The sequence below is a fragment of the Schistocerca nitens genome, chromosome 2 (genome assembly GCF_023898315.1).
Source record: "Schistocerca nitens isolate TAMUIC-IGC-003100 chromosome 2, iqSchNite1.1, whole genome shotgun sequence".
Lineage (NCBI taxonomy): Eukaryota > Metazoa > Arthropoda > Insecta > Orthoptera > Acrididae > Schistocerca > Schistocerca nitens.
This window is the reverse complement of record NC_064615.1, coordinates 703,862,007-703,934,095: the sequence shown is the minus strand read 5'-3', so window position 1 is coordinate 703,934,095 and position 72,089 is coordinate 703,862,007. Positions and strand designations below refer to the sequence as shown.

The following is a 72,089-nucleotide window of genomic DNA, read 5'->3' as shown; positions in this document are numbered from 1 at the left end:
TTTCAGATGTTTTTATAACAGGTAATTCAGAATAATGAGATAGCAAATGGCTTTGAGCACTATGGGACTTAACTTCTGAGATCATCAGTCCCCTAGAACTTAGAACTACATAAACCTAACTAACCTAAGGACGTCACACACATCCATGCCCGATGCAGGATTCGAACCTGCGACCGTAGCGGTCGCGCGGTTCCGGACTGTAGTGCCTAGAACCGTTTTTTTTAATTTTTTTTTACTCGTTTTGTTCGATATGGTTCGTTGTGTTTGGTCTGGGCGGACGTCACAACACATCCGTTCAAATTGATCGTAGGTTCCTTGACTCAGTTTTATTATTACAGAGAGCACGCAGCCCTCTGACCGAACACGCTGAGCTACCGTGCCAGCAAGTTATCGTAAGTCTTAGAAAATTGTGATTATTATAACAATCTTTTGAAAATAATTCAGTTTCGTGACTGAAACAGAATCGTATCATTTAGTTTTTAGTCCTCAGAAAATTTCATTTTATTCCTCAGGGGGTAATTACTCACAAGTTGGTAACCACTGTTCTTGCATGAATGAAGAAAGAAACTTGTGGCGGCGGGTGTGGGGTAACTTCCACATTATTTCCCAGTAACTACTTAAACCTAACTAACCTAAGGACATCACACACATCCATGCCCGAGGCAGGATTCGAACCTACGACCGTAGCGGTCGCGCGGTTCCAGACTGTAGCGCCTAAACCCGCTCGGCCACTCCGGCCGGCAGTTCACTCATGCATCACAAATATTATTTAATTATGTAATTATTATTTAATAAATTAATTTCACATAAATCTTTACATAAATTACAAAAGTACATTAGCAAAGCTCTCTAACATCACATATATCACGGTTTCTACATAGTCTTTGGATACCACAGTTACACTGAAGAGCCAAAGGAACTGGTACACCTGCGTGTATGTGTGTGTGTGATAAGATCCTATAAGTTAAAACTGGTGAGGTATCAGTCCCTAGACTTACACACTACCTAATCTAACATAAACTAACTTATGCTAAAGACAATACATACAAAAAAAAATGGTTCAAATGGCTCTGAGCACTATGCGACTTAACTTCTGAGGTCATCAGTCGCCTAGAACTTAGAACTAATTAAACCTAACTAACCTAAGGACATCACACACATCCATGCCCGAGGCAGGACTCGAACCTGCGACCGGAGCGGTCGCTCGGCTCCAGACTGTAGCGCCTATAACCGCACGGCCACTCCGGCCGGCGACAACCCATACACCCATGCCCAAGGGAGTACTCGAATCTCCGCCGGAGGGAGCTGCGCGAACTGTGGCAAGGACGCCTCTGACCGCGCGGATACCCTGCGCGGCAAGGTATACCAGCCTAATATCGTGTAGGATTCCGGTGAGCATGCAAAAGCTCTACAACATGACGGGACATGGATTCGACTAATATCTGAAGTACTTCTGGAGGGAACTGACATCATGAATCCTGCAGGGCTGTCCATAAATCCGAAAGAGTTACGAGGGGGTGAAGATCTCTTCTGAACAGCACCTCGCAAGGGATCCCAGATATGCTCAATAATGTTCAATAATGTTCGTATCTGGAGAGTTTCATGGGCGGCGGAGGTGTTTAAACTGATAAGAGTGTTCCTGGAGCCACTCTGTACCAATTCTGGACTTGTTGGGTGTTGTATTATCCTCCTGGAACTGCCCAAGTCAGTTAAAACGCACAATGGACATAAATGGATGCGGCTGATCAGAAAGGAAACTTACATACGTGTCACCTGTCAGTGTCGTATCTAGACGTATCAGGTGTTCCACATCACTCCAACAGCACATGCTCACACCATTGCAGAGCCTCCACCAGCTTGAACAGTCCCCTCCTGACATTCAGGGTCCATGGATTCATGAAATTGTCTCCATACCCGCAAACGTCCATCCTCTCGATACAATTTGAACCGAGGCTCGTCCGAGCAGGCAACATTTTCCAGTCATCAACAGTCTAATGTCGGTGTTGACGGGCCCAGGCAAGGCGTTACGCTTTGTGTTGTACTCTCGTTAAGGGAACACGAGTGCGAAATCTTATGGGCCTTAACTGCTAAGCTCATCGGTCCCTAAGCTTACACACTACTTAATCTAAATTATCCTAAGGATAAACACACACACCCATGCCCGAGGGAGGACTCGAACCTTCGCCGGGACCAGCCGCTCAGCCCATGACTGCAGTGCCCTAGACCTCTCGGGTAATCCCGCGCAGCTTCCGTAAGCCCATATCGATAATGCTTCGTTGAATGGTTTGCACGCTGACTCTTGTTGATAGCCCAGCATCGAAATCTGCAAATGGTTCAAATGGCTCTGAGCACTATGGGACTCAACTGCTGTGGTCATAAGTCCCCTAGAACTTAGAACTACTTAAACCTAACTAACCTAAGGACAGCACACAACACCCAGCCATCACGAGGCAGAGAAAATCCCTGACCCCGCCGGGAATCGAACCCGGGAACCCGGGCGTGGGAAGCGAGAACGCTACCGCACGACCACGAGATGCGGGCTCGAAATCTGCAGCAATTTGCAGAAGAGTGGTTCTTCTGTTACGTTGAACGACTCTCTTTAGTCGTCGTTGATCCCGTTCTTGCAGGATTTTTTTTGCGGCCGCAGTGATGCCGGAGATTTAATGTTTTGTTGGATTCCTTATATTCACGGTACATTCGTGAAATGGTCCCACGGGAAGATCTCAAATGGCTCAAATGGCTCTGAGCACTATGGGACTCAACTGCTGTGGTCATAAGTCCCCTAGAACTTAGGACTACTTAAACCTAACTAACCTAAGGACATCACACACATCCATGCCCGAGGCAGGATTCGAACCTGCGACCGTAGCAGTCGCACGGTTCCGGACTGCGCGCCTAGAACCGCGAGACCACCGCGGCCGGCGGGAAGATCTCCATTTCATCGCTACGTCGGAGATGCTGTGTCCCATCGCTCGTGCACCGACAATAACACCACGTACAAACTCACTTAAATCTTGATAACCTGCCATTGTAGCAGCAGTAACCGATCTCACAACTGCACCGGACACTTTTTGTCTTATGTAGGCGTTGCTGACTGCTGCACAGTATTCTGTCTGTTTAAATTTCTCTGTATTTGAACACGCTTGCCTAATATCAGTTACTGTTGCGCTTCAGTGTATATTACAACACACTTCAAACGCAAATTTTTTTTATAAATTGGATGAATGATTGAATAACAGTGTTATAGTTGGATGGCCTTCATGTGCCCACAAGATCCCTTTATCCCCTTGATAAATCAGCTTACCTGTTTGAAGCTGTTCATTTACAACGTGTAGGTAACGATTATTATAAACTCTAGAATCTTGTGAACCGATAATCACAGGGTAGTTATTCAGTTTGCGTCGAGTTCCATATAGACTCTCACTCAAGGTTCCTTGATAAAACAATTCTCGCACACAGTTGTTATTGGGCTGCATGGTTCTGAAAAATGGATTAGTTTTTGAAACATACGAACAGCATTTATGACCACATCCAGTTCATAAAGAAGGTGTGATTTAAATATTTGTGTGCGGCACGTTTTATGTATCAGTTCACCATTTCCCTACACGAGCATGTGAAACCACCTAAGACCACGATCTGGATGACTAATGTACCAAACCGCCAGCCACTACTCAGGCACGGAATATCGAAGTTGATCTGGCCTGCCTGCCTGTCTATGAAGTTTGAACAAAATATGTTATGCTGCACGCGCAAACTTCGTCTGACTCCTCTATATTTAAAGTCTTTACACAAAGACAAAGTTTAAAGTGTTTGCTATCTTACGTTTACGATTTAATCACATCCATTCAACCAAAAGATAGCATAAATTTTGTCTCTAATGAAAAAGTCATTTTTTTCGAAAGTTTTTTACAGTCACCGTCAATTTTTCGTTGTCGCATTGACAATAATTCTATTATTTTGTTTGCAAGAGAAAACATCTTTCATTTTTTCTTGAACGATATTAATCCCATGTACATGATTGTATCACTATTCCATATCGCTTTTGTTATTGTTGTGTTAAACCGGAATTTTACGTGCCAGGGGGACTTTTCATTCCATTTCGCAATTCTAAGTTTTTCTTACGAACAATCAGTCAGGGCTGCGACTTATTCAATCTTTAATGTCGGCATCTCTTCACACTTCAAATTCACATCCATATTACTTCTTGTTTCTCCGATATTCAGGTTAAAGAACTGTTATCATTAACTGCATATAGACGTTCTAAATTATTTATATGAGATGGTGTTTTGTGGTTTTCCACTGTAATTTTTTTCCACTAGCATTTTTTCCACTAGAATTTGTAGATATTGTAAGTTAAATTTGTTTTTGTGTCTCACGTCCAGTCTATCACGGTTGAGAAGATCGTAATATATTCATCATCGTTGAAGGTTTTATAAAGACTCACTTACGTCGTTTTGGTATAGTGATTTTTCTATTTTCTTGCTTCCAAGTCGAAGTTTAAAAGCAAAATTGTATTTAAAGTACCTTTACCTATTCTGAATTCATATTATTCATTGTATTGTGGAGTACATACTCATGCGAAAGTTGATGTGCCGGAGACAGTCGTATTCGGGATGACGACGGTTCTCCGTGATTTCTTTAAATCACTTCAGGCACTTGCCAGGATCGTTCCTTTGAAAGGGCACGGTCGATTTCCCTTCCCATCCTTCCTTAATCCGAGCTTGTGCTTCGCCTCTAATGACCTCGTTGCAGACGGGACGTTGAACACTAATCTCGACCTCCTCCTCCTCCTCCGGAGTCAGCAGAAAGTACAAGGTCATGGCTGAGACCAGGATCAATGAGACACCAATCAGAGCACAGCGGGTCTCAGGCGAAAACTGTTGCGTCACCATAGCAACAGGAAATGAGCCTGAGGGTGCAAGACGCTTCTAAGCTTACGAAACGGCAGTGCCCGTGTTGTTAAGAAGTACGATGGATATTGCTTCATTACGTCTTGCTTCTTACTAACACAGTCTCTGCTATTTCGTATTTATTCGCCAATACCAAGCCCTCGACTCTCAATAAACGTGTCCTTCCTCGTCAGGAATATATGTACCGTACGAGATGAGAAACATAGAAGTAGATATCCTCGGAGTAACGAAGCACCTTAAATCACTTAATAAAAGCAAGGCCTCCGGTCCAGATTGTATACCAGTCAGATTCCTCTCGGAGTATGCTGATAAAATAGCTTCATATTTAGCAATTATGTACAACCAGTCGCCCACAGAAAGACTGTAAAATTGCTCAAGTCACACCAATACCCAAAAAGGGAAGTAGGGGTAGCCCGCTGAATTACAGGCCTACATCACTAACGTCGATTTGCAGTAGGGTTTTGGAACATATACTGTATTCGAACATTATGCAGTACCTCGAAGGAAACGATTTATTGACACATAGTCAGCACGGTTTCAGAAAATATCGTTGTTGTGAAACACAACTAGCTCTTTATACTCATGGAGTAATAAGTGCTATCGACAGGGGATGTCAAATTGATTCCTCATTTCTTAGATTTCCTGAAGGCTTTCGACACCGTTCCTCACAAGCATCTTCTAACCAAACTGCGTGCGTACGGAGTATCACCTCAGTTGTGCGACTGGATTCGTGATTTCCTGTCAGAAAGGTCACAGTTCGTAGTAATAGACGGAAAGTCATCGAGTAGAACAGAAATAATATCCGGCGTTCCTCAAAGAAGTGTTATACGCCCTCTATTGTTTCTGATCTATATTAACGACATAGGAGACAATCTGAGTAGCCGTCTTAGATTGTTTGCAGATGATGCTGTCATTTACCGTCTTGTAAAGTCACCAGATGATCACAACGACTTGCAAAATGATTTAGATACCTGTATGGTGCGAAAAGTGTCAGTTGACCCTGAATAAGGAAAAGTGTGAAGTTATTCACGTGAGTACTAAAAGAAATCAGCTAAATTTCGATTACGTGATAAGTCACACAAATCTGAAGGCTGCAAATTCAGCTAAATATTTAGGGATTACAATTACAAATACCCTAAATTGGAACGATCACATAGATAACGCTGTGGGTAGAGCAAATCAAGACTTCGATCCATTGTCAGAACACTTAGAAGGTGCAACAGGTCTACTAAAGAGACTGCTTACACCACTCTTGTCCACCCTATTCTGGAGTATTGCTCTGCGGCGTGGGATCCGCGTCAGGTGGGACTGACGGATGACATCGAAAAAGTACAAAGAAGGGCAGCTCTGTTTGTATTATAGCGAAATAGGGTAGATAGTGTCACAGACATGATACATGAATTAGAGTGGCAATCATGAAAACAAAGGCATTTTTCGTTGCGACGGGATCTTCTCATGAAATTTCAAACACCAGTTTTCTCCTCCGATTGCGAAAACATTCTATTGGGACCCACCTACATAAGGAGAAATAATCATCACGATAAAATAAGAGAAATCAGGGCTCGCACAGGAAAATTTAAGTGCTCGTTTTTCCCACGTGCCTTTCAAGAGCGTAACGGTAGAGAGACAGCTTGAAGGTGGTTCATTGAACCCTCTGTCAGGCACTTTATTGTGAATAGCAGAGTAATCACGTAGATGTAGATGTAGATGTAGAGTGCAAGTTGTGACACATGGACGACGACATATGGGAGTTTGGCTCTGGCCGCGATGCATGGCCTGATGACCTAAGCGGTTAAGGCGTCGGCTCGCGTCCAGCGGGAAATCCGGGTTCGAGTCCCGGTTCGGCACAGATTTCCACTGTCGTCATTCCAGTACATAGCCGAAGGATGTTCTTATTTGCAACTGTGAATACAGTTCCTGCTTTCTAAGGGTAGTGGAGGCCATCGTGCTAGAGAGAACACAGGGGACACATTGAATTATACAAAGAGTATATGCAACACGCATATGCACTGAAACACACATACACAGCAACCAGTCGCAAACCATCTATACTTCTCATAAGTCAAAAACTTCTGATACGTGATATTTTAAATGCGAGGGTTTGGCTTATTGGAACTCCAGCGATCAAATTTACGGAAATTTGTGAGACAAGTTTTCCGTCTCGGAAATTTTTTGCTTGACCTAAAAGCAAAGGTCGAGGCTTCGAGTCCGGCTCTGGTACACCCAGTTTTAATCTGCCAGGAAGTTTCGCAACAGAGCACACTCCGATGCCGAGAGAAAAATAACTTCTGGAGATATCTCCCCAGCTGTGGTTAAGACATGTCTTCGCAAAATCCTTTTTGTAATGCTAGTCCCGCAAGTTTCGCAAGAGAACTTTTGTGAAGTTTAGAAGGTAAAAGATGTAGTGACGGAAGTAAAGCTATGAGGAGAGCTCGTGAGTCGTACTTGCGTTGATAAGTTGGTAGAACACTTGTATGCAAAAGGCCAAGATCACGGTTTCGTGTCTCACGATGGCACATCATTTTCATATGGCAGGAAGTTTCAAGCCGATATTTGTGATACTGAACATTTATTCCGTACAGCGAGATATTGGTATAAATGTTGAAAGTAATAAAATATGTACAAAAATATAAATGACTTGCAGTGTTCATAAATATTGTCTTTAAGCTGGTATGTTATACGTTTATGTTCTTAGTAGATATTACGACGCGAGTAGGTAGCCTCTATGTCCCAGGGAGTCAAATGTTACGTGTTATTTGCTAATGATAATTGGATGGAAAGAAGCCAAAGGGATCTGTCGGTGTAGAAATCTGGACAAGCAAGCTAAAGATGAACTGACAGAAGTGCTCTTTAAATAAATATAATTTACTCAACTTGCGCTGAAGATATGCTGCATTGTTGACAACTTGTGGGGGACGTGGCTAGCTATAAGCAGAGGCCCGACACGGGCGTACTTCTATGTATACTGAATGTTTGCCGGTAGAGCTAGCTAGCTACAACTCAGTGTAACGTTCGGGACCAACTAGCACCTGAAAGTAAGCTTGAACTATAACAATGGTGCCCACATGGCCGTCTCTTACAACAGCGTCCTGGTGGTCTTCATTGGTCGGCAGCCTGGAGGTTCTTCATTGGTGGCGATGTACAATGTGCCACTAGCGGCGCCCACAGCAAACGTTGAGGCAACGGCTTCAAAAAAATGTTCAGATGTGTATGAAATCTTATGTGACTTAACTGCTAAGGTCATCAGTCCCTAAGCTTACACACTACTTAATCTAAATTATCCTAAGGACAAACACACACACCCATGCCCGAGGGAGGACTCGAACCTCCGCTGGGACCAGCCGCGCGTCGGCTTCGACAGTATCGATAAGTTGCGGTACAACAGTATGGGAGGTATCTTTTTACATCTCTGCAGTAGTCAGCCAATATATTCTTGCATCATAGTACTTTATTAAACTGTTCCACTCTCTCCATGTCCGTTTGTAACAGTCCCTAGACTCTCCACATTCATCTTCATGTACACGTTTTACCAAAACTTGCATGTCCACAACATTCCTCCAATCACATCTGCATGATTGTTTTTGGTATCTACAAAGTTTTTCATAATTTTCTTAAATGAAAATCTAGCTGCCTTTTCCTTGTTGCTCATATTCCTCATGAATTCTTCGTCACTTACAGCGATGAAAATTTGAGGTGCATTGAAGAGCCTTGTTTTGATCTCGAACGACGAAGCAGGGAAAGTGGAGACTATGGTTGCAGACAATTTCCGTTGAAAGTCAATATCGCTGTCTAACTGCCGCATCAAGTAATCCATGGCATATATCAGGGGAAATTTTACCCTGCTGCGGCTAACAACAAGATAATTAACAATAATTGCCGTCTCTGCCTCCAGAGTTTTACGGATGGGTCACTCCTCCTGTATTCAGTACTTCTGTTGATCTCCGATTGGACGAACAAATGGTGACGTGTCTCTCTTGTTAACGTAGGAAATTGATCTTTTCATAAACACATAAATGATAGAGTTTTGCTCCTGATATTTTAGCAAGGTAGGTTTAGGCATCACTTTTATGTTATTATGCGTTATATAAATTAAATATAGCTTTTTTTGCTCCCTAAATGCAGCACATGAGTGTGTCATGCTGTGTTTCGTATGACGAAATATCTAACTAACCAGCTTAAAAAATATTTTGCTTAAGTTATGCATGACTTGTTTACACTGTTCCTGTTTTTTAGGCCAGGAACATATTTCACCTGCTCGTATTGTGCAACAACGCATCGCTTTACCTGACGTCACGGACGTGTGACCGCCGACTGTAGATCTCGTACAGCAGCTTGCCTTCTGTAATTTTTTGGTGGTGTTCCATACAAATTTAGGCAAACGCCTATCTACGACTAAGAAAATGCAATAAACAAAAAATTAAAATGCGATGACACACAGAACGTGAGTATTTGTGAAACAGACATGGCAATCGATGTAGGTCATTAAAGAAACACAAAGTTGCTTTTTGTTAGATTTTTATTAAACTAAAAATCAATAAATTAAGTTTAAAACTTCGGTAAATGTAATAATAGGCAGTACTTTGGCACTACGGAAAAATGTTGGTTCAACAACTGGCAGTTTGCGGTATTTAGTTTCCGAAGAGAGGTGGGACGCTGGTGAGCGGCGATCACCGACACGCGACACAGCGGGCGTGCTCGGCTACCACCTGTGTGAGAGGCGGACGCCCGCCGAGTACTTTGGCTTGCCGGCTGCCGGCCCGCGGTAGACCCTCTGCCAGGAGCCGTCGGCGTCCACCCGGGTCCTGCCGTCGCCGCTCTTCCACACGTTGCCCTGGCCCTGCACCCCCACCACCGTACCCACGCCCTTCTCCCTGTGCACGTCCACGTCCACTCCGCCACGGTCCTCCTGGAATGAAATGACGTGCCGGTAAGCAGGTGCATCAGCTTCTCCGATTTCAAAAAATTAGCTGCAGCATGCGATCCGAAGGGTTGACATATTTCTTATATACCGTATTCGAATGTATCATTGACAACAGTAAGGCGTATCAATGAACACAAAATAAATCAAATTAATGAAATGACCATTTTTAATTTTTTTTATCTGTATCAACATCTCCATTTTTATTTTTGGTGTGCTTAAAGAACTTATAAATTAATAGTTGTTGTGTGTTTTTCTATGTGCCTTTAAGGCGACCAGCGGAAGACAGATCAGTCAATAGGATCGCAAACAAGTCAACTTCTGGAATATCGCGCCACTTGGACGACAACATCCGTAGCAAAAACACAACCTAAGCTGCCAGCTCGCCGAACGGATCACAATCTCCACTAAATTCTAGACAAGCATTTCATACATTATAGCCTATACAAAATCAAATCACATGATAAATTAAGATACGAAATAACCACAAAATTAAAAGACCGCTGTGGAGCACTCGCAAACCGACAGATTGGAGAAAAATACACGAACCACGTCTACAACTAAAGCAAATTAGCAATACCCTCGTTGACAGCTATGGGGAAGGTCCAGCGAATTAACTATATGTCAACGGACGCCAGTTTATTGTAGGTATATGAAACGTATTTACAGCTAGACCATAATTTCGCAAGCATCGAACGGATGAAACTCAGCTTCCTCTGTTTATTCACTTGGTTCAGACAGCCGACTACAAGTTGTTCCCTTATTTCCTTCGGTTCAAAAATCATTCGATTCAGTGTAGAACTGTCGCCCACACTACGAAATACGAGCTTCCGCAACACTGGAGACAGGTGGATATATTTCGTAAAGACATCGCGTGGTGTCACCGCCAGACACCACACTTGCTAGGTGGTAGCCTTTAAATCGGCCGCGGTCCGTTAGTATACGCCGGACCCGCGTGTCGCCACTATCAGTGATTGCAGACCGAGCGCCGCCACACGGCAGGTCTAGTCTAGAGAGACTCCCTAGCACTCGCCCCAGTTGTACAACCGATTTTGCTAGCGATGGTTCACTGACTACATACGCTCTCATTTGCCGAGACGACAGTTTAGCATAGCCTTCAGCTACGTCATTTGCTACGACCTAGCAAGGCGCCATATTCAGTTACTATGTCTTCTAAACAGATAATATTGTGAATCATGTACCGTCAAGAGCGACGTTCATCATTAATGGATTAAAGTTAAGTATCAAACTAATTACGTCCGCTTTCTGAATTCTAATTCCTTGTCATATTCCAGACCTCACGTCAGTATAGTTCTTCCCTCCTCACGCCAGCCTGCGTGAGCTGAGACGCGTGCATTTCGGCCTCTTCTAGTAATACGTTGTTGGCTCTTCTGCCAACACAACACATCGTACCCAATGGAACCCAGTACTGTGGTGCAGCATTGTCAGAAGCGAAAGTAGCATCTTGTGTGTTTGAAAGTTGTCGTCTGATTTGCACAGCAGAGACATACGAGACGGCGTCTGCAGCTCTCAGAGGCTGTACGGTGACAGAGCGGTGAAACTGGTACGTAATACAGGAATGACTAGCGCTTGGTGTACGGAAAATTTACTTGCAGCATAAATAAATTGTAATAATAATGCGCGTAAATAGACGAAAAGATATCTGTGTCAGTCAACTACAAGGTCGACGATCAGACATTCGAATGAGTTACAAACGTCAAGTACCCTCGAGTATTTCCCCCTCGCGATTTACCTTGAAATGACTAGAAAATAAAGCTGCGAGAAGGTACCTTTCATGATGATATTTATCGGACGAAACAGGTCACTTACAAGTCGCGTTCGTCGACTTGGGGCTACTATCAGAGTGAAGCTGCTCAGTTTTGTGTAGTCGACGAGAGACCGTAATATAAAAACTCGTTAAATTCCAGTAAGAGACGCCATGCATTGCGCATCACGGAGTGCCATACTTTTAGTAGCTTCAGATTCAAAATACACCACGTTATGCAACATACACCTTGCTTAATGACCACAAGGGTGAAATTTGATAAATTGTATGTAGGAACACCGACGCACGCACTGCCCGTATAGTACAAGCAAATATAGTAGGAAAGAGGGGAAGCGGAGAGTGCGATTGATGTGCACTAGAGACCCTCAACCAAAAACGTGCACAACGGCATACGGAAATTTAAATGCAAATGAGGATTTAAATTAAAAATGCGAAAAAACTCCGTCTTGCTTTTTTGTTTATTGATAATTTCATTGTCGTGCTACACACTACAGTCGGTTACTGGAGGGCTGTTACCAGGAAAAGGAGCGTACGAAGAGTAAGGCACTCACCTTGTCCTTGGGTGAAGGGAACGCGCAGCTGAGCGCTATGGCACTCAGTACGACGAGGAGCACTGCTGCCTTCATACTGAATCAGTCTGGAACAGAAACGCTTACGTTTAGCACGACATTAGCAGGTGAACGAACACTGACCAAAAAATGTCCAAGGATGATCACTTTCGCTTACAGCTTAACGTGTGCGTAAGTTTAGCAATCCATTCGCGCTTTGCGTCATATATAAATGCCACCTTTCAAAGAAAGGTGTATCACAAAGAACAATACACTATACGCTATATCCGGACACCCTACGTAACGTGGAATTTACTACTAGATGTCACGAGAGACGCACCCGCCAGTGTTAAATTAGGTGGGGAATAGCGTATTGTGTTGTGCCTAGAGAAGCAGGAACAGCAAAAGAGGTCAGTAAGGAGAGCTCACTGACTTCGAACGTTGCTTAATCATCGGACGTCGCCCCTGTAAAGCTGCCCAAGTTGGCTGTTGGTGATGTGATTGTGAAGAGGAAACGCAGAGGAACAGCCATTTACACCAAAAACAGGCAAATGTACTTGCGGGCAGGGAGCATCGAACATTGCAGAGAGCAGTTGTAGAAATCGCATGAAGTCAGCAGTTGCAATCACTCGTGAGTTCCAATGTGGCGCCAGCAGTCCAGTTACCGCAGTGATTGCGCGTAGAGAATTTTTAAAAAACTGGGCTACTAGGGTGATTCTTCAGTTTCTCCCGGCATATTTGTTGCTCGAACAGTCCACGGCTAAGTGCGCTGGTTACCGAACACTGGATGAATACATTCTGGATAATCTGCGCGCCGTTAGTTATGCTGCCTCACGGTATGTACACACTTTCTAATTGTACTACTGCCTTAAAGGTATGAAATAATTTCAAATTCGATTAATAATTGTATAAAATGTTGAAAATAAAATTTTTGTTCTCTCTGAAACCGTCACATATGTAGCCTGCAGCTGGGACCACGCCTCGGGTTAGTCGTTCGGTCATGTACAGGGTGTTTCAAAAATGACCGGTATATTTGAAACGGCAATAAAAACTAAACGAGCACCGATAGAAATACACCGTTTGTTGCAATATGCTTGGGACAACAGTACATTTTCAGGCAGACAAACTTTCGAAATTACAGTAGTTACAATTTTCAACAACAGATGGCGCTGCGGTCTGGGAAACTCTATAGTACGATATTTTCCACATATCCACCATGCGTAGCAATAATATGGCGTAGTCTCTGAATGAAATTACCCGAAACCTTTGACAACGTGTCTGGAGGAATGGCTTCGCATGCAGATGAGATGTACTGCTTCAGCTGTTCAGTTGTTTCTGGATTCTGGCGGTACACCTGGTTTTTCAAGTGTCCCCACAGAAAGAAGTCACAGGGGTTCATGTCTGGCGAATAGGGAGGCCAATCCACGCCGCCTCCTGTATGTTTCGGATAGCCCAAAGCAATCACACGATCATCGAAATATTGATTCAGGAAATTAAAGACGTCGGCCGTGCGATGTGGCCGGGCACCATCTTGCATAAACCACGAGGTGTTCGCAGTGTCGTCTAAGGCAGTTTGTACCGCCACAAATTCACGAAGAATGTCCAGATAGCGTGATGCAGTAATCGTTTCGGATCTGAAAAATGGGCCAATGATTCCTTTGGAAGACATGGCGGCCCAGACCAGTACTTTTTGAGGATGCAGGGACGATGGGACTGCAACATGGGGCTTTTCGGTTCCCCATATGCGCCAGTTCTGTTTATTGACGAAGCCGTCCAGGTAAAAATAAGCTTCGTCAGTAAACCAAATGCTGCCCACATGCATATCGCCGTCATCAATCCTGTGCACTATATCGTTAGCGAATATCTCTCGTGCAGCGATGGTAGCGGCGCTGAGGGGTTGCCGCGTTTGAATTTTGTATGGATAGAGGTGTAAACTCTGGCGCATGAGACGATACGTGGACGTTGGCGTCATTTGGACTGCAGCTGCAACACGGCGAACGGAAACCCGAGGCCGCTGTTGGATCACCTGCTGCACTAGCTGCGCGTTGCCCTCTGTGGTTGCCGTACGCGGTCGCCCTACCTTTCCAGCACGTTCATCCGTCACGTTCCCAGTCCGTTTAAATTTTTCAAACAGATCCTTTATTGTATCGCTTTTCGGTCCTTTGGTTACATTAAACCTCCGTTGAAAACTTCGTCTTGTTGCAACAACACTGTGTTCTAGGCGGTGGAATTCCAACACCAGAAAAATCCTCTGTTCTAAGGAATAAACCACGTTGTCTACAGCACACTTGCACGTTGTGAACAGCACACGCTTACAGCAGAAAGACGACGTACAGAATGGCGCACCCACAGACTGCGTTGTCTTCTATATCTTTCACATCACTTGCAGCGCCATCTGTTGTTGAAAATTGTAACTACTGTAATTTCGAAAGTTTGTCCGCCTGAAAATGTACTGTTGTCCCAAGCATATTGCAACAAACGGTGTATTTCTATCGCTGCTCGTTTAGTTTTTATTGCCGTTTCAAATATACCGGTCATTTTTGAAACACCCTGTAGATAGTGAGGAGCTGCGTGTTCGCAACGTCTAATGTTGTCTGCACTTACTGGAGGTCCTGGTGCTGCTGCTGCTGTTTGCGCCGGGGCCGCTGCCTTGGCTGTACTGATGGTCGGTCCTGCGCCTGCTGCCGTTTATACAGGACGGCGGTAGCGCGTACTTCCCGTCGGTTCATCCCCGGCCGGTAACTCGGCGGCACCGCTGCTCTCACCGAGCAGCTCTGGCACAGGGGCCGCGTCACCTCTGCTCGTGACGTCAGCGTCTTCCAGCGGATGCTGCCTTTCCCCCGGCTCACTGGCCGAGTCTGATTCAAAAGATCGGCCTTGGCCCCCCAGGCTCTCCGAAACGGTGGTGACCACTACGGGGGGAGGGGGATTACTGTCTTATTAACACTGCTAGTTTCCGGAACTGTACAACATCAAAATGCCCATAGCCCACATCGTTACCCCGAGAATGGCTTGTATGATGGTTTTCTAGATGAGTTTTATAGCTCTCGTTGCCGTCACTTTACTTCCAGTATTCTGACATTTGAGCAAAACGTTGCTTGCATTGGCGCATCACATCTGAACAAAAATTGGCAGAACATGTTCCCGATTAGTTGTAAATATTTATTAAGTATAATTTTAATTTTATGAGCAGTGGATTTTTTGGGAAACTTTACGGCTGCAGTAGCTGAATTATTAATGAATCGTCTATTTTTTATTACTGCTGTTTTCTAGCAGCGAAGCTGTTTTCTAGCAGTATTCATACTTCCTAAGCTATATACTGAATGTTACAGTTTTTCTGCGTGCAGCTCGTGGTCTCGCGGTAGCTTTCTCGCTTCCCGAGCACGGGGTCCCGGGTTCGATTCCCGGCGGGGCCAGTGATCTTTCCTGCCTTGAGATGACTGGGTGTTCTTGTGTCGTCTTCATCATAACCATTCATCCTTATTACGGTCGGAGGAAGGCAACGGCAAACCACCTCCACTAGGACCCTGCCTAGTACAGTGGTGCGGCTCTCCCACATCGTCCCCTACGCTCCTCGGAGTATGCGTTCATCATCATCACTGTTTTACTAGTTAATCTAAGCCGACAAAACCATTTTAGTGCACCTTTACTGATATTATAAGACAGAAGGGAGAAAGAAACACGGCTTTAAAGCCAAAGCGTAAGTTTTGGTGCAGTCTTAGGTTCAATATTGCCACCTTAAAATACATTACTTGTGATGAACGAATCTCTTGTATTCAGTTTTGGCGCTCGAAACGAGAAACGGCACAAATAAGTCATTTTTAAAGTGACGCGCTGAGGTTTCATATTTTGTGGACCTTATTGAATGCTTTTACTGTACAGCCATAAGCAGCACGCCAACAACGCCCTCTCGACAGCATGTATTTAGACATCCGCCACTGACCGGAAGGCTTCACTGAATTATCCAGTTTGGCGTCTGTCAGTTTACTCGCAGAGCGGGTTTAGTTCGTCACAGGTTACGACAGTACATAGCGACCAGGTTATTGACTACAGTGGGACTAGCTTACCTGAAACAGAATTGTAATGAATTGTAATTGACCAGCACTGAGAAACTAAAGTTGTAACAGCAACATTACCAATATTGACATTACATCAGTCTGCAGGAGGACAATTACTGATGACGAAATAAATCTCGGGTGAACAGCCTGGTATGAGTGTGCATAAGACATAATATTTCGCCAATCGACCAAGTTGCCATCACCAGGTGCGCTGATGTACTGCCAGTACATCAGCGCAACTGATGATGGCAACGTGGTCGATTGGCGAAATATTATGTCCTATGCACACTCATACCAGGCTGTTCATCCGATATTTATTTCGTCATAAAATACGCCTGGATAAATTGAAGAATCAAATTACTGATGAGCTTGTACCACAAAATATGGACTCTATTCAAGTTAAGTAAATGTTTCCAGTTCATGTAAATAAAGAACTGTGTTAATCCACGTGTGCATTTGTCTTGTAAAAAGATGATACCGGTCACCCTTAACAACGTACTCTCCCTTCTTCCTTGCGGTAGAAGACTCTACAAAAAAATGGTTCAAATGGCTCTGAGCACTATGGGACTTAACATCTGTGGTCATCAGTCCCCTAGAACTTAGAACTACTTAAACCTAACTAACATAAGGACGTCACACACATCCATGCCCGAGGCAGGATTCGGACCTGTGACCGTAGCAGTCGCGCGGTGCCGGACTGAAGCGCCTAGAACCGCTTGGCAGCCGCGGCCGGCAGACTCTACAGTTCCTTTGAAAGGGCGTGGTAGATTTCCTTCCCCATCCTTCCCCAATCCGACCTTATGCTCCGTGTCTAATGACCTCGTTATCGACAGTGCGCTAAACACTAATCTCCTTCTCCTTGGGCAGACCTGGACGGTCACCCATCCGAGTGCTAGCCACGCCCGACAGGGCTTAGCTTTGGTGGTCTTAAGGTAACCGGTATTACCAACATGGAAAGGCCTTTGGCTTAACTGTTACCACGAAGGCAGATATTTTTCTTGTTAGTAGTTACCCGAGTGGGAATGAGGTCTTAAATCAGCAAATATAAACAAGAACGTATCTTCCTTCCTTGGGTACCGTTGCGATTTATCACCGTTTCTCGAAGTCACTAAAGCGAGACATAGTATTAGGGTAGCGGCGTACGATTCCTGATAACCGTAATGTGCGTCAGTGCCTAGAGTTAAATCCCAAACATTTCAGTGTGCTATGGAGTTACTGTGATGATTACGATTCTTGAATATCCCACCATTCTCGTCCATTCACATCCATTATCTCACGTAATTATACGAACAGAGTACTCCATCGCGCAAGCGTAGCCATCCGCACATTATACGTGCACTTATCCGTATTTCTAAACGCGATCCCGGAACCCGGTTGCAGCCTAGCGACAACCAAAATTCGAATCTGAATATTTGACCGAATTTAAAAATTTAAAATGCTAACATAATATACTCATTAAGAGGTGTAACCTTACGTTTGAAGTTTAACACAGTAAGACGAGTACTACAACAAGAAACTGTGTGTTCGTCTTGACGCAGTGTGACTGGCGCCGCACAAAGACGCACACTTCATTCATCCAGTATTTGAGAATGAGAGCATTTAGCGACTTCAATAAACTTTACACATCATTTCGAACCATCACGCAACGTTTTCTTGCCGACGCGCCTCAAAAAAAGGTGAAGGAAACTAAATTCATCTCTCACTATGTTTTCTCTGTTCATGAAGTCAAACTTAAACATCAGCCATGACTTAACAGTTATTTTGTTACTTTTTACTACCCTTTCTATTCGCAACACAGTTCGCAGACAGTATGCACACATACCACTAAATGTAGCTGCCAAATTATGTCGTTATACGACCCGCAGTTCAGGAAATGTGAACTAATAAACGTTAAGATGCGTGAGACATTAGCTTTTGCTTAAAATGGCGCACAGTAAAATCTCAACATTACGAATCTGTGCGCAACACACTTTGCATACACTATCTACATACACTCAAGCGCCAAAGAAACTGGTATAGGGATGCGTCTTCAAATACAGAGCTATGTAAACAGGCAGAATACTGCGCTGCGGTCGGCAACCCCTATTTAAGACAACAAGTGTCGGGCGCAGTTGTTAGCTCGGTTACTGCTGCTACAATGACAGGTTACTAAGATTTAAGTGAATTTGAACGTGGGACACAGCATCTCCGAGGTAGAGATGAAGTGGAGATTTTCCCGTACGACCATTTCACAAATGTACTGTGAATCCGGTCACACATGAAATCTCCGTCATCGCTGCGGCGGAAAAAGATCCTGCAAGAACCGACGATGACTGAAGAGATTCAGTCAACGTGATAGAAGTGCAACCTTTCCGCAAAGTTCTGCAGATTTCAGTGCTGGGCCATTAGCACGTGTCAGCGTGCGAACCATTCAACGAAACATCATCGATATGGGCTTTCGTAGTCGAAGGCCCACTCGTGTATCCTTGATGACTGCACGACACAAAGCTTTACGTTTCGCCTGTGCCAGTCGACGCCGACATTAGACTGTTGATGACTTGTTGTGTACATAGTTCCGCGTAGTCACCGCGTACACAACTTTCCCACTAGAGCGCGCCCCGCTAAGCACAACAGGGCAGGCGCAGCGCTCGTCTGTCTCCACACTACGAGATGGCGCTGCCTAAGAGACGGACCAAATTCTGCTTCCGCCGATCCGCGTATTAACATGTAACGCAGCCAGTGAGATTGCTGCTAACGTAGAACCTTTTCTCCTTGCGGATCACACTCGCGCAGTGATACCTGAACGCTCGAGGTATTATAACGGGTGTATAGAACTCCGATTAGTCAGTCTGCATTAGTCTCCATTAGTCTGCATTTGTCTGTACCAGTCTATAGTCAAGTTTCAGTCTGCGCCTAATAAGATTATCATATTCCTGTACATAGCCATGAAGATAAATGTATAGACACTTTGTCAAGTATCAGAGATATGTGAGAATAAGATTAACGTACCAAGACCAAAGGAACTTCAGAGTCAATTGTAAACAGCATCCACAATCAAGTTACGTAATATCTATGATTTTTATTATTTTAATAAATGTGTGTGAAAATTAATCAAGTTCTGTTTAAAGTTGGTCACCGTCAATCTGCTACTCTAAGCGTGCAAGTGGCAGTTGTATCGTCTGACCTAATGGCAGAAGATAAACACGCCACGATAAGACCACGAGACATATTGCTGACACTCGCCTACTTCGTTAGAGCGACAAGTCAAATAATCTGATGGTGTATGTACCAAAGGTCTTACAGTGCGCACACCACGTGACTGGAAACATGTTGCCTGGTCGGAGTAATCTTGTTTCAAATTGTATCAAAAATGGTTCAAATGGCTCTGAGCACTATGGGACTCAACTGCTGAGGTCATTAGTCCCCTAGAACTTAGAACTAGTTAAACCTAACTAACCTAAGGACATCACAAACATCCATGCCCGAGGCAGGATTCGAACCTGCGGCCGTAGCGGTCTTACGGTTCCAGACTGCAGCGCCTTTAACCGCACGGCCACTTCGGCCGGCTTCAAATTGTATCGAGCGGATGGACTTATGTGGGTATGGAGACAAGCTCATGGATCCACGAACCCTGCATGTCAGCAGAGGACTGTTCAAGTTGGTGGAGGCTTTGTAATTGTATGGGGCGTGTGCAGTTGGAGGGATTTGGGATCCCTGATACGTCTTGATCATCTGCATCCATTCACGTCCATTGTGCATTCCGACAGACTCGGGCAATTCGAACTGGACAATGCGACACCGCACACGTCCATAATTGCTACAGAGTGGTTCCAGGAACACTCTTCTGAGTTTAAACACTTCCGCTGGCCACCAAACTCCCGACACACGAACATTATTGAACATATCTGGGATGCCTCGCAACATGCTGCTCAGAAGAGATCTCCATCCTCTCGTACTCTTACGGATTTATGGACAGCTCTGCAGGATTCATGGTTTCATTTCCCTCCAGCACTATGTCAGAATTAGTTGAGTCCATGCCACATCGTGTTGCGGCATTTCTGCGTGCTAGCGGGGGCCCTACATGGTATTAGACAGGTGTACTAGTTCCTTTGGCTTTTCAGTGTATATCACTAAATGCAACTGCAAAATTGTGTTATTGTATGACACATTGTTCAGGAGATGTGACGTCGCAGATATTGAGATAAGCGAAAAACTGCCTTTGCTTAAAATGAAGCACAATTTCCGAGACCATATTCACCCAGTGTTTCGTAGTGAGAACACGTAGCGAGTTCACACAAACTTTAAGCATGATTTACTTTTCTTCGCATACATTCTTAAAGGCAAGTATTTACCACAGTAATTCATTCGTAAAGTCATCGTATGTCTGAAGCTGTGTTTATCCAGAAATTCGATTCTTAAATAATCGGTGTTTTACTGGTTTTAATCTAACTGTTGAAAAAAGCGCTCCGTCGCCATTGTGTCGTCTTGGGTGAAGTCGGGAGTATCTCATTATATCGTTATAATCCGCAAGTGCATGGACGTATACACCGATGTACACTGATTCCCTGTGCTGTTTTATTATTGTTTATGAGCTACATCATTTGTGGATTGTATCAATAATTTACAATGTTGCTTCACGTTGTGGCAAAAGATTTTATCATCCATATGCTTTTCCGATGTTCTTCTAGTCCGCAGAATGCTTCAACCATCTGGACTTCTTTCTGTTATTAATGGCAGGCTCATCGTCCTTAAGATAAATCACCCAAAGACGTACTTAAGGATTCACATTCTGCAGATTGTAAACAGCTGGCAAACCACCCTGTTCAGTTAAATGAAATCGGGAGTTTCACATTTTCAGTTGTTTCGTACATTTTTCCGTTTATAATTTGGCATCCCCCCCATGAACCATGGACCTTGCCGTTGGTGGGGAGGCTTGCGTGCCTCAGCGATACAGATGGCCGTACCGTAGGTGCAACCACAACGGAGGGGTATCTGTTGAGAGGCCAGACAAACATGTGGTTCCTGAAGAGGGGCAGCAGCCTTTTCAGTAGTTGCAGGGGCAACAGTCTGGATGATTGACTGATCTGGCCTTGTAACATTAACCAAAACGGCCTTGCTGTGCTGGTACTGCGAACGGCTGAAAGCAAGGGGAAACTACAGCCGTAATTTTTCCCGAGGACATGCAGCTCTACTGTATGATTAAATGATGATGGCGTCCTCTTGGGTAAAATATTCCGGAGGTAAAATAGTCCCCCATTCGGATCTCCGGGCGGGGACTACTCAAGAGGACGTCGTTATCAGGAGAAAGAAAACTGGCGTTCTACGGATCGGAGAGTGGAATGTCAGATCACTTAATCGGGCAGGTAGGTTAGAAAATTTGAAAAGGGAAATGGATAGGTTAAAGTTAGATATAGTGGGAATTAGTGAAGTTCGGTGGCAGGAGGAACAAGACTTTTGGTCTGGTGATTACAGGGTTATAAATACAAAATCAAATAGGGGTAATGCAGGAGTAGGTTTAATAATGAATAAAAAAATAGGAGTGCGGGTTAGCTACTACAAACAGCATAGTGAACGCATTATTGTGGCCAAGATAGACACAAAGCCCATGCCTACTACAGTAGTACAAGTTTATATGCCAACTAGCTCTGCAGATGATGAAGAAATTGATTAAATGTATGACGAGATAAAAGAAATTATTCAGGTAGTGAAGGGAGACGAAAATTTAATAGTCATGGGTGACTGGAATTCATCAGTAGGAAAAGGGAGAGAAGGAAACATAGTAGGTGAATATGGATTGGGGGGAAGGAATGAAAGAGGAAGCCGCCTTGTAGAATTTTGCACAGAGCATAGCTTAATCATAGCTAACACTTGGTTCAAGAATCATGAAAGGAGGCTGTATACATGGAAGAAGCCTGGAGATACTGACAGGTTTCAGATAGATTATATAATGGTAAGACAGAGATTTAGGAACCAGGTTTTAAATTGTAAGACATTTCCTGGGGCAGATGTGGATTCTGACCACAATCTATTGGTTATGAACTGCAGATTGAAACTGAAGAAACTGCAAAAAGGTGGGAATTTAAGGAGATGCGACCTGGATAAACTGAAAGAACCAGAGGTTGTAGAGAGTTTCAGGGAGAGCATAAGGGAACAATTGACAGGAATGGGGGAAAGAAATACAGTAGAAGAAGAATGGGTAGCTCTGAGGGATGAAGTGGTGAAGGCAGCAGATGATCAAGTAGGTAAAAAGACGAGGGCTAATAGAAATCCTTGGGTAACAGAAGAAATATTGAATTTAATTAATGAAAGGAGAAAATATAAAAATGCAGTAAATGAAGCAGGCAAAAAGGAATACAAACGTCTCAAAAATGAAATCGACAGGAAGTGTAAAATGGCTAAGCAGGGATGGCTAGAGGACAAATGTAAGGATGTAGAGGCTTGTCTCACTAGGGGTAAGATAGATACTGCCTACAGGAAAATTAAAGAGACCTTTGGAGAGAAGAGAACCACTTGTATGAATATCAAGAGCTCAGATGCCAACCCAGTTCTAAGCAAAGAAGGGAAGGCAGAAAGGTGGAAGGAGTATATAGAGGGTTTATACAAGGGCGATGTACTTGAGGACAATATTATGGAAATGGAAGAAGATGTAGATGAAGACGAAATGGGAGATAAGATACTGCGTGAAGAGTTTGACAGAGCACTGAAAGACCTGAGTCGAAACAAGGCCCCGGGAGTAGACAACATTTCATTAGAACTACTGATAGCCTCGGGAGAGCCAGTCATGACAAAACTCTACCATCTGGTGAGCACGATGCATGAGACAGGCGAAATACCCTCAGACTTCAAGAAGAATATAATAATTCCAATCCCAAAGAAAGCAGGTGTTGACAGATGTGAAAATTACCGAACTATCAGTTTAATAAGTCACAGCTGCAAAATACTAACGCGAATTCTTTACAGACGAATGGAAAAACTGGTAGAAGCGGACCTCGGGGAAGATCAGTTTGGATTCCGTAGAAATGTTGGAACACGTGAGGCAATACTGACCTTACGACTTATCTTGGAAGAAAGATTAAGAAAAGGCAAACCTACGTTTCTAGCATTTGTAGACTTAGAGAAAGCTTTTGACAATGTTGACTGGAATACTCTCTTTCAAATTCTGAAGGTGGCAGGGGTAAAATACAGGGAGCGAAAGGCTATTTACAATTTGTACAGAAACCAGATGGCAGTTATAAGAGTCGAGGGGCATGAAAGGGAAGCAGTGGTTGGGAAAGGAGTGAGACAGGGTTGTAGCCTCTCCCCGATGTTATTCAATCTGTATATTGAGCAAGCAGTAAAGGAAACAAAAGAAAAATTCGGAGTAGGTATTAAAATTCATGGAGAAGAAGTAAAAACTTTGAGGTTCGTCGATGACATTGTAATTCTGTCAGAGACAGCAAAGGACTTGGAAGAGCAGTTGAACGGAATGGACAGTGTCTTGAAAGGAGGATATAAGATGAACATCAACAAAAGCAAAACAAGGATAATGGAATGTGGTCGAATTAAGTCGGGTGATGCTGAGGGAATTAGATTAGGAAATGAGACACTTAAAGTAGTAAAGGAGTTTTGCTATTTAGGGAGTAAAATAACCGATGATGGTCGAAGTAGAGAGGATATAAAATGTAGACTGGCAATGGCAAGGAAAGCGTTTCTCAAGAAGAGAAATTTGTTAACATCGAGTATAGATTTAGGTGTCAGGAAGTCGTTTCTGAAAGCATTTGTATGGAGTGTAGCCATGTATGGAAGTGAGACATGGACGATAACTAGTTTGGACAAGAAGAGAATAGAAGCTTTCGAAATGTGGTGCTACAGAAGAATGCTGAAGATAAGATGGGTAGATCACGTAACTAATGAGGAGGTATTGAATAGGATTGGGGAGAAGAGAAGTTTGTGGCACAACTTGACTAGAAGAAGGGATCGGTTGGTAGGACATGTTTTGAGGCATCAAGGGATCACAAATTTAGCATTGGAGGGCAGCGTGGAGGGTAAAAATCGTAGAGGGAGACCAAGAGATGAATACACTAAGCAGATTCAGAAGGATGTAGGTTGCAGTAGGTACTGGGAGATGAAGAAGCTTGCACAGGATAGAGTAGCATGGAGAGCTGCTTCAAACCAGTCTCAGGACTGAAGACCACAACAACAACAATTTGGCATTGCTGGTGGTGTGTACGCGTGTGTGTGAAGAAAGCCTTATTGCTCACAAAAATGAATAATTATAAAGTTAGTCATATGTCTTGTCGGATATTGGTCTTCTGTCTTAATGGGAAAATTCATTCTGGCCAAAGTAATAATATTACACATGACTGTTGTTCGCCCTGTTTATCTCTTACCTAGGTCTCGAAAGCTTTAGACGACTCTTTCACAAACGTGACACTGTCATTAGCCAGGTTGGCACTGTGAGACTATTTAAGGGTGAAGTAATTAAAATCAATGAACACTGTTGACTGTTCGTTCCTTTTTTGGTTGCTGTTTCTAAGAAATGCCTCAAGCTCGCCTTGGTGCTTTTTCGTGGTAATTAATCGCTAAATTGCTTTTTATTTTTGCTCCAAGTATTTGAGGTATCTTCACAGTATTTGTATCGTTTTTAACGACTATCTACAGCACGTTTACTAAATGACTTCTTTTGAAGTTTGAGCATTGGTGTTATGGACAGAGCTGTACTATTAGTACGATCAGCTTGAAAATGCGCTAGCTGGTTTAATGCTCTAAATGTCTTACAGTTAACTGTAAGAATATCTTATACGATGTGTACGCATTTCTTGCAATGGAACAACTGCAGTTTATATTACTTCAGTAATGTGCATTCGTACAAAGAATTTTCTACTTAAATCTTAGGGTGTAGTTAAAACATTTACAAAGAAGCTAAGAGTAAATATATTTACTGTATTCATTATACCTATAACGCTTTAAGAGCAGGAAGCCTAAATGAAGACTGGTTGTATGTGACGACAAAAAATGGATTTAAAATATTTGATATATGACGATCAGAACTAAATACTTAATTTGAGAACATACAGTCCTTCCAGACCCCTGTCTGTAGTAAGTACAAATTACACAGAAAAAAGCGCGTAATTTAAAGACATTGTATCCAACTCAATAAACTGTTGAATAGTGAACATTTCGGACGATTAGGAAGAGGAAGTACAAATTACGTTGGAAATTAGTAAGATATTTTGATTTCCTTATTTTAATTTCTGACACAGAGTTAACATGGTACATAAGTGTAGGCGGTCAGTTAACATGTTTTTGGCTCTCAAGATGAACGCTTTGTCAGTCTTGACGTACAAATTTTCTACTTGAAGGTCGACTAAGTTGATCATCAAGAGGACGATAGACAAAAGGGTTATCAACTTGAACTGGAAGCTACTTGACAAAGAGACCAAAATCAAAAATCCGTAATTCTGCTAAAGGTAATATGGCAACATTAAGAGAGGAAAAGATTCAGAACTCCCGTCGCAAGCTCAACACTTCCGAACGTATCATGTGCAGTCATGACCTACAATCTAAAAAAGCCTTGTCGCTTCGTGAAGAGTTGTGTATTACCTGTATGGAGTCGAAGCCTGGACCTACATATATCGTCTACGAACAGGCAGAAGATGTCTGAAAACGAGACACTTTCCGAATCGTGAAATAAACTTTTCCATTTCTCTTCGTAGAACTCTTTCGCCTGCCACTGAAACAAGTGTGTGACATATACGCAATTCAAGGTGGATGGGTAGGGGGGAGGGGACAGGGGGGAGAAAGGAAAGGAAAGGAAATAACGATATAAACTGCATCTGGACTTTCTGCGCAATCAGCGCTTGTCCGAAAGAACAGACACCAAGCATTCATATCAGTGTCTGACAGCCGTCTGTGGTATTTCGTTACTGAGAAAATATTGGCGAGATAGGACTTCCTTTGGAGATAAGAAGGGAAACGGTTTGAGCAACATTGCTACGATAGGGTGGATGGCGAAACACTTCCCAGGGTTGCGCTTGCAGAAAACTTTTCGTAAGGTTCGCCGTGTTTGGTACATTTTCGAATTTCATCATAACACTTGTGTTAAGCACCTTACGATTCTCGTTTCTCGTCCTGTATACTCCTTTGCTGTTTCCACTTTTGGGATGTTTGCACAGAGCGGCAGCTTAGTCTTAAATTGATTGATCTCCATATAACTCTGCAGCATGCGTTCCACAATGCCGTCATTGGTGAGAGGTGACTTCCCACCGAATTCCTCCTACGCTAAATTTTTGTTTCAGGCCATGTCCTGGTGTCGGGAAGAGGCACATACTTCACTTACATCTCTCACTACTCTGAACAGATTTCTCAGTGCATGCCCTGCGACATTTTGACATCCTTGAGATGCAAGTGAGCATAATTCAAAGTAACTTCAAGGCCTATGTGTCACACATGAATTAGTGTGGTTTAACGCCCAGATGTCGCAGATGAATTTACGAGTAATATGGCATGACAGTGAATTAATCAAACATGAAATAAGGCGGTTTCATGGTCAGAGCGCCGTTTGTGGCCAACACTGTGAAACTTCGATGGAAGAAGCAAGTTCTGCACTGATTTCGATTTCAGGATATCAAATGGCGAAGACTCAAAACGTATCCTGTCTTACTGCCGACTTTGATTGTTTTCTGGCAGCACTGGGTCGTGAAGCAAACGATTCTCGCCTTGGGCTTCAATATCCATTTTAAATGAGCCGTTAGGCGTCTGCCCTTTTTAACACTGAGTCTAGTGTCCAAAAATGTAAACAGTGCACCTTCCAAGCAGATAAGGGACATTTTGACACTTGGAATTTACATACCGTATAACTTTAGTATATTGTCGGATGACGGGGCTGGCTATTACAGCTGTAGCACCGGGAAAGATAGCCAATAACAACATTTTACTTGGATTGTGATTATGGTGTAGTAGGAAGAACACGTGAAGGTTGTCGAATGACACATATCAGATTACAGCGCGTGCTACGGGAATTATTGACTACGGGAACTAAGGATTATCGTGTAGCTTACCCAACAGCATCGTACACCACCACAACAGGTGCTGGCCGGTATGGCGATGCCGAATGCAATCCGGCGACGTTCCTTCTCCCCTAAAGTTTCCACACAGAAACGCGTTCAAAAAACGGTTCAAATGGCTCTGAGCACTATGGGACTTAACATCTGAGGTCATCAGTCCCCTAGAACTTAGAACTCCTTAAACCTAAGTAACCTAAAGACATCACACACATCCATGCCCGAGACAGGATTCGAACCTGCGACCGTAGCGGTCGCACGGTTCCAGACTGTATCTCCTAGAACCGCTCGGCCACACCGGCCGGCGAAATGCGTTCATTATGACGCTGTTCGCAGAACAAGGATTCCTCTGAGAAGCCGAAAATTCTGTCCTGTGGGCGTTCACAGCTGTAGAATTGTATCATGATGAAGATGACCGCTTCAGCTGTGTGATAAACATTTATTTATGATCCAACTAATTTCATGGCGTTAGAGCCGCATCTTCATAGATACACATTTCGGAACTTAGTTCAAGCGATAACCAGTAGATGACCGATACCATTACTAGTCATTTGTGATAAAAAGTTCAACTGTCACCAGCTCTGTAGTCTAAGTTAAAACGCAGGTAACATCCTGAGAAGACGACTCGCTGCCCCTTCCGCGTTCTCTCTGCTGCAGAGCCACAGGAAGCCGAAACAGTGTTTGTCATGCTCGTAATCTGAGAAGCGCCAGATGTCGTTAGTTAGTTTGTTATTTGCATGTTACATGTATCATAATTTCCATCTCTCGCTATGCTATGATATGGAACGAGCCAGTTTTACAGTTACAGTACATCCTATACACATGTTGTGCTGTGTGGCAATCTGTATGGTTGCAAGTGAAGAACACTTTTCGTACGCCGCGAACGCACTGTAGAAACTTTTTCTGTTCCCAGATGACCAGTTTCAACAGTCTTATGCCGACATCATTTGATCTTATGGAATTTGTAAAAAAAAAAAATAAATGACAAAACTGCACTCATTTCCAACACCACATCTTCTCCATCGAAAATATGGAAAACAATATGCTGACCATTTACACGATTTCTTAACTTATTTTTTATTTTTACTCATGATTACAATGTTTATAATTAGCTTTCATCAATGTCTGTCTCTGTCTCCCTCTCTTAAAACGCGCGCGCACGCACACACACACACACACACACACACACACACACACACACACACACACACACAAAATAATCATACCCTTCAAACAATTCTCATTTATTCTGCAGTCTACATTCTACAGTCATCTTTAATTAGATGATATATTTGGATCACTTTGGATCATCTGCAGATCTAAAGAAAAGTAAAACTAAATACGTATCGTCTATTATTTTACAGCAAATAGAACAAAACTGTACATAAATGTAGAACTTCATCTAAGTAGTTGCGTCAGCAACACGTATTGCCTGTTCAGACTCTCCTCTCAGAGTACTTCGTCTTGCAGCTGCCGTCAGTGTTTTAAATATGTGTCTGGTGGAGAAAGCGATGAGCGGAAAAGGGGAAAGAGAGGGAAGGAGAAAAACGGAGAGAGGGTGATTGACAGAGGGGGAAGGAAGCAGAGAGGTCGTTAGGTAGGGATGTGATGAGTTTAATAAGAGGGCTCCTGCTAAAATTATAAAAAATATAAGTATATAAATATTATCGTTGAAATATAAATAGGGTAGCGCAATGGATGTGTAAACTGTAAACGGTATAAAAGACTAAATTTATAAAATGAAGTAGCGGTAGGCACGTAAAGGGCTTTAATAAGACAGGGTTTTATACTAAAACTGCAAAGAATTAATTACGTAGAAATTTTTTGTTAAAATATTGAAAGCGTGGACTAATGGATGAGTAAAACTGTAAAAGGGATAAAACAGTAAATTATAAAGTGGGAATAAAGTAACTAAAACTGAATTCGTGCCTTAAAATGTTAAAAGTGTGAACCCTGACAGTATAAAACCATAAGATCTTGCTCTGAAAGCATAAAAAGTAAAATTGTATAAAATTTCTCATGTAAATATGAAGAATATAGAACAATAGATGTATAAATACTACAAGATATAAAGATCGTTTCATTAGAGAAGTGGAATTATGTAGAATGCCTAGAACCTGATTAAGAATCAATAAAGAATAAAAATTTAAAACAGTAAAAGTATAAAGCCATGAAAAACATAAAACAATAAATTACAGTAGTGATACTACGAGTAGCAACTAAAATTACAAGGAATAGGATATGTCAGCAATATGCACAACTGTTTAAAGAGTTATCCACTAGGGGTTTTAGTGAGCACCACACGTTATCCTTATTACATGATTCTGTGGAACAAACACTAGAACATGATGACATAAAACGTTAGTGAATGAAAGTAGGGAAACTGGGTCAACTTTATTTTACAGCCCCTAAATCTGACATCAGCCGTAACGCAAATTCATTAGACTCAGTGTGGATTTCAAAAGGGTCTCTTCACGAAACATATTATTTTTCTATTCAGAAATCAGGAAATATGAAATTTGAATGACAAAATATTGCCAACTGACGTTTAAAAGTTATGTGACACGTGACTTGCTTTTCAGGTTCCTATCAACATTAACACCTAAGAATTTATAATATTGTATTTCATTTATTGATTTACTCTCATATATTATTTCTAACAGTAAGGTCAGGTCTTGGCTTCTTCTTCTTCCTCTTCTTTTCAGGTATTCCCATGGTCTTCCTCTATCTCTTCTTCCTTGACACTTCAAATTTCTATGGATAGCAGGACACCCATAGAATTCCAGGTCTTGAATAGATGCAAACTTGAAGGTTCGCTGTATGCATACGATCTTCTCCTTGCCTTTGACGTAGATAATGGTCTCAGGGTGATCGAATATTCGAAATGACGTCATCATTTCTTTATAAGGTATACCAGGATCGTCCCAGTGTTGTCCATGAAAGAAACGTATAAGCCACTTTGCACTTCTCCTTGTTTTAGCACAATTCACATCCTTGAAAGGCCTCAGTGATGGAATTCTTGCTGAGAATGTCTCTGTTATACCAACATCTTCCCTGTTCTTCCTAGGTGTTCGTCCAGCTTCTTCTGTTCTAGAATTTTTGTTATTTACACTAAAAATTTTTAGTTCTTCTCAAATACCTTTATTCCTTAGTCTGTCTGCTATTGTGCAAGCTTTAACTCGTCTCAGGAATTTAATTTTTTGTGTCTGAATACGGTTTTCTTGCCTTTTGTTAATCACCCAGGTCCTCCTTCCATAGAGCAGTATGGGGACTGCTTTGCTATAACCATATGTCACCTCACAACCTAGGTAACTAGGTAACTGAAGTGGTTTACTTGCTCTAAAACCTTTTCATCTACCACTCTTTTGGTCCTAATGTGTTCTTTCTCCATGAGATCTCGATGTCATATTTCCCACTTATTTGTTTCAGAAAGTAAATTCCTTTCTGAATGTCCTCTTCTTCATCTGCTAGGATCACGGCAACGTTAGTACATAGTAAGTCATTTAAAAGAGTCCTTATGTCTAGGTACATAACTTTTTGAAGTTCTGTTTTCCATGTACGCATTATTTCTTGCATGTAAGCTGTAAGCATAGTTGGGGAGATACTTCAGCCTTGTCGTACTCCTTTGTTAGTTGGTATCTCATTAGTCATTTTTCCGTTGAGATCTAGAGTGATGCTCGTGTTCTGATACAAACTTTTTACCGCATTTATTAGATGTTTCGGATATCTGCGATTCATCATTATCTTCCAATTTTTTTCTCTACTGACATTGTCAAAGCTGTTTTAAAACCGATAAAAGCAATGTGTGTTTCTTAATTATATTTTCTGCGTTTTGTATTGTCTGTTGTAAAATAAAAACTGCATCTATCATAGAATGTGCTTTCCTAAAACCCACATGTTCTTCATGCAGTACTAGTTCCATTATGTTTTTAAGTCTTAGGTTTAAAGTCTTAGCATTTATCTTGTACGCTACTAACCATATCCCTCTGTAGTTACTGCATAGACTTTTGTCTCTTTTTTTTGAAAATTGATATCATTCTAGTAATCTGCCAGTGTTTGGGAACACTCTTGCTCTTCCAACATTCGTTTAACAGGTATAGCAGTCGTAGAAGTAGCATCATTCCTCCATATTTTAGCAATTAAGTGTTCATATCTTCTCTTCCTGTCGCTTTTCTATCCTTAAGAGATGTTAATGCAGATTTTATTTCGCCAGATCGTATTTCAACTAAACACTTGACGTCTATTTTTTCAGTTTCAGTATCTTGTGCTGTATCATTATACAATAATCCTTTGTAATAATTTAACCATTGCTTTTCTTCAATATTGTGTGTTTGTCTCTTCTCTTTTTCTGTTGCATTTAAAGTTTTTAAAACCTTATAGGCCATTTGTTGTCTCCTTTGAACATCATAAACCTATCCCAATTCCCTTAGTGTGCCTTTCTTACTATACTTTTAGCAATATTTCTTCTCGCCTTAGAGGATTGCGTCCTTTCAGCTTTGTGGTTCCTTAAGTATCTTACATAAGCATCCTGTTTTTCTTAAACGGATTTTCCTGTGTCCTCATACCAAATTTGTATGTCTTTCTTTTCGTTATCTTTTATTTCTGTCAGGAGCTGCACCAGATACTCCATATGCTGCACGCTTTAGATTTAGCCATTCTTCTTCTATATTATCTTCAGTTTGCAAGTTTTCTGGCTCTTTAATTAACATGCTTTGGCAAAGAAGTTTGATGTTATACTTTTCAAGCAAGTATACTTTATAAACGCTCTTGTTGGCTATGTGTTTTTCATTTCACAGAAAGATCTGTTCTGTAGATTAGTATAAAATGGTCTACTTCTATATCTTGTCCCTTATAACATTTTGTATTCATTACTTGACCTGTTAGCTTATCATTTACTAAAATATAATTAATTATTGATCTACGAAATCTGCTGGTCCAAGTATACTGATGTATACCTATTTTCTTAAAAGTGAATTTGTTGTTTTTAGATTATTGTCAGAGGCAAAATCTCTTAGTATTTCTTCATTTTCATTAGGTGCTAGCTCTCCTAAAGGCCCTATAATATTTGTTAACTGGAAATTTCCTATTCTGCCATTGAAATCACACATCATAATAATCTGATCAGTAGCACTATATTTATTCAGAGTCTTCTGTAGTTCTTCTTAGGAGGTTCTAGACTCCGTCCTTTTTCCTTCTTATGATGCATATATGCTTAAAATGGTGTCATTGTCTCTTATCAGTTTCAAGATGACTTTGAGTATTCTCGTGCTTATGTATATGCAGTCTTTGATCTCTTTTTCCCATCTCTTTTGCACGAGTAATGCTACGCCTTTGCTTGATCTTACATTTTGTTTGATTCCTCTATAGAACACAATGTGATCAGCTATATATTTAATAACTCTCATTTTCTTTTTCATTTCTGTAATTGCTACAGCATCTTTTAGTAAATTTGCTAGCTGCATCTTTTTTTGGGAAATTCCTCTGACATTCCATACTTAAATATATCTGTTGAGCCATTTTCGTTTGTCCTTTTTCATAGCTTTGCCATTGAGCTTTGAGACCATTCTGTTTTCGAGGCTCTTTAGGGTACTGGGAGTATTGTGTGTTTTCCAAGAGATGGTTACCAGCCTTCAGCTCATCCCCTTTTCTAGAAGGACCAGAATTTTCTTTCAGGATTATTTCACTTAGCCGATGTGTTCTGGTTATTTAAAGGGACCAGAAACCACGCATGTCGTCCCCTCCCGTTGACTATGTAATGTACAGCAAATGTACGCCATGCACTGAGCAGGACACATGTGGTTGCCACTCACATACTCCCAAGAAGGGAGCACCCTAAGGGGGCAACACTTTGTCTGGAAACTCAACAACTGACCAGTCTGGCATGGGTGACGCTGTCAGGACCGCTTTTCCCACCAACGCTAAGGTGGTAGCCCACGGGGAGGTCTTATACAGTACTGAATTGCATGTATCGTGTTTCATTTAAATTTACAGAGAACCATTTACAAAATTCCAAAAAATATTATTAATATTTTCAGTTGTTGAAGTTACTTCATTGATCATAATGCTTGCATCGACAGCAACGAGAACTATTTCTCCTTCTTGGATATATGATGGAAGATCAGTTACATATAGGAAGAACAAAATATAAAGGCACATTTGCATGCCGTGCGTGAGTTTCCTCGGAAACGGGAAATCTTAATTAAATAATTAATCTGTGACAAATAAATAAAGCCTATGGCACAGAACTGCAGCGCTGTGTCGCTGATAAAACAAAAACACAATTACGATACTCTTATGTTTCTTTAAGAAGGAGGAGGTCTTGGATAAGTGGTGCGGGAAGCACGTATATTTTATTGACTGGCACACCGCCATATTTGATGTTGTATAAGAACACTGTGAGTTGCAATATTACTAGGCACTCGTTTCTGTAAAGAATTTATATTTATGAAAGTAAGTAGAATTATTTAACTGTAGGCTTATTCGTTGAATATATCTGATTTATCTAACTGTGTAAACCTTTTATGTTTAGTAGACAGTCACCTCTGTACGACGTATTGACATGGCTGGCAAATTATTCTAATATTGAGATTAGATTTGAGTCCGCACCTACCGCAGCAGTCTTTGGAAACGATTTAAATACGAAGTCCGATTATTTGAGTCTTATTTCACGGTCGACTACGAATAACATTGCATTTACGAAAAAGCCATTGTCAAGCGTCTGATACCTAATAATTAAACGTCCACGTTCCAGATAAGCAAATATTAATTACAACCAATCACCATCATACAGATAGAATAATTAATATTCTATTTTATTTTATTTATTTTATATTGGCGACTGCGTGTCGGACTTGTTATTTTGTCATTTGTTACATTGTTCTCTTTGTTTCATGTGAAAAATCAACTTTCTGGACCTGGACGTGAATGTATGAAAAAATAACAAAAATCTGAAGATATTTGCCAATTATAAAATTTTGCGGGAAGACGCAATGAAGCTTCCAGCAAAATAAGGTAAGACGCAGCATCTTTGCATTGGCAGGCTTGACCAGACGCATAATTCAGTGTATTAGCTCTTCAGTAGATTCTGTAGTATTTCTTTCGCGCGTAGCAGTTTTCAGTGATAAATTTCATTCTCAGTACTTTTCCTTAAACAATAACTTCTGCAACAATACCAATACACGAGTGTACAATATGGCCGACTTCTGTACGATACGTTGTAACATGGACAGCAGCCATTACCAATAATCCCATATTCAGTTTACATTTTTAAATTAACAGACAGCCATTGTTGCTACGAGCGATTCATGCTCAACTGCATTTTATTTTAAAACCAGTGTCAAAAATTATTTTCTTGAAACATATATCACGTGTGGCATGGTCATAACTAGAAAAAAATACGCAAAGATGGAACAGCAAAGACATACTATTCAGACGCAATCCGACTCGGACGAGAGACAAATGTTAGAAAATGACTTTACGACAGCAACCGGTAGTGACGATTCATCAAATATTGACGCAAGTGTTAACGGAAATTTTGACAATAGGCCGTCCACCCCAAAAATTTCAAAGTCTCAGTTAGAGCCCATGTTAATACATGACGTCACGTCTAATGACGCGGCGGGGGCAGAGACCTTGCAAATAGTAAACATTGCCAACATGTTACAAATGTTAATGAAACAGAACGCGGAGAACATGGCAACCTTAAAGACACAAAATGAACAGTTAAAGACACAAAATGACGAAATTAAATCTGATCTCATAGCACTCAAGACAGGTAGTGACACTTTGTGTAAACGTGTGGAACTTATAGACGCCACACTGACCAAACAGATGACTGAACTCAGTACGAAATTTTCCAAGCTTAACACGAGACAAGAAAAGACTACAAATGACGTAGCACTTTTACAGACACAAGTAAAAAACCTTAATGTCACGTGTGAAGCTCTTACTGAACAAATTCAAACATATCCTTCAGTACACGACAACCTTGAAAAACGAATTACTGACGTGCAGAATAAATTTGACGATGTTGAACAACACCTGACTGACATCTTACAATCTGATGCCACAGCTCATTTTCAAAATATTAATAAAGAATTTCATGATTGGGTAGAGAACAAAGACAAACATTTTGATAGATGCATACGTGAAAATTTACCAACAATTGTGCATGACTCCGTAGCGGAATACATCAGTAATAACAAACAGCTGATTAGTGACGCAGTACAATCCGTCACTGCACCCATGAGACAATTCACCGATCAACCACAGTCTGAATATAACGAAAATATCAGTCAAAATGTACAGTTCAGAAACCAATACACATTCGAGTATGACGCACACATACCGCACACGACAAACACACAAGAACAAAACACACCACGACTACAACACATACCACGACGTGCAAACGCAAACACAAGCTATTATCATGGTAAACCACACCAACATTATCGTAATTACTCGCCAGCTGAACATTGCAGTAATTACAGTGGAACAAATCCATATCATAATGCAAAGGAAGAAGAAAGCTTAATAAAACACAGGCAATTTCAGGCTTTTATCCCAGAAAAACGAACCATTCATCCGGTGATTTTTCTTAAATCTTTTAGTAACGCATTTCCACACACTTGGAGTGACCGGAAAAAGATTTCATATATTGTCGGTTACATCCAAGGCGATGCAGCTGTCTGGGCATACAGTCAAGCTGACGTATGTACCACGTACAGTGAGTTTGAGCGTGCCTTTCTGAACAAATTCTGGTCGCAATCCGTCCAGGAGCGACTCAGAAGACAAATTTTAGAACCTGAAACTTTTAACAGTAAAAATGGTAACTTACGTAGATATTTTGAAAAATACTTGAACATGGGACATTTTTTGGACGAACCAGTCGCAACACGTGATATACTCCGTGCGTTGAAGGCCAAATTGCCTTTCAACATTAAAGAAAATCTCTTACATATTCCGGATGACGATCCAGATTATTTTTTAACAGCTTTAGATTCGGTTGACATGTTACTAGAAGATCAGCGCTTCGCTCGGCAAAACAGCAGTCACAATGTTTATACTAGTGGTATGCAAAACATGCAGGCTTGCCAACTCAATTCTGGCGCGCCCACAGTTGGATACGCGGTACAGGAAAAACAGCAAACTCACATGCCGTCTCAATACGGAAATCAAAATCACCACGCGTATTCCAATACAAACAACAGTTACAACAGTAAAAACACTCCATGCGGCAATCCATATAAAAGGCACCGCGGTAATAACAACAACGGTAACAACGGATACAAATGTAACAACAAAAACACAAACAGAAATAGAAATAATAGTAACTACGAGCCAAGACAGCATCAAGGCTGGACTCGTGGCGATCAATACTTTCATTCAAACACTGCTTTACCACAGCAGCCACCAGGACAAAATTGGAGCATACCTTACGACTGACAGGTAAGTTATAATGCGCAACAGCAACAACAACCGCAAAAGTTTGGAGATCACAATAGGCAATATCCGAATGTGAATATAATAGAAATGACACCTGATACACAACCTCAATCTGTGTCAGTACCTAGTACAAATGCTAATCCAACAAACTAGAAACAGTCACTTCTATGCCCCTGGTCGTGGCTGAAGAATTCTTGGGGGGCGACTTCAATGTTAATCAGTTATTTGACACCACAATTGAACAACAAAATAATGATATGCCTAATAATTCTAAACAAAAACTACCTGTTTTATTTATAAGATACAACCACAATCACAATATATCAGATGAACTTTTGCAAGACAGTACACAATGTCGTTCAAACACAAATGAAATTGTTTTAGCATCTACTACTGGTGTAGTAGGTGGGATTCCAACTACTATTATCTTAGATACAGGTGCAGCTGTGAGCGTTTTGTCTTTTAATTTCTATAGACAGATGTGTGAATTGGAGCCTGTGCCTGAGTTTCCTGCCCAAAACTGTAAAATAACTACTGCTCTAGGTAATAAGTCATGTAGGGTTACGAAGCAAGTTTTTGTAAACATTAAAATAGGTAATGGAACCGTACAATGGCCATTCCTGGTTGTACAAAACCTTGTGACAAATTGCATATTAGGAATAGATATTATGAGCGAGAAGGACTGCATTATAGACTTCTCCAAAGGTAAATGTATTTTAAATGATAAAGGCAGTGTAAATATTATTGATTTGGACAGGAGAACTCTAAAGCATGACAAACACTGTACAGGGTACAAGGTTCAGTTAGTACTTGACAATGACATTCAAGACACGCACACACACTCATCTGACACAGAGCTAATGGACTTGAAAACATTGCTTGATCATAAGATAAATGAAGCTACAGCTCTCAGTGTACATGAACGTATAAAACTACAGGAAGTGTTATCCAAATATTTACAAGTTTTTACCAAACGATTAGGTGTTATCAACACGTATGTGTACAAGATTGAAGTTAAGCCTCACAAGATCTTCTACCACAAGACATATAACGTACCGTTATCTCAACGACCTGCTGTGTGGCAAGAAATAAAACAAATTACAACATAGATAATAAGTAGTATAGAAATTTTCATTTCAGCGGTTCCGGTGACGCAGTTGAAGACAGAAGAACTTTTCTTTGAACGCCGCGGGACCACCGAGAAGACTGAATATTAAAGTAAAATTTATGATTACGTAGCAGTGAATGATATATTAATTTTTCACGGAACATTTGTGACCGTAGGTACCACTGACTTGGTACGACACCTGACGAACCGACAGACGTCATCTGTGAAGCGATCTTTTACTTCGAGAAATAGATTAGACGCACATCTCTCAGCAAGAAAAGCATCTACCAGTAGCCAAGGCCACACAGACACTATACACACACGCACAAAACGCGAGGAATCGAACAGTTTTCCGTCTCTTATTATTTTGAATATTTATTGAGTAGTGAAAACGCCTGGTCTTGCCTACTGATGTAATGAATGTTGTGTCTAACCTATCTTAATTTCAGATGACATCACAAAAAACATCGATAAAATCCCAGCTAAACCGTTAAAAACATCCATAAAATCCCAGCAAAACCGTTAAAGAGGACGTAATTATCTGCAATTCATGTAATCAAATGTGACACAATGTAATAATTTATAGCTATGTAATGATGATGTAAACATGTTTATGTGTAACTGTATTATGTTTATGCTAAGAAAATATGTGACGTGTATATGTATGATTACTTATGTTTTTTTTAACTGATGTATAATGTAACTGTTACTATGTGAAAATTTGAACAATAACGAGTGCCAAAAAAACATTGCATAGTGAACCACTGTTCACGGACATTAACGTACATTACTAAGTCTGCAACTACGCAGAAACCTATGTGAAAGAAACTGTTAATGACATTCATCATGCATCGTACCTTTGTAAACGCGATGAACGATTTCTTTGATAAGTAACCACGAACATTTAGGTGAGCTATATTTAGCATAAAAAAAAACTGAAAATGTGAAGTGCGTAATTGGTGCATCGTCTAGTGACATTACTACAGTATCTAACTTCAAGATGTTAACTGGATTAAATGGTCACAACGTGCCTGTCCAGAAAACAACACGACGAGTGGAAGAATTTTGGTTGGAACTTCAGGGAACGGAATGTTCTCGAAATGTGACGGACACACTTACCTGGACTGTCCAAGGATCGACGCCAGCTATGTGCCGTCCGAGGTTCTGCAACCAAGCTTCCACGGAATATCGAAAACGAACTGCATATGGACCAATTACTTGACGGGTCACGTCTGATCTGTAAAAAACAACGAACTGCATCACAACGACTATAATGGAAATAGGAAATGGACATGCTTATGTATCAATCACGTTGTTATACAGCGATGTTACTGTGATAAAAAAAAAAAAAAAAAAAAAAAAAAACTTTACCACGACTACACTAACCTGTGAAAAATTATTGTGCAGCAGATGAATATAAACTGTAATAACGACACGATGTGTATAGGTCAACGCACCTGAAACAAGACATTTTTCTTTGAAGCATTTCATTGCAATACTATGTAACTAAGAACATTCAACAATCTAAAGTTGTATTGTATTATAACAAATATTGTAATTTTAAAACTAAGTTACCTGTCATAGAATGTAGTCTTCATATGTAATCTTGGTGGAATATTTTCTTTGTGCAACGACTAAGAAATGCGCGCGCCCACGAACAATATGAACTGCAATACTGTGCCGCGTGATCTAAATTTACGATAACGGCAGTGCCGGAGTCACACTGACGCTTCTGCGCATGCGCGCACTCTATTTTGCCAACATAAGAACTTTTACGGCGCACGCGCGTCATTCAAATTTTGTATATAATATACAGTATAATGTAAGTCATGTAAATAGTTGTAGATAACTTAGATTTTCTTGTGCCTTTAGGTGAATTGCTCGCCTGCAGGTGTGTCCTTTCGCCTCGCAATTCAGGGGGCAATATAAAGGCACATTTGCATGCCGTGCGTGAGTTTCCTCGGAAACGGGAAATCTTAATTAAATAATTAATCTGTGACAAATAAATAAAGCCTATGGCACAGAACTGCAGCGCTGTGTCGCTGATAAAACAAAAACACAATTACGATACTCTTATGTTTCTTTAAGAAGGAGGAGGTCTTGGATAAGTGGTGCGGGAAGCACGTATATTTTATTGACTGGCACACCGCCATATTTGATGTTGTATAAGAACACTGTGAGTTGCAATATTACTAGGCACTCGTTTCTGTAAAGAATTTATATTTATGAAAGTAAGTAGAATTATTTAACTGTAGGCTTATTCGTTGAATATATCTGATTTAACTAACTGTGTAAACTTTTTATGTTTAGTAGACAGTCACCTCTGTACGACGTATTGACATGGCTGGCAAATTATTCTAATATTGAGATTAGATTTGAGTCCGCACCTACCGCAGCAGTCTTTGGAAACGATTTAAATACGAAGTCCGATTATTTGAGTCTTATTTCACGGTCGACTACGAATAACATTGCATTTACGAAAAAGCCATTGTCAAGCGTCTGATACCTAATAATTAAACGTCCACGTTCCAGATAAGCAAATATTAATTACAACCAATCACCATCATACAGATAGAATAATTAATATTCTATTTTATTTTATTTATTTTATAAAGAGCGGATCCAATATCGACCCCTGTGGTACACTTGTAGCGATTATTCCTCATACTGGAAATGCTGTTTCACTGTATACGCTCCCTAAGCTTCGTAATGTAACAATGTGCACGCTTTTAGTTATACTGGATAAAAATGAGTATCTGCAAGATCTGTTAACATCACAATATTTGAGTTTCTCTAGGAGAATATTGCGAACTGTACGATCAAAAGTTTTTGGCAAATCGAGAAGACAACAGTTGGCAATATTTTATCATCAAAATTTTGTATAATCTGATTTCTCCATTGAGATACAGCATGTTCTGTGGAAAGACCCCTTTGAAATCCACATTGAGATCAAGATGTGTTGTTGTTATACATATGCAATTTTTTCTGGTATCTTCGAGAAGGAAGTAAGTAGTGAGAGTAATAGGTAATTAAGGTAATAATTGATAAATGTCTTACCACTTGCCTTGTACAGGCATCTGACAGTAGCATGTTTGTCTGTCTGGAAATATCCCCTGTGATACTGATATGTCCCATATGTCACTGAAAACATTGAATTATGTGAAGAACAGTGTTTTGATGCTTTTTTAAGATATTATAAGCTCCATGACTGTTTATGGCTTTGAGAAGGTTTATTACATTCCTAATTTCTGTGGCAGAGCAAAGAGTAATTATTGTAATTTGCCTATGTGTATGAAGCATTGTTTCTGCTGTATATTCTATTGTTTTATCCTTTATAACTGCCCATGCTAATCTTCTGAGATATGGTACTTCATGGTAGTGATTATTAAATAAATTTGCTGAGACAGATATAATTTATTTTTTGACTGTTTTCTTTGATAACTACATCCTGTAATTCCTGTACTTATTTCCTGGTTTCTCTTCTATTCTCATATAGATTTAAATTTATTATTTGCTTATTGATGCCAGATATTATACCGAGATATGTAGGTTTTTTAAATCGGTTTCCTTAATATAGTACTAAATTTATTGTAATTTCTGGCTGCACGAGTTCACAAACACAGGCTTTCAACATTTGATCTAGGCAGACATCTGTGGTTTCAATAGTTACATGATTCTATTTTTTACGCAAATGACAACTCCTTTCTCCATATTTTCGCTACACAAATGTACTGTTAATTTACCTCTATATTTAACATTTCGATTCCTGGATTTATGTGGTCCCGGTGAGACATAATCCACCAAGAACCTTTTGACGTTATAGATCATATAAATAAATAAGAATTCTTTGGGCCTTTAATATGCTGATGGTGATGTGCAATTACAATATTATTTAAAAAAGTTCTTTTTGTATGTGACACTTCAGTTATGTGAACCTCTTCTAAAGTAATATGCTTGAAATATTTAACCCAAAAATCGATACCTCCCACACCTCTAATCGCAGGAGTATTTTCATTTTGCGCTGAATTCAGCAGCAACTACTTAATGGGGGGGGGGGGGGGGATATCTGCAGAAAAAAGACCTTCTTTCACAAAGCGCCTAGCATCAAGCGCACATTGATCTATCTGTGATTCATATGATCTTGAAACGCGTCCCTGTTGGTTTTTGGACATTTTTGAACACATTCTAAGTTGATTTCTGAACTAACCTTAAGTTGATTTTTGAATGCTTGCATAATGCACATAATGTCTCTGCCGGGGGAATCCTCGTCACATTGAGACATAACATAAACTCTCCTGCATACAAAAGGGGACGAGGCTACACGAGCTGAGCCGAATAAACCCGAACGGGTGAATGCCAAACGCTGTTTATTTATTTGGTTGATAAACGTTGTTATAATTATTAGCGAAATCCTTAAATTTAGACTACCGGGATGGAAATAAACGACTAATAGGAATAACAGGTAAGAAAGAATACATATTATCTTCTCTGTGTATCCAACAAAATGAAATTCTGACAGAATTATTTTTTCCAGATCGCTACACTACTTAGGGCCAGTTGTACAGTCCCAGGTTAGCTGCCACTTAAGTTCTGTTCCCGGAACAACGGGAAAGACGTTTTCGTTGTACGAACACGTAATAACGCCTAACTGGAGAATAAACGCGGGATAACTGAACTGGTGATCCTGGCGGGGTTGCCGAAGTTAACCAGAGAATAAGTTTTGACACTGGCAGTAACAGTTACGGAAGTAGTGATGACAAGATTTTTTTGTTAGAACAGAGAAGGAGAAGGAACGGGGACATCACAAAAAGTGTCTGTAGGAATGTGACGATTTCAAATTTATATAAAAATTTCGTACTACTACTGCTTTTCGATCCCATTTTATGAATGAAATGTGAAACTATTTCCTGACTTAAAACTTTTTTCTTGTAGTAGGCTTAAAAGGCATTTGATATTGGCACCTCGTGAATTATATTGTCATGTCATTTACGTAGATTAGGTAGATAAAAAATGACCATTTGTGCCAAAACAGTCTCACTTATTTGACGTGTGTTGCAACTGCTGCAATATTAGAAAGCCCTATTTTGTTTTAACTAGCAGACAGTGACAAAATAGATGTAATCAAATCGAGAAACCACACCAGTCTTGGGTTCTACCCGCTTTAATAGTTTTTTAGTGTTAGACAGCGACATTTTGATTTTTCATGTAGCAAAACCTTTGACGAACTTCGTTGAGGTAATGGATTCTTTCGCAGGAAGGAAAGCATCCCGTGTAAAGCTGTACCAAGATTAGAGAGAAAAAATTGCTGGGACCTAGGATTGAAGAAACGTGTTGTGTCTTGCTTGTCTCTTGTTTCCTGTATTTAATTTTATGTCACAAAAAAAAGAAAGTTATTGGCTGATAGGCAACAAAGACTCCAAATTTTCTGAAGAGTTCTGATTCTCCCGGCCACCAATAATACCACCCAATATTAATTGCAAGTTTTTTTAAAGAGGTGTAGGATGTCAAACCGCTCGACTGGGAGCAGCAGAGACACCACATGATATTTAATTTCCACTGCGTGAATCTATATTTGACAGTTTCCATTACAAAATGTACAAGTTTGAATTCCGTTAGAGCGAAATACAGTGACGTGCGATAGAGGAATGCTGCGTGAAGACGTGTGGCACTGTACTTTGGCACACTTAAGACCAAATAACATGCCTCACATTTCCTCGAACAAATATGTTTTACATATCAATCTCCTCAGAAAGATGTGCGCTACAAAATGAACATATTTTTGAAAAATTGATTTCTTTTAAAATTTTTAACGTCCTACCTAAAACGCTTTAGAGCGGTGGGTTGGAGGAAGGGTGGGGGGTGGGGGCGCCCCTTTAAGATTTTGCCCCGGTTCGGAAATATCGTAAATCCGGGGCTGTATCCACGTGATGCCTTGCAGATCATTAACGAAATCCACGTGGGTGTGTAGTGTTGCAGTAATTATCTTCTTCAGGTCACTATTGACAGTATTACCCTCTTTTCTCGGTCAAGCTGTTACCTCCTCTCCCAGCTGTAAGTGCCTGACCTTTTTAAGATCGCTACTCAGTGCCTGAACATTCTCTACTACGTCGTCAAAGCTAGCAGTAGATTTACAATATTTGTGATTGGGTACGCTGATCATAATTTTTCATGCAGATTTTGGTCTAGACCCCTTCCATGATTGCTACCTAGCAGCAAGATTTTTGTTTCTCTACTTAGTTTTCGACCAGTCTCTTCCATGTCAATATCTACATCTTCATCTACATGATTGTTCCGTAATTAAGTGCCTGGCAGAGGGTTCATCCAACCACCGTCAAGCTACTGCACTACAGTTCCACTCTCGCACAGCAAACGGGAAAAACGAGCACTGCAACCTTTCAGTGCAAGCTCTGATTTCTTTTATTGTATTATGGTGATCATTTCCCCTTCTGTAGTTGGGGGTCAACAAGATATTTACACACTCTGAGGAGAAGGTTTGTGATTGAAATTTTATGAGATGGTTTCGCCACAACGAAAGACACCTTTGTTTTAATGACTGCCACCCCAATTCGTATATCATGTCCGAGGCACTCTCTTACTTGGTAATACAAAGCGAGCTGCCCTTCTTTGAACTTTTTCGGTGTTCTCCGTCAATCTTATCTGATGCGGATCCCACGGCGCGCAGCAATACTCCAGAAGAGGGCGGACAAGCTTAGCATAAGCAGTCTCTTTATTAGAACTGTTCCATTTTCTAAGTGTTCTGCCACTAAATCTCAGTTTTTGGCTTGCCTTTCCCGTAACATTATCTACGTGATCGTTCCAAGTTCAATAAATCGTTTTCTTCGACACAATTTATAATGTTCGAACACAGTATGTTCCAAAATCCTACTGAAAATCGACGTTAGTAATATAGGTCTGTAATTCAACGGATATCTGTTACTTCCTTTGTTGGGAACTGGTGTGTCTTGTTAAACTTTCCACTCTTTGAGTACAAGGGAGCGGCTGTATCTTCACTGAGTATATGGAGTTACTGTATCAGAATATTCTGAAAGGAACTGACCGGTATAGAGTATGGACCAGAGGCTCTGCTTTTATTGTTTTAAGCTGCTTCGCTACACCCAGGATATCTACTTCTAAGTTACTCACTTTTTCGTTGTTCTTGATTCAAATTCTGAAATATTTACTTCGTTTTCTTTTTTTGTAGGAATTTTGGAAAACAGAATTAATAACTCCGTTTTAGTGGCACTGTCATAAATAACATCACAGTTGCTATTGCACACTGAAGGTATTGACTGATCAATTGCGTCTTACCACTAGTGTGCTTAACATACGACCAGAATCTCTTTGGGTTTTCTGCCATATTTCGAGACAGAGTTTCGTTGCGAAAACTATTAAAATCATCTCGAATCGAGCTTCAGTAAAACTTCGCCTGTCTTGGGGATTTTGTGTTCTTTTATGTTTGGCATGCTTTTTTCCTTGCTTCTGCAACAATGTTTTTATCGGTTTTGTGTACCACGGGCGGCGAGTACCATTTCTTACTAATTTATTTTGGTATTTATTTGGTACATATCTCTTGAATTCTTTTGAGTGATTTACTGAGACCTACTTTGTTCTAGAGCTGAACATGGCTCAAAAAAAAAAAAAAAGAAAAAAAATGGTTCAAATGGCTCTGAGCACTATGGGGGACTTAACATCTATGGTCATCAGTCCCCTAGAACTTAGAACTACTTAAACCTAACTAACCTAAGGACATCACACAACACCCACTCATCACGAGGCAGAGAAAACCCCTGACCCCGCCAGGAATCGAACCCGGGAACCCGTGCGCGGGAAGCGAGAAAGCTACCGCACGACCACGAGCTGCGGACTGAACATGGCTCCTTCCATTCAAGAGTTATTTAGCTCATTGGTAACAAGGCTGTCTAAACTATATCCTTTCTGCCCCTTGCCTGTTACCTCCCCCCCCCCTCCCCCAACACACATCCTCCCATCACTATAACGCCGAGCCACGCGGGGTAGCCGGCGGGCTAGGGCGTCTTGTCACGGATCGCGTGACTTCCCTCGCCGAAGGTTCGAGTCCTCCCTTGGGCATGCGTGTGTGTGTTGTCCTTAGTGTAAGTTAGTTTAAGTTAGATTAACTAATGTGTAAGCCTATGGACCGATGACCTCAGCAGTTTGGTCCCATAGTCCTTACCACAAATTTCCAAATATCACTCATTCTTTTTCCCTCCACGCTCAGGTGCTCTAATTCAGCTCTCGGCGCCTCAGTTTGTGAAGGCAGGACGCAAATCCTCCTGTTCTGCTAACTTCCTGGCCTTTATACTTAACCCACACATCCATGGGATAGCTTCATTAGAAATCCCTTCTGTCCTTCTGTATTAGCCCCAACGAAACCGCAGTTGGCAATTCCCACGCACCAGTCCCAAACTGTTAATTAGCCTACGAGGCGTACGCACGTTTGTCACTCACGGCCGTATAATTAAAAACAATTACTCCAATGTATGTGTTTTTACCTGTTAGTGAATGCACGTAAATAAATTGGGCCTACCAGTCGCTACCTCTAACGATGAATAACCTTCTTATACGTGTATAAATTTAACGGAAATCAGATCTACGTCAATTTCCGTTTACAAACACCACGTAAACATATACTTAACATTTTTCGTGAAACAGAAAAGCAAACAAATAAATCTAGACAAAGTTTATCATGTGTTTATCGTAAACAAATCTAAATCGAAGCCGGCAGTTTCCTTTTTTACGAACTTTTCAGTTTTAAGAAATAGTACTACTAGAAAGACGAAACTTTTATATTGTTAACTGGACACTAATACACTTACTCACTAAGTAATAAAAACGAAAAAACTTTTCAAGACCCGATTAGTAACTATATGACAGCGCGAAATGGGAGCATCGTCGCATTGTACATGTGGATACTTCACTTTCTGCAAGGAATCCCACTTCCTGACCCACGGTATGTGACGTGCCTGTACGATCGTGCACAACCGATAGAATAATTTGACTGTCCTCTCGGACGCTAGTGTAATGGAGAGTTGAGATCTTACATGACGTTGAGTAAAGCCCTTTCAAAACCACCGAGTCCATATTCGCGCGACAATCTTGGGATCCTGCTCATCGTATACAGAAAATATCGCGGAACAATAAAGCACAGAATCCAGAAGCCATGACCGTACCGCTATGGAATTCCTGCACGTGCCGTTAGAAATTTCTCCTTTTTACACGAGGCGTAACACGATCTTCTCACAAACAACCAATATTCAAATGCCATTTCTGTACGAGAAGGGCACTGTGTTATTTCGCACCATACACGGAACGAAGATGCCGTTACTGCTACATGTTTTTTTGGTAATATTGAAACGCTAAAGATTTGTATATTGAAACATGCTCATTAGACGTTTTTTGCATATCATATTCACGGTGGTACGATTTTAGTGCGCAATAGCATACAACTAACATCCTCCGTTCTCTAAAGAATCTAACTCCCATGTGTAAGAGGCGATCAAAAAGTTTTCGTTTGAGTATGTTGCTGCAGCGTATATTCGACGCAGCGCGACTCCGATGCGAGTAGATAAGCACCGACATGTAGTTAAGGGATTAGTGTTACATTCATGACTTTCCGACGTGAATGCAGCAAATGTGGAGATGTGAACTATGGCGATGTTATTACCAAATGCGTCCACACAGAACCAACGTACTGTTATTCTTTTCTTGGCTGCCGAAGTACAAACAGCGGTAGACATCTACCGAACACTGAAGAATGTTTTGGACAGCAAGTCTATCGAAAACCACGGTTATGGAATGGTGGGGCAAGTTCAGCGCTGGATACGATTCGACACAAGAAGCCAGTCGGTCTCGGACATTACGCTATCTCAAGTGGGAGACAGTCTTGCACCCGCCCGATAGTCCTGATCTCTCCCATGCGGTTATCACGCCTCGGTCCCGTAAAAAAAGGCCTTGAAAGATCGACGATGTGTAGCAGGCAGTTACAGACTTTTTCACGCGACAGTGTGGCTTACCAGACGGGTATCATCAACCTGGTACATCGGTGGAATGATTGCATCAATACCCACTGCGATTTTGCGTTATTGGCATGAAACTGTTGACTGTACGACCTTCGAAGGCAAACGTTTTGATCGCCTTTTATATAAAGCAGCTTCAAACGTCTGATTACTTTAAAAATAGGTAGTGAGTTGAAATATTTAACGTTAAGCGTGCAAGCTTAACTACATGTTATAAATTAATGTAACTTTGTAGATAAATTGATATACACTGAAGAACATGCCAAATATCGTGTATGGTCCTCGCGAGCACGTAGAGGTGCTGCAACACGAAGTGGCATGGACTCGACTAACGTCTGAAGTAGTGCTGGAAAGGAACTGACACCATGAATGCTGCCGGCCGCTGTGGCCGAGCGGTTCTAGGCGCTTCAGTCTGGAACCGTGCGACCGCTACGGTTGCAGGTTCGAATCCTGCCTCGGGCATGGATGTGTGTGATGTCCTTAGGTTAGTTAGGTTTAAGCAGTTCTAAGTTCTAGGGAGCTGATGACCGCAGATGTTAAGTCCCATAGTGCTCAAAGCTATTTGAACCATTTTTGAACCGCGAATGCTGTAGGGCTCTCCATAAATCCGTAGGAGTACGAGGAGGTGGAGATCTCGTCGGAACAGAACGTTGCGAGGCATCCCAGATATGCCCAATAATGTTCGTGTCTGGGGAATTTGTTGGCCATTCGAAGTGTTTAAACTCAGAATATTGCTCCTGGAACCACTGTATAGCAATCCTGGACGTGTGGGGTGTCGCATTGTCCTGCTGGAATTGTACAAACCCGTCGGAATACACAATGGACATGAATGGAAGCAGGTGATGAGACAGGATTACGTATGTGTCAGTTGCCAGAGTCGTGTCTAGAAGTATCAGAGGTTTCATAAGACTCCAACTGCACACGCCCCACACCATTACAGAGCCTCTGCGAGCTTGAACAATCCCCTGCTGAAATGCCGGGCCCATGGATTCATGAGGTTGTCTCAATACGCGTACACGTCCATGCGCTCGATACAATTTGAAATGAGACTTGTCCGATCAGGCAACACGTTTCCAATCATCGACAGTGCAATGTCAGTGTTGACGGGCCCAGGTGAGGCGTAAGGCTTTCTGTCGTGCGGTCATTAATGGTACACGAATGGGCCTTCGACTACGAAAGTCCATATCGATGATGTTTCGTTGTATGGTTCGCACGGTGACACATGTTGATGGCACAGCATTGAAATCAGCAGCAATTTGAGGAAGGGTTGCACTTCCGTCACGTCGAACGATTCTCTTCAGTCATCGTTGGTCCCGTTCTTGGAGATCTTTTTCCGGCTGCAGCGATGTCGGATATTTGATGTTTTACCGGATGCCTGATATTCACGGTACACTCATGAAATGGCCATACGAGAAAATCCCCATTTCATCGCTACCTCGGAGATGGTGTATCCCATTTCTCAGTCGCCGACTGTAACACCACACTCAAACTCACTTATATCTTGATAAACCGACATTGTAGCAGCAGTAACCGATCTAACAACTGCGCCAGACACTTGTTATCTGATACAGGCGTTGCCAACCGCAGAACCGTATTCTGCTTAATAATACACACACCAAAAAAATATTTGCATGATCCCGGTTCCCAGAATTCCTGAAGATAGACGTTGACTGTGCATATTGTATTACAGACACAGTCCGTTTGACTGTTCAGAGATGTCACTAAACGCGCCCAAAGATGTAAACGACCATTCTTGAGCAGCGCGTATTAGACGGAGGGGGTCTGACAGCCGATCAGTTCCAGTCGTTCCACCAGGAAGGAGGTACATGGCTCGTGTTGTCTGTAGTTCAACCATACCTAGACGGTCAATACCGCAGTTCATCTCGTCCGCATTGTTACTTTCTGCCAGGAAGGGCTCTCAACAAGGGAAGTGTCCAGGCGACACGGAGTGAACCAAAGCGATGTTGTTCGGACATGGAGGAGATACAGAGAGACAGGAACTGCCGATGACATGCGTCACTCAGGCCACCCAAGGGCTACTATTCCAGTGGATGACCGATACCTGTGGATTATAGCTCGGAGGAACACTGACAGCAACGCCACCATGTTGAATAATGCTTTCCGTGCAGCCACAGGACGTCGTGTTACAACTCAAACTGTGCGCAATAGGCTGCATGATGCGCAACTTCACTCCCGATGTCCATGGCGAGGTCCATCTTTGCAACCATGACACCATGCAGCACGGTACAGATGGACCCAACAACATGTCGCATGGACCGCTTTGGACTGGCATCACGTTCGCTTCACTGATGAATGTCGCATATGCCTTCAACCAGACAATCGTCGGAGACGTGTTTGGAGACAACCCGGTCAGGCTGAATGCCTTAGACACACTGTCTAATGTGGGGGCGACGAACGCCGCTAGTGGTCATGGAAGGCGCCGTAACTGCTGTACGATAGGTAAATGCTATCTTCCGACCGATAGTGCAACCATACCGATAGCATATTAGCGAGGCATTCGTCTTCATGGACGACAATTTGTGGCGCCATCGTGCACATTTTGTGAATGTCTTCTTTCAGGATAACGACATTGCACGACTAGAGTGGGCAGCATGTTCTCCAGACATGAACGCTATCGAACATGCCTGGGATAAATTGAAAAGGGCTGATTATGGACAACGTGGCCCACCAACCACCCTGAGGGATCTACGCCGAATCGCCGTTGAGGAGTGGGACAATCTGGACCAACAGTGCTTTGATGATCTTGTGGATTGTAATCCTCGACGCATTAATGTAAGAGGACGTGCTACTGGTTATTAGAGGTACCGGTGTGTACAGCAATCTGGACCACCATCTCTGAATGTCTCGCTGTGTGATGGTAGAACATGTAATGTGTGGTTTTCATGAGCAATAAAAAGGGCGGAAATGATGTTTATGTTCATCTCTATTCCAGTTTTCTGTACAGGTTCCGGAACTCTCGGAACCGAGATGATGCTTAACTTTTTTTGAAGTGTCTGTATCTCTGCATTTGAGTACGTATGCCTATACGAGTTTCCTTGGCTCTTCACTGTAAGTAGGTATTGTAAGGGAAGTGTGTTGCGAATAGAGTTAGTAGTAGAGAAGCAACAAATGAAAACGTCATGCCTGATGCTGAAGTTTTACTGTGTAGGATTGCGAGCATGTAAGCCGGCCGGAGTGGCCGTGCGGTTCTAGGCGCTACAGTCTGGAGCCGAGCTACCGTTACGGTCGCAGGTTCGAATCCTGCCTCGGGCATGGATGTGTGTGATGTCCGTAGGTTAGTTAGGTATAATTAGTTGTAAGTTCTAGGTGACTGATGACCTCAGAAGTTAAGTCGCATAGTACTCAGAGCCATTTGAACCCATTTTGCAAGCATCTAAATGTTTACGACGTCATATGTACTAAACTATTTGTCGTAAATGATATAATTTTGCAGGTTCAGTCATTGAGATATGTACATACTGTTACGCGAAATACCGAAAATCGCATTTTTGTTGCCGATCCGCTCCAACTGTTATGGATTCCGGATTGTGGGTGGTAGTATGTAATATAGATGTTTCGAGGTTGCATCCGACTTGGTTGTAAGAACTTTTTCTATCACGTTAATGTGACTTTGACACGTGACTGATGCGTGTGAAACCAGAAAATTTCAACAGCTACGGTGTAGCATATTACACAGTACTTTGTACTACATTGTACTTAGCGGTCTTTCTCTCAACTATGAAGAACGATGTGCCTATACCAGATGTTTGTCCAAGCTTTGTCGTGTAGAGTCTTTGGGTTGAGCCGTGCAGTTTCACTCCACACTGGCTGTGAATAAACACGGTTTGCTTTTGTTATCTCGTTTTGATGTTACCCAGTATCTGATGGAGCGTTACACACAGAAAAGAAAGGCAACAGCAGTTGTATAATGTTGTTTATTGAGTGTCAGGATATTGTATCTACAGATAACTGAATCTAAATATCGTCGTAGTACACAATACAGGTACTAACACGGGATTCATTTCCGAAAAAAAGTTCAGTCGCCGAGAAACAGCAATTCCAAACGACGTGCTCCCCATGGGCTTAGGACGTCAGGCAAGTAGTGGTGCTCGGTGTTCACCAAGTGTGAGAGAGGCGAACGCCCCCGGAGTACGTGGGTTTGCCGGCGCCGGGTCCGCGGTAGACCCTCTGCCAGTTACCGTCGGCGTCCACGCGCGTCCTGCCGTCGTCGCTCTTCCAGACGTTTCCGTGGCCGTGGGCGCCCACGACGGTGCCCACGCCCTTCTCCCTGTGCACGTCCACGTCCATTCCGCCACGGTCCTCCTGAGGAGCATCGGAAACACTGTTAAAATCAAACTAAGGGCCCAAGAGCCCACGCTATTGCGGGCCACTGTTGTGTCATCCTCTGTCTATGGCATCATTTGGAAGCCACTATCACAGCATTTACTGTAGTATGTCGAAAATCATCAGGAGGGACGAAAATAGTTTTGGAATCGGCAGATAAGGAAGCATTTCTTATTGGTGGTCTCAGATCAAAGAAGAAAGAGTGCGACTAAAAGTAAACTACTACTGACAGCTGTTTGCCTTAATTTGACGTAGATTTCTTCTCAAACATCGAAAATTTCTGGGCAAGTAAGTCTGTTACCTTGCAGAGAAATAGATGTGGCTTACCTTGTCCTTCGGAGATGGGTGGGCGCAGCTGAGAACTACAGCACTCAGGAGGAGGAACAGCACGGCTGCCTTCATAGTGGTTGACTCTGGAACAGAACAGTTGACTGAAGGTACTTCCAAGTATAAAGTAACACCAACAGTGCGTACGATGTACTAGGCTCTTCCAATCAACGAGAATGTACCATCTCAAACATTAAAGTTTCAAACATTGTTGTTTCTCATCAATCGCATACAATTTTCAAACATAGGAATCATGCAGCCAACTAGTTGCATATAACTGTTTGGTACAATTGACCAAGGTTTCGACACCTACCAACGGTGGCTTCATCAGAATGAAATTTTGAGAAATTGAATAATCACATTGCGAGAAAGCAATGGTCAGAACTTAGATCAGCTATGCTCAAATCAAAAATAAAGTAAAATACGTTCCAGCCTTGTCACGTATGCCTAGTTAGGAATAACATTTCACAGGCAAGAGCGTGCGTACTGGAATTTGCTGATTGAAGCAAAAGATTTTACTGTGCGAGTTTATTAAATTTTGATGTCAATACCAGTGTGCTTCAGACCAGAGCAGCTCAGTTCTAACAATACTAATTGAAATATCTGTAGAGAAAAAAATGTGCTAGAGGGCTAGGGGCTGACAGGCATTTTATAACCTCTGACATGGTCGATACGTCCGGCAAAGCTATTCCACTCGGAACGTTACTCGGCTTGGAACCGATTCTATTTTTCTGTAGCCTTCTGAAAGACCAGGCCCGTAGTTGGAAGGTATACCCTGTCTAGAAACCAACAGAGATCTTCAAACCGACATTCCATACTACAGTCGATTTCATCGCTCTACCTGCGACGTGAACTTGGTTTTACTCTGTAATGCAGTAGTGGACACTTAGCTGCCAATAATACATCCGCCCTGTGTTGTGCTTATAACTGCTTTATCACCGTAAATTACACAGGACTGGTGCATTACTAGTAACACGTTAGTCTTTGTGCGACTGCCCGTAGATGGAGGAAGCTCAACACCTTCCTCAGAATGTAAACTTCATGAGATTCTACAAGAGTAGAGGATTCACGAAGACATCTGGCACCGAGGTATACATTTAATTACAAAATATAGAGATCTGCGCTGATTCGAAACCGAAACTCATTTCTTTGGAACGTGTCGACAGATCAGATGACCTGGAGGCCTGAACACATAAGATTCCTGCAACGAATTGGTAGTAAAGTCGCGACATCTGTGCGCTCTTATTATAACATGCAGGCCAACGTGAAGCTTAAACTGTGATTAATTATAAGTGGTGCAGATCTGCAGCATGTTTACCATCAAAAAGTATTACAATATAAATAGGCAGTAAGTACCTTCACATATCTTGCAGATTGCTTGTACTTAGAAACCATTTTTATCCCCCTGAATCCACAATTAGTGTACATTTCTGATGCTAAGAGAACTGTTAAAAATTCATTAATATAGAGCAGTCCACGGATGTACTGCCGGTTCATAATGTCCTACGGGAACAATATTTCGGCGATCGAAATTTCATCGCTATGTGCCCAGATCGTCAGCCACCAGAAATAGGTTCATGAGGTTAAATGTATAGAATATTATTTATTTACAGGCAGTCTCAATGATGGATCAATACACTTCTGATAACTGTTACACCAATTACGCCAATCCATACCTGAGACGATTCTGAAAGTACTTTGTTACAATGATGTAAGGTGTGACATTTTTAATGTTGTTTCACGTAATTGTTTATTTGTAATTTCTGATACCAGTCACGTTTTTATTTGTTTTATGTTTAATCTAACATAATACTGTTAGAGTAAACATAAAACAAATAAAAATGTGGCTGGTAGCAGAAATTACTAATAAATAACTATCCCACACAGTCACGCTTCAAAAAAGTAAACATTATGCCCGAAAATAATTTTTTTCACATAACAGCACTATTATCGCGAAATATGGGAGAGAGTGTCACAGAAATATACAGGATTTGGGCTGGAAATCATTAAGAGAAAGGCGTTTGTCGTTGCGACGGAACCTTCTCACGAAATTCCAATCTCCAACTTTCTCCTCGGAATGTGAAAATTATTCTGTTGACACCGACTTACCTAGGGAGGAACGATCACCACGATAAAATAAGGGAAATCAGAGCTCGTACGGAATATATATAAAAGCTGCATTACTTCAATACTACACAGAGTGTTACATGTAAATAAAGCTTCCAATATAAAGACGGCAGCTTAGTACTGTCGAAAATAGTTATACAGCGTACATAAACGTGATCGAAGGAATAAAAAAAACTTCGTATCGGAAGCTTTGTTTACCCTGAATTAACTGATCGCTCTCCAGCCGACAATGTCATGGATTTATAATATTTGCTGCATATGGTGTTCGTAAATTCCTATTACAGGCTTCTAGTGCTAGTAAAGGGGAGTGAGTACATAATATTCTGAATCGGAACGAATGTCCGTAAAAGGACAGTTTCCATACTAAAGCAGTTTGGAAAGCCATTTGCTAGGTAGGTATGCAACAAGATAGTCTTGGGGGAGGGGGGTGGGCGTGTTTACATCGTATCGTCTATTGTTATTTGACGCCTGACTTACCTCTCTGACCAGGTTCGAGCCTCATTCACGTGTCTGTGAGTGTCAGAGCAACGTGGTTGAGTACACGTTTGCACAATACACCGGCACGATCCTTCTGAGTGACGGAGCTCCCGGTAACGGAGAAGCTGCTTGTCGCCTTTATCAAGATCGATCTCCACAACGTCCGACTCCATCGCATACACTTTTCTCCACAGTTAAGCAACGTCTTCGAGAAACGATACCCCCATCGTCAGCTGGTTTGACTGTCGTGCTCCTAGGAGACGCCGCACAACCAAGTCGGAAGAAGCCGTACTGTATCACGCTGAAGAGGACCCCTCAATGAGTACACGAGGAATTTATTCGGCTGTTAATGAGTGGAATTGTAAAACAAGTGATGTACTGGGTCACGCCTAATCAGTTAGTCGTAAAAGTGATCACCTTACCAACATGTTTACAAAATGTTGTAGCACAGAAACGGTTCGTTTTCGGACACGAGTTCCTGTTCAAAATATTATCTATTTACTCCCCTCTACAAGTCCTGGGAAATTGTAGCGGGAATTTCCGAACACCCTGTACCTTTTTTTGTTCTCTGATACAGTGGACCCTTTGATGGACTGATCTTAAGCCGAAGTCGATCGTTTCTAATAAAATACACTCTTAGTGCTGTGTGTTGCATAAGATCAGCCTTATAAAATATTTGGAAATGTAAATATTTTATGTGCCGTTCTCGACCTACTAATAATCCATATCAAGCAGCTGACTGTATTAGAATCCCAAAAACCTCTACGGCACATTCACACATCCCACTCTGCTGAGAACGCCATGGAAGCTCGCAGCATTAACACCGTCTATCGTACGGCAGTAGGCAGTATATCTGGCAAATATACACCTAATTTGTGAAACTTACTTGTTTTTCCGCGTCGGTTGTGGTGCTGCAGCCAGACAGTGGGATGTCTGCGGCTCCCGACTGCCAGCAGCCTTTATACCCCAGCGTGTTGGGTCGGCCTTTCCGTCGGTGCATCCCCGCATTGTGCGCAGGTGCCATTGTTTGCTCGCCAGTTAGACCGCGAGGCGCGTGTGCGGGCCCGGTGAGCCGGTCGTAACGTCAGCTCTTTCCTGGCAGAGAGCAGTGACCGCCACGGTCTCGAAGATGGCCCTGGCCTTCCGTTTCGATGAATGCCGGTGGTAAGAGTTATTTGTTGTTGGCACAGTTTGTCCTTCGTTGTTAATTATTATTTCCAAGAATCAGGTAACTCCAATGAACGTCTTCTACGAGAATGTTATTACATTAGATGGCCCGGATGTTGTTATAGTCGTATCATTTGTAATGTTCAGAAAAAGAACCCTAGAAAATAACACTATCAGACAGAGTAAGGGAAAAAATGAAGTGATTGTATGGCACTATTGGCGTTGGCACTGGGGTTGTTTGGCCGCTTGGTGCAAGTCCTTTTATATGAAGCCACTTCGGGGACTTGCATGTCGATGAAGATGAAAGGACGTGATTAGAACAACACAAACAACCAGTGCTCGGACGAAAAAAGAAGATCTTCGACCAGATCGGAAATCGAATCTGGAAGCCCCTGATGTAGAGGCAGCAATGCCAGTCACTAGGCCACTTTTTCTACAAGTTTTTACTTGGTAATTTATTAAAATAAAGGCCATGAATTTTGTTATCTGTGTATGTTATAACAGAAAACCTTGACACATTAGAAGAGGAGGCCGCGCGGGATTAGCCTAGCGGTCTCAGGCACTGCAGTCATGGACTGTGCGGTTGGTTCCGGCGGAGGTTCGAGTACTCCCTCGAGCATGGGTGTGTGTGTTCGTACTTAGGATAATTTAGGTTAAGTAGTGTGTAAGCTTAGGGACTGATTACCTTAGCAGTTAAGTCCCATAAGATTTCACACACACTTCTTAGGAGAGGAGGGAACAACACAATCGTATCGTCACGCCTACGCTAGAAAACTGGAAACAAGCTGGAACCATATCATCATTATCACAAATGTCCAAGTTTCTGACTAAAGCCCACTAACAAAAAAAAATTATAATTCCTTATCGCAACATTTTGCACCCATTTGAAACCAAGAATTTTCTGTATTTTACGGACAAAATCCTGTTGTGATTGTCTCAAAATGAGTTACATCATTTGTCTTCTCGTGACTGAGCTTGACGTTCTTTTCTGAAACATGAGCACCAGCAGGTTCTGTTCGTTTATAATAAAGCTCTTTTGTTTCAACAATCTCAAAGTTAAATCTCTTATAGAACTCGAGGGCACATTCATTGGTTACTTGTACATGCAAGAAAATGCTGTCAAAACTTCCGCCCTTTTCAGCTTACTTCAGTACATGTTCCGCCATTTTTGTACCAGTTTTTAACTGGTGACAGTGGGAAAGGCAACCCAGTGTCATAATATATAGACGGCGACATTTCTCTGCTGTATCAGTCCGCAGCTAGTGTTCTCGCAGTCGCGTTCTCGTTTCCCGAGCACGGGGTTTGGGTTGGATTACCGGCGGGGTCAGAGATTTTCCCTTGCCTCGAGATGCTGGGTGTTTGTGCTGTCCTCATCATTTCATCATCATCCATGAAAGTGGCAAGACTGGACTGAGCAAAGCTTGGGAACTTGTACGGGTGCTGATAACCGCGCAGTTGAGCGGCCCACAAACCAAACATCACCATCATCACCCCACGCTGTATCAATTATGCAGCACACTGCATCCACAACTGTGTCATTGTAACATGCCAATTTCGCTAGTTCTCATGCTTCCAAGACATCCTAACAGAACTTATCGATACATGACACTGGAAAGACAGCTTGCTTAAGCGCTTTACCTGCTTTATATAGTGTAACGTGACGTAACTGAGCTCTGTTTTGTACGGTGTCATTCTCAGTTTCCAGGTTTGGTTCCAACAGCAGCGGAAATATTTCTTGTGATTGAAATGAACTGTTTGGTCACAGAGAAATCGAACACTTTAGATGGGAATTACACCACAGTCACAGATCTCCGAAGTATACACGTTGCCGAATATGAAAATTATATAAACCATGTTGAATGGCTCTAATGAATCCTGTCTTGGAGGACGTATGGAACAGAACAGCGAAAAGCGGTGAAAATGTCAAAGAAATGAAATATGCGTAGTCTAACAGTGACCTCACTTATGTACCGAGAAACGTAACTCTTGGGCGAAGATTATTTGATGAAGAGGTGTGAAATGGACGTATGGAAATAAAGCTTCTTCAAAATCAAAGGACAAAATATCCATATGTGAGTTGGAACAAGTCAGAATGCATTTTCCGTAGTTACTACAATTACTTTCACAAATATTATCTGCTACCTTTACTTTCAGTACGATCGTGCATGTCACTGCCATGTACAATTTCACCGTCAACGTTATTATAAATATCGCAATACGGCGATTCCACAATCTGTGCGTCCCCTTGCGTACTCCACGTATCCGGAGGAACAGTGTAAATGTAGACCTGCTCACAGTACATTATCTGTTTTCAGTGGGCGGTAGCTGCGGTGCCCCTCTGAAATCTCGTCATTTCTAATATCTAGTTTACCAGAGGCCTGTTTATATCAACGCTACCGTAAATGTTCGGTGTGTGTAGTTCCACCTTAATACTTCATGTTAAGAAGTCCAGGTTGCGTTGAAAATAATCACGAACATGTACCTTTTTTATATAATTCTTCAGACAACACTTTTCCTACATCAGTTCGAACAAATTCGAGTAGATTAATGATTCTTTAGTATTAACAACTAAAATTCATTTATGTCAATTTCCGAAATGGCAGCTAACCAAAATGGTTTTAATTTACAAAGACCCCCATGCTAACTGATCGACTTAATTCTCAACGTCTCTCGTAAAAGAGCGTACGTTGCATTCCAGAACGGTATTAACATCAGTAATTCACAGAACAATGCTGCGAGTGTAAGAACATTGAGCGCACCCGCAAGCGTTCCTCTGACTGTTAATGAGAAGGAAATTAATGGTTCTTTATACAAAATGATGCGCGAGGCAAAGTTCATTTAACATTTAAAATCACAAATAAAAGCGACTGACCTCGCTCGGCGTGTCAAAGTTGACTGACCGAGTGTAATGATATACTTGACCAAGTGTAACGATACACTTGCAGCTGCACTGCATATTTATGTTCATCACTTCGAGCAATTACAAGTTCCCGTTGCCATAGGTAACCCACACAATGTTTTGTAAGGGCCAGTTTTACATTACAGTGGAATCACTTACAGGTAACTTTACTTTCCAAAATTCGTTACCAGATCAGCTTAAAAAATTCATTTCAGATTTCATAGCTTCGCGGGGTATCCGCCTGGTCTATGGTGTCCTGTCTCCAACCCCCCCCCCCCCCCCCCCCCGCCACCGTCGGAGGTTCAAAATAGATTAAATAGTGTGTAAGCTTAGGGACCGATGACCTCAGTAGTTTGGTCCTACCATTTTGTAAGCAGATAGTTTTATTCATTTTGTCGCGGTGTAGCGTCACATTCACGTACGTATTATTCAGTATCTAGAACTTTCATCAGTCAGATTATGTACGAAAACTCATAGGGCATTTTTAGACAAACATTTTTGTTGATTCGCTCTTTCAAAATTCAATTAGTAATTTACGCAGCATTTTCATTCTGTTGTCTTTGTGTGTTGGAACCGCAGTCGAGTATTGAGACCCACTGCACTGCATAACAGAATTCCAAAGAACAGCTTGTTTGATATGCAGTTACGATTTGGTAAAGTTAATTAAAAATACAGTTTCAGAGAGTTTTGGCGACTCATTTTATCAGATAGCGTTTCCGTGATTACACCACTTGCATTGTTCAGCACTACAACACAAATACAGGGTGACAACTATTGAACTATAGGAAATTAAGTCGTCATATCTTCTGAACGGTTTCCGTTAGAACGTTCAAATGGCTCTGAGCACTATGGGACTTAACACCTGGGGTCATCAGTCCCCTAGAACTTAGAACTACTTAAACCTAACTAACCTAAGGACATCGCACAAATCCATCCCCGAGGCAGGATTCGAACCTGCGAACGTAGCGGTCGCGCGGTTACGGTCTGAAGCGCCTAGAACTTCTCGGTCACCGAGGACGGCTAGAACGTTCAAATTGCACGTTGGCCGCAGGGCATGGTGGGAATTAGTAAGCACATTTATGCGACGAAGCCCACTTTCATTTGGATTAGTTCGCCACTAATCAAAATTGGCGCATTTGGGGGACTTAGAATCTACATTTCGCGATCGAGAAGTGTCTCCACCCTCAGTGGGTGACTGTGTGATGTGCAATGTCCAGTTACGGAATAATCGGTTCGATGTTCCTTGATGGCACGATACGTGAACGTTTTGAAAGATGATTTCATCCCCATTATCCAAAGTGACTCTGATTTCGATAAGATGTGTTCATGTAAGACGGAGCTCGACCCCATCGAAGCGCTGGCCGAAGTGGCCGAGCGGTTCTAGGAGCTACAGTCTGGAACCGCACGACCGCTACGGTCGCAGGTCGAATCCTGCCTCGGGAATGGATGTGTATGATGTCCTTAGGTTAGTCCGCAACTCGTGGTCGTGCAGTAGCGTTCTCGCTTCCCACGCCCGGGTTCCCGGGTTCGATTCCCGGCGGGGTCAGGGATTTTCTCTGCCTCGTGATGACTGGGTGTTGTGTGCTGTCCTTAGCTTAGTTAGGTTTAAGTAGTTCTAAGTTCTAGGGGACTGATGACCATAGATGTTCAGTCCCATAGTGCTCAGAGCCATGTCCTTAGGTTAGGTAGGTTTAAGTAGTTCTAAGTTCTAGGGGAGTGATGACCTCAGAAGTTAAGTCCCACAGTGCTCAGAGCCATTTGAACCATTTTTGAGCCCATCGAAGCAGGAGAGTGTTTTATGTCCTGGAGGAATGCTTTGGGGACCGCATTCTGGCTCTGGGGTACCCAGAGGCTACTGGCTTGGGCCTCGATTGGCCGCCATATTATGCGGATCTGAACACGTGTGACTGCTTTTTGTAGAGCTATATTAAAATCATTGCTGACCTAAAAACAGCGATTCAGGAGTTATCGACAGTATCGATGTTCCGACACTTCAGTGGATTATGCAGAATTTCGCTATTCGTCTGCGCCACGTCATCACCAATGATGGCAGGCATATTGAACATGTCATAACCTAAATCCGAATATCTGTAGTGACGTTTACATGTTGAAAAAAAGTGTGTGCACGCCGTAGTTTGTAGGTAATTTACGTTTTTCTTCGTATAGTCCAACATTCGTCACCCACTACTCGAGTTATAAGGAGTAGAATGTCACTTTACTCCAGTTTCAGTTCACAATATTAAACAGACAAAAGTTACTGACTCTCGCCCCGCCCTGCAGTCACTGGTGAAAGCTTCTTCCAATCATGCAAACGTCATTGCCAACCAGTCATTAATATTCACGGCGATAAACACAGGAAAAAAATGGTTCAAATGGCTCTGAGCACTTTGGGACTTAACATCTGTGGTCATCAGTCCCCTGGAACTGAGAACTAATTTAAATTACTAACCTAAGGACATCACACACATCCATGCCCGAGACAGGATTCGAACCTGCGACCGTAGCGGTCGTGCGGTTCCAGACTGAAGCGCCTAGAACCGCTCGGCCACACCGTCCGGCAAACACAGGAAATAATTCCCTTTAATTTGCGTATGTCTGACAGTGCGCCACATTCTACAGCCAGATCCCAGAAGAAGGCATCAGTAAGAGGGCAGAAACGCTGCATCCAGCGATACTGGAAAGTATGACGCGGAGCGATAAGCGAAGAATTTTTAATTTCAGAGGACTAAGCTACTATTCGTGGCTAGGACGGAACTCGGTAGAAGTGCAGGACCTGCCGCTCACGTTGAACCTGTTTACAGCATGGTATCGGAGAAAGATAGGAGGTAGACTACGAATCAGTTTTCCTGACCGTTGTTTACTAAAGACATTTTATTGCGCTACACCAGTGATCAGTTAGTAGCAGTTCCGTGCCACAGTACTTTAGCTGCTGTATATTTTAGCACTGGATTTTACATAGTGATTAAGTATTATGGAGCTTGTGCTTTTGTGTGAAAGTGTGGGAAAGACTGAGTGGAAATGGAGCGGAGTGGTTGAGATTTATATTTCATATTTTTACCTTGTGAAACGCAATGTTACAGATTTTAGTCATGTGATGATCTCGATATTGGGACCCCTATACTTACAATCAACCAACCACAAACGTCGTCCAGTAAATCTCAAGCAGTAGAACGAGACTGTTTGCAGCAAATTTATATGCTTAAAATATATATATTCATTCAGTGGAGGTAACTTTGGAAGTAGGGTCCACTTCATTCAGCCCACAATTGTGTGCATTCATTCTACCGTGGAAAGCATTTCAGCCTGATGCTTTCCGCGACGCTGCAGTCCGCTGTTTCTTTTCGGACTGCAAGACTGTCTGTGTAAAACTGCTCATCAGCTACGACTGAGTAGATAGACTCCGCTGCCACGAACGAGTTGAACAAGTTGCTTAGTGATGCGTATAGGACATTTTTTTCAGGCATAGTACAACAATTAGTTATTCATGGACTACACATACTGCTTTAGGGATACACAGTGATTATGTTTTCTTATTATACATTTCAGCCTCATATCGTGTAAGTAAGTAACATTACTGCTTCATCGGAAGATCTGAATTCGTTATATAGTACCTGGGACTTTGATAAGGCCGGCCCCGGTGGCCGGGCGGCTCTAGGCGCTTCAGTCCGGAATCGCGCGACTGTTACGGTCGCAGGTTCGAATCCTGCCTCGGGCTTGGATGTGTGTTCTGTTCTTAGGTTAGTTAGGTTTAAGTAGTTCTAAGTTCTAGGGGACTGATGATCAGAGAAATTAAGTCCCATAGTACTCGGAGCCATTTGTTTTTGTTTTTGTTTGGTAAGTTACATAAAACATATGCAGATCATCTGATGATGACTTGGTTCTAAGTCGAAAGCTTCAATGATACCATTTGTGTGACATACTTTTGACATGTGTCATTGGAAAAATGTCAAAATAAATCCAGTTAGTGTAATTAACACATCTCTCACATCTAAATTCGTTCATTCTCTAGACTGAACTGTACTTCGTGATAAAGAAGTCCACCTCTCTCACAAAGCTGTGTTTGTTCTAATTGTGTTCTGCACACGACAATCAGATGATAGGTAATGTCAATGTCCTGGCGATGCATGTAATACTTCTCTAATTTCTAGAAATCGCGCCGTCCCAAGTTCCTCAACGTTCGTTTCGTTGGTATGTGGGACCAAATTTCTTAACGAACGTCCGTCTCGAGAACCAGAGTATCGCCTGCCGCCCGGCTGCTGACGCAGCGTTCCGAGAGGTTTCGACTGTCGTGACGTCACACAGTAAACACCAAGGAGTGTGACGTGCCCGCGGAGGGGATGCACCTACGGCCAGGCCACAGCCGTTAAATAGCGGGCCAGCGGCTGCAGTCTGCACTGTACCACAGGCACACCGGACACGCACTGTGCGAGGTAAGTGCTCGTTCTGCGCAGACAGATCGTGTAACACTAGAAACGAACGCGCAGATGTTCGCCTAGATCGCCACTGCGAAGTAAACCTCATGCAAAATCTAGCCAATAGGTATGCATGACGTTGTAAGACTATGCCCTTGTCACCCAGCGGAGGTCTAGACAATTGTTTATTCTTTCTCTCATTGTGTAAGCAGATTGTACCGAAAATATCTGGTAAAGATCTGCTAACGATTTTCTCCAGCTGAGAATAATTTCTTTAATAGTAAAAGAAGTACTATAATTTTTCGGTGAGTAGGAAGCTAATGGGTACGCATGACCTTGTAACACTGTGCTCTTGTCACTCAGCGGAGGTCTAGACAATTGTTTACTCTTCCTGTCGTTGTATAAACAAACTGTAACTGAGGTCTAGACAATTGTTTACTCTTTCTCTCATTGTGTAAACAGAATGTACCGAAAATATCTGGAAAACTGACAAATATCTGCTAACGATATTCTCCAGTTGAGAATTACTTTTTTAATAGTAAAAGATGTGCTACAATTTTTCGGTGAGTATGAAGAAGAGACGAAAAAGATTATACTGAACATTGGGGTACAAGAAACCTCTTCCTGACAGCTTGTGTTCATAAAACATTCACTACAATGTGCCTTTGGCTTGTGAAAGGTGAAAGGATGTCAGTGAGCGAGCGTAAGTTGTCCTTTAGATGAAAATGAGGAATGGCTGTTAAACGAAACTGATGGGCTATCTGGAAAAGATATTAATGACCTAATAAGAAATAGCAGCCAAGAAGGAAACAGTATGGATAATATATGATATCCCTGTGAAAATTGGAACAGAATTACCTAGGACAAAGTGCGGTATGGGGTATCAATAGTGTAATGTTAATTAAATCGACAGTTAATGTAGGATGACAATAACTGTTAGAGAAACCGTCTCAAGTTGCGTAGCAAGTTTTAATTATTTATTGATGACTAGTTTAGGATGACTTGTCTATTATCAAATCATCCAGGTACTTACGTCTTGCCTAACAACCAGACGCAGATGATTTGGTAATGGACAAGCAGCCCACAACTAGTCATCAATAAACAAAACTTATTACGCAACTTGAGACGCATCATCTAACAGTTATTGTTATCACAAAAAAGTTGCAGACTTGTTTCAACCCCAGCAGGCTACACACGTCAAGAGGAGCAGGAGAAATCCTTAGTAAGGTCTGATTTGACAAATGTTAAGGAGTCCAAGACTAGATGGCCTGGGAGAGGCAGTGACTTGTAACTGATCTGAGAGTAACCAGATACAACAACCACAAAGGTTCGTTTACCTGCGAACTGTCACCGAGAAAAACACACACACACACACACACACACACAACGCATAAGCTAACGCACAGGTCTTGAAATAACATTCAGGTGTAAGATATGAAAACTTGTCGAAAGATCTTCCCCGAAATGTTTGCAAATTTATTTTTGAGTAAGTTGAAGAACCCTAACAAAAGCTGAATGTACTGCGTCGACTGATCTGTTGCAGATATCTGAGATATGGTGACTGAATTTCCCGAAGAAAGTACTCCTATTTTACAAAGAAACTGATTCATGTCAATGTATCTTTCTAGAATATAAATTTTATTATAGATGAATTACATGTACGTATAACTTTCTGAAATGTTAGAAACAAAATCAGGGTGGTTTATATAACTTTAAAAGACTTAAGACACAATTCTTAGTTTTATCACTTTGCGTTGCAAATTTGTCATCTATTTTAAACAGATACTTCAATCATAACGAAATATTTAATTAATACCATCTTGTGCTTTTTAACGTATCTCTGTGCCATTAGAAATTCCGGATTTTCTATTTTTGTAATATTTATTCTGAAAATCATTGCCATTGGGGATGGATACCTTTCCTTAGCGCCCAAAGCCATAAAAGAAATGTAGCTGCTCAGGGAGGTACCTAAACTCAGCTTTATTGTGGGCCGTGTAACTGATTTTCAAGGTACTGATCGATGTGATGGGAACAACGCGTACGATCAATTATTTAACATTAACCTCATTAATGATCGCGTCAGCTCACCTGTAGTGCTCTCTACAAACATTATGAAGCTGTATGGTTGTAAATGCTGTCTTTCCTCTGTTCCAGACTGACAGCTGGACCAGTCGCAGCCCAACTAAACACAATGAGGGCGTTTCCTGCTTTCTTCCTTCTCAGCGTCATCGCCCTTAGCTGCGCCGCTCCAGTTGAAGAGGTGCGTATCAGTCGGAATGTGTCAGTTCCCCAGTGTGGCCACTACGGACGCAATAGTCATTCATTGTTTCGCGCACATGACTGCGTGGACGAGATTAATAAATCTCTTTGGTATAGGTAACAAATAGGTATAATCTTATGCAGGGAAGTGAGAAATGGCGATGCACAGTTTATTGCCGGTTTCTGGAGTGATGACAACACCCCCAGGGTTAAATGCTGGGTTTTTTAGCAGTTTCTTCTGGGGTAAGGAGCTGAAACACTTGGATCTTATATGTATCTTACATATATGTATTGTATCTGGCAGCCGTCATCGAGCTTTATAGAAAAAATAGGCAATGACTCAGATTTTGACCCATCATTTTCCTCTATAGTAATCCACAAAAAAATAGTATTATACTTTATGCTCCACACAACCAGTGTAAACATGTTTGTCCCAAGACGATTTATCCCTCTTACTTACGAAGGTTGTCTTATTTTGGCAAGTGCTGCCAAAAGGTTAAAGCTATGGCGGACATGTGGGCTATGCTCCCAAGAGTGCAATTTAGGCTAAAGAGATATGACTCTGAATAGCAGCTACTACTTTGTTAGGTGAGAGAAATCATTTCCTTACAATACCCAGCAATCAAAAGGAGCTTTTTATGTTAATAGGTGCCAAATTTACTATTCCTGGTTGGTTCTACGACGTTTTTTCTGATAATAGTTGTCCAAGGACTTCCGTTTCAGGCTGTTCATTGTAGTGCCTCTTCATTTGCTACTTCGTTTCCCGTCTTATTTTCTAAAAGTTTTCTATAGCATTGCATTTCAAATATTTCCTATTTTGTCACCTTCTGAGGCCTGGATTCGTCTTCCACCCAATGTTGTGCTCTATCTACGTAGTGTAAATAACCTTACCTTCCCCCTATGTTTTTTAAATATTATTTAAGCTATTTAGTTGCAAACATTTTTTAAAGTAGATTTCGATCAATAGGCCTGTGTAGTGAGGTGATCCTCAAGGATATAGAAGATGTCATAAAGCAAGAATACATATTTACAAAACAAGAGATACGTTTATGTTCATTGCATAGATCCTCATGAAGGAAATCTGGAACATATTTTTATTTAGTAGATATGTATGTACACTGAAGTGCATAAGATAATTCTTAGACTGTTTTAGCTGTGATTCATCAAACAAGTTGCAGTTCACAACACATATTTACATTGATTACTTGCAATCAATATTTTCAGAAGTCAGATTTCATGTAATTTAGTAGCATTATACGTGATTTACCTACTGACAACTTTGTCAATGAAACAGGAGTTAGACACGAGTAAAGCTTTCATAGGCCGCCCGGCCAGCCACGTGGTCTAACGCGCTGCTTCCCGAGCGGGAAGGCGTGCCGGTCCCCGGCACGAACCCGCCCGGCGGATTAATGTTGAGGTCCGGTGTGCCGACCAGTCTGTGGATGGGTTTTAAGGCGGTTTTCCATCTGCGTCGGCGAATGCGGGCTGGTTCCCCTTATTCTGCCTCAGTTACGTCGTTTCCAGGCCCCCCGTACAATACACAATCCTTGCATACTTCTTTTTGAACTGTACTTTATTATTAGCTAAATCTTTAATGTGCGTTGCTTAATATCGAACTCATTTCTGGACGAAAGTAAGCGTCAGTCTAGTTCTGATACCTTCCTGGACTCCTTCATCTTCTGTAATCGTCTTTCCTACATAGCAATCTTTTTTCTGTTTCTTCCGATATTTCCTCTTTATCACTTTTGACGCTAAACATGTTGTTAGTCTCCTCTTTACAATTCTTCGGGAAGTTTCTGGCTTTTTTATTTATTTTGAATGTGAATTCAGTACTCATCCCCATACAACGCTTTCCTGAGTGTTCCCTAGTTTCAGCCATGAGGGTTATGACGTTTACGAGCTATGCAGTGCTACATGTTATGCGTACACTTTTATTCTTAGCTCAATATCTTTCTTCTCTCCGTTCATTACATCTCAGAGTTACGAACCATACGCCAGCCGCTAAGAGTAGCATCCTAACCTTGCAGTTTTTTCATCAGGGAATTGTCTTTCTTATGTGTCACTCTTCTTACGTTACGTTTTTGTACGTGTTGTGTCTACAGCTACACCTACATTTACATACATACAGCGCAAGGCACAGTATGGTGCATGACGTAGGGCACCTTGTACGACTCCACTACAAGTCATATCGTTTCCTGTTCAGCTCGCAAATAGAGCGAGGGGAAAATGGCTGCCTATATGCTTCCAATTTCTCTTATCTTCGTAGCTCTTATGCCAAATATATGTTGGCGACCGTAGAATCAGTTTGCAGTCAGATTCAAATACCGGTTCTCTAAATTTTCGCCCTAGTGTTTCGCAAAAAGAACGTTGTCTTCCCTGCATTCATTGCCATTTCAGTTCACGAAGCATCTTAGTAACACTCGGGTGTTTGTCGTACCTGCCAGTAACGGATCTACCCGCACACTTCTCTACTGCTTCGAAGTTTTCCTTTAATGCGACATGGTGGGAGGCCCAAACACTCGAACAGGATTTAGGAAAGGGTCGCAGTAGTCTTCTTTTTTCGGTATTCTTTACAGATGAAGCAGAATTTCCTATAATTCTCTCAATAAACCGATGTCGACTATTCGCCTTCCCTACTGCCATCCTTACGTTGTTGTTCCATGTCGTGTTGTTTTACAACATTATGCCTAAATATTTAATAGACGTGACTACCAGCAGACTGCTAATGCCGTATCCGATCATTACAAGATTGTTTCTCCTACTCAGCTGCAGTAACGTGTAGAGCACCCTGCCATTCATCGCACCATCTAGAAATGTTTCCTAAGTCATCGTGAGTCCTGTCACAGTCATTCACCGACGAAATCTTCCCGTACACCACACCGTCATCAGGAAGCAACTGCTCATCCAGCTGTCAGATAAGTAAAGTGGCACGAGTGGCTGAAGGGCAGATTCAACAATTGGAAAGGTTTTCCGTATACAACGCGCCCGCAGGCACCGTTCCTTCACGTAATATGAGAACTGTGTGCGTAAGTGCATCTGTTAAGTGCAGATCGCTGGAATGGGAGTGCGTGGTGTTGTCACGTTCGTGTTGAAGGTGATCAGGGAGAGGAGTGGGTAAAACCCTGTACCGGCACACAGCCTGCTGCCCTCGAATACCAACAAGGAGGCCGCCGAGCTTACCGTCCCCGCACTTCATGAGACACTGCGGGGAAGTGTGGAATTTAATCCAGTACTTTTGCCCAAAGACTTGTCGTTAGAAACCTTATGCCACTACCTATCTTCCCCTTGCCCGGTCAAATACCGGGAATGAAAATTTCATCTATCACCAGGATTCGAACCGGCTTATGCAAGAGTCGAACGCCACCGCACAGGCGTGCGTTAGCGACTACTCTGGGGGCGAGTAGCCCGTCAGATCATTTATGTACACTGACAAAACAAATCGGAAAATCAAAAAATAATTAATGTAGAGTAATGAAATTTCGGGAATACATTTGTCTAGGTAACAGTTTTAGCGATTAATATTGTAACATCACAGGTTAATGTAAGTGCGAGCTATGCCATTGGAAATATGAAATGTTGGTACATTAATGACAGGTGCAGCTGCCAGAATGTTGAGTGGAAGCATTCAAACGTGCATGCATTCTATTGTACATGCACTGCATGTCAGTTAATTGGATGGAGTTGTATACCTGTTGCACTTGGTCGGTCAACACAAATGCTGTGTGTGGGTGACGCTGGAGTTGCCGTCCGATGATGTCCCGAATGTGGTCTATTGAAGACAGGACTGGCGATCGTGGAGGCCAAAGCAACAAGTCGATAATCTGTTGAGCATGTTGGGTTCCAACAGACGTATGTGGGCGAGCGTTATGTTGTTGGAAAGCATAACGTGGAATGCTGTTCACGACTGGCAGCAAAACAGGTCGAATCACCAAACTGATGTACAGTTTTGGAGTCAGGGTCCGTAGGATAACCACGAGATTGCTTCTGCTATCATACGAACTCGCACCCCGGACCATAACTCAAGATGTGTGTAACAGGCAGGCAGATTGGTTGCAGGCTGTCATCTGGTCTCTTCCTAACCAACACCAAGGCAGAACCAGCTATCATCAGAAAATAGAACAGACCTCCACCCTGGCCTCCAGTGAACTCTCGCTTGACACGGTAAACCACCGTCTGTGGAATGCGCGCTTGAGGGCGTCTGGCTCGGAGCTGTCCTTGAAGTAACCGGTATGTAACAGTTCACTGTGTCAATGTGGTGCCAACTACTTCTCAGATTGCTGCTGCAGACGCAGTACGATGGCCACAGCCTTACGCCGAACACGATGGTCGTCACTCTCGTTGGTGCCACGTGACCGTCCGAGTCCGGCCTTCTTACAACGCTGTATTCTCACGAACACCGCGGCCAGCAATCACGTACAGTGGCTACATTCCTGTCAAGTCTTTCTGCAGTCCAGCTTCCAGCGTCTCGTAAACCTATTTCACGACCTCGTTCAAACACCGTGAGGTGATGGCGTCTTTGACGCCTTAAAGGCATTCTTGACTGACGTCAAGTCACTACAGTCAATCTCAATCAGGACTGTTTCACTGTGTATTTAAGGCAACCCTGATTTGCTTCTTCATAGCGGTGCTACTAGCACCACCTCGCGACTGGCGCGAAATTGAAACAGGTGTCATCTTTCCCGTGTAGAAACACGCCTGTCAACTTTCATGTAGGCTATGTCGCACAGCTTCTTCTTGGTGTTGCGATTTTGTTTTCCGTCAGTGTCTGTAGAAAATAAGAGCAGTATCATTACACTATCCTTGGGACACACTTGACGATTTCCGTGTCTCTGATCCGCACAGACACCAGAAGCATTTAGATGGCTTCTTAATTGTCTTCATTATTCTAGGACTCCGTGGTGAGGGAGCGGCGCTTCGTGTCGAGGGTGGAGAACCCGCCGAAGCGGCAGGAGAGCCACGTGTCGGGCAGCGTGGACGGCGGCATCAGCCGCGACCGCCGCATCGGCACCATGGTGCACGGCCGGGCGGACGGCGTCTGGACCAGCAAGGACGGCAACACCAGGGTGGGCGCCGGCGTCAGCTACGGCCGCGTGCACGACGGGCCGGCCGCCGGGCCCGCCTCCAAGGGCGGCTACATCAACGTCCAGCACAGCTTCCCGGGCAAGTGAGCGGATAAGGCAGCAGCTGCACAGTGTGCCACACACTGCCGGACTCTCGAGCTGTTAAAAGTTCTGATTAATTAATTTAAGAAGATCCGTTGCAGTTGTACTGATTATTCATTCAAACCACAAGCGGTTTCAGGTGTTAAAGCTCCATATTCAGGTGAATAAAACCATTGTATTTGGGAATACGTAATATGCCGTCGGGCGAGTCACTGCATCGACTTGCCCCACCGCATGTTATTCGTTTCCAAATACAATCATTGTATGGACCAGAAGATGGGATCTTCACATCTCGAAACCAGTCATCGTTTGAATAAATAATTGGTACAACTGAAGCGAATCTCTTTAAATTAACGAATCATGTCCCTTAGCCGCGGATTTCCTGCAAGCCAAATCTTATTTTAAAATTCTATTTATTATTTACGGCTCGACAACTGCATCCGGTTCATTTCTCTTACACTGTTGTTGAGTAGTGGTTATATGTAAATACACTTGTAAATAAATATTTCTTTTTGATAAATAAATTAATAAAACAGATAGTGTCCATGGATTTTATTTCCACCTTAACTTTGCTTTTGTCTGAACAACACAGCGTGGGGACCCACGGAGCTGTGATCTCTACACAGGGGGGCAGACTCAGAGTGTGGCAGTGTGATCTGTTGAGATGCCCGTGGACGTAAGTGATATAGTGTTGGGTGTAAATACATTTAATTTCAGGCTTCATACAACACAAATAGCTTCTCCGTGGTGTTGACCGAAGAGGATAGAGCAATGCACCTGGTTGGGACTTGATCAGCAGCGTCTACGTTGCATGTCAGAACACGTGTACTTCCAATAATTATGTTACCCAGTAAGGTCTTTCTCAGGAAATCTCACAGTGTCTGAAACTGGTTGTGAGTGGTAGCAGCTACCCTGGCTGCATGAAGACAAATGCAGATATTACCATAATCTCTGTCTTCTGTCCTGTCTCATAAATGTACACTATTCGTTAAATCTCTCTTCGACATTTACGCTCTCGTCTGAACAACTTGGCAAAAACAGCTGTTCACATCGCAGCGAAGGCCTCTGTATTCCACTCCACAGTA

At 42.1% G+C, this 72,089-nt stretch overlaps 3 protein-coding genes and 1 pseudogene across 3 annotated transcripts; 1 reads left to right on the top strand and 3 right to left on the bottom strand.

Annotated features, from left to right (window-relative positions):
* Nucleotides 1-9,408: 9,408 nt before the first annotated feature.
* On the bottom strand, nucleotides 9,409-14,818 carry LOC126234574 (uncharacterized). The gene is made up of 3 exons (XM_049943278.1): nucleotides 14,767-14,818; nucleotides 12,166-12,251; nucleotides 9,409-9,816 (listed from the first exon to the last, which is right to left on the bottom strand). Exons 2-3 carry the CDS (start codon nucleotides 12,238-12,240, stop codon nucleotides 9,610-9,612), a joined length of 282 nt encoding a protein of 93 aa, XP_049799235.1. The 5' UTR covers nucleotides 12,241-12,251; nucleotides 14,767-14,818; the 3' UTR covers nucleotides 9,409-9,609.
* A 36,931-nt stretch (nucleotides 14,819-51,749) lies between these two features.
* On the bottom strand, nucleotides 51,750-56,029 carry LOC126234576 (uncharacterized). Its single transcript, XM_049943281.1, has 3 exons — nucleotides 55,992-56,029; nucleotides 52,502-52,587; nucleotides 51,750-52,153 (listed from the first exon to the last, which is right to left on the bottom strand). Exons 2-3 carry the CDS (start codon nucleotides 52,574-52,576, stop codon nucleotides 51,947-51,949), a joined length of 282 nt encoding a protein of 93 aa, XP_049799238.1. The 5' UTR covers nucleotides 52,577-52,587; nucleotides 55,992-56,029; the 3' UTR covers nucleotides 51,750-51,946.
* A 1,151-nt stretch (nucleotides 56,030-57,180) lies between these two features.
* Nucleotides 57,181-57,964, bottom strand: LOC126235276 (N-alpha-acetyltransferase 50-like; annotated as a pseudogene).
* Nucleotides 57,965-63,576: 5,612 nt separating this feature from the next.
* LOC126234572 (uncharacterized) lies at nucleotides 63,577-71,484 on the top strand. The gene is made up of 3 exons (XM_049943276.1): nucleotides 63,577-63,601; nucleotides 65,738-65,843; nucleotides 70,732-71,484. The coding sequence occupies exons 2-3, from the start codon at nucleotides 65,775-65,777 to the stop codon at nucleotides 71,008-71,010; spliced, it is 348 nt and encodes a 115-aa protein (XP_049799233.1). The 5' UTR covers nucleotides 63,577-63,601; nucleotides 65,738-65,774; the 3' UTR covers nucleotides 71,011-71,484.
* The last annotated feature ends 605 nt before the right edge of the window (nucleotides 71,485-72,089 follow it).

Excerpts from the sequence above, each read along its gene's own strand:
- LOC126234574 (XM_049943278.1), bottom strand. The coding sequence starts at position 12,240 with ATGAAGGCAGCAGTGCTCCTCGTCGTACTGAGTGCCATAGCGCTCAGC. Across the intron at positions 9,817-12,165 it reads TCCCTTCACCCAAGGACAAG|GAGGACCGTGGCGGAGTGGA; the intron begins GTGAGTGCCTTA and ends ATTTCATTCCAG.
- LOC126234576 (XM_049943281.1), bottom strand. The coding sequence starts at position 52,576 with ATGAAGGCAGCCGTGCTGTTCCTCCTCCTGAGTGCTGTAGTTCTCAGC. Across the intron at positions 52,154-52,501 it reads ACCCATCTCCGAAGGACAAG|GAGGACCGTGGCGGAATGGA; the intron begins GTAAGCCACATC and ends GATGCTCCTCAG.
- LOC126234572 (XM_049943276.1), top strand. The coding sequence starts at position 65,775 with ATGAGGGCGTTTCCTGCTTTCTTCCTTCTCAGCGTCATCGCCCTTAGC. Across the intron at positions 65,844-70,731 it reads GCGCCGCTCCAGTTGAAGAG|GACTCCGTGGTGAGGGAGCG; the intron begins GTGCGTATCAGT and ends TCATTATTCTAG.